Source organism: Salmo salar, chromosome ssa11, assembly GCF_905237065.1.
Source record: "Salmo salar chromosome ssa11, Ssal_v3.1, whole genome shotgun sequence".
NCBI classification, from domain to species: Eukaryota; Metazoa; Chordata; class Actinopteri; order Salmoniformes; family Salmonidae; genus Salmo; species Salmo salar.
This window is the reverse complement of record NC_059452.1, coordinates 33745495-33817583: the sequence shown is the minus strand read 5'-3', so window position 1 is coordinate 33817583 and position 72089 is coordinate 33745495. Positions and strand designations below refer to the sequence as shown.

The 72089-nt window shown below is 45.1% G+C and overlaps 2 protein-coding genes across 2 annotated transcripts; both read right to left on the bottom strand.

Moving 5' to 3' along the window:
- Nucleotides 1–32224: 32224 nt before the first annotated feature.
- On the bottom strand, nucleotides 32225–60583 carry LOC123725155 (E3 ubiquitin-protein ligase TRIM39-like). The gene is made up of 2 exons (XM_045689390.1): nucleotides 60219–60583; nucleotides 32225–32783 (listed from the first exon to the last, which is right to left on the bottom strand). Exons 1-2 carry the CDS (start codon nucleotides 60328–60330, stop codon nucleotides 32239–32241), a joined length of 657 nt encoding a protein of 218 aa, XP_045545346.1. The 5' UTR covers nucleotides 60331–60583; the 3' UTR covers nucleotides 32225–32238.
- Nucleotides 60343–64741, bottom strand: LOC106562545 (E3 ubiquitin-protein ligase TRIM8-like). Its single transcript, XM_014127487.2, has 4 exons — nucleotides 64733–64741; nucleotides 61294–61397; nucleotides 60706–61162; nucleotides 60343–60606 (listed from the first exon to the last, which is right to left on the bottom strand). The coding sequence occupies exons 1-4, from the start codon at nucleotides 64739–64741 to the stop codon at nucleotides 60343–60345; spliced, it is 834 nt and encodes a 277-aa protein (XP_013982962.2).
- Between the last annotated feature and the right edge of the window lie 7348 nt (nucleotides 64742–72089).

Sequence of the window (72089 nt, the reverse complement as noted above, 5' to 3'; positions counted from 1 at the left end):
AAACACAGCTAGTTGAGGTCAGTCAGTCTGTCTCTGGTGGGAACAGGGAAACACAGCTAGTTGAGGTCAGTCAGTCTGTCTCTGCTGGGAATATGGAAACACAGCTAGTTGAGGTCAGTCAGTCTGTCTCTGCTGGGAACAGGGAAACACAGCTAGTTGAGGTCATTCAGTCTGTCTCTGCTGGGAAAAGGGAAACACAGCTAGTTGAGGTCAGTCAGTCTGTCTCTGCTGGGAATAGGGAAACACAGCTAGTTGAGGTCAGCCAGTCTGTCTCTGGTGGGAACAGGGAAACACAGCTAGTTGAGGTCAGCCAGTCTGTCTCTGGTGGGAATAGGGAAACACAGATAGTTGAGGTCAGCCAGTCTGTCTCTGCTGGGAACAGGGAAACACAGCTAGTTGAGGTCAGCCAGTCTGTCTCTGGTGGGAACAGGGAAACACAGCTAGTTGAGGTCAGCCAGTCTGTCTCTGCTGGGAACAGGGAAACACAGCTAGTTGAGGTCAGTCAGTCTGTCTCTGGTGGGAACAGGGAAACACAGCTAGTTGAGGTCAGTCCGTCAGTCTCTGGTGGGAATAGGGAAACACAGCTAGTTGAGGTCAGCCAGTCGGTCTCTGGTGGGAACAGGGAAACACAGCTAGTTGAGGTCAGTCAGTCTGTCTCTGCTGGGAACAGGGAAACACAGCTAGTTGAGGTCAGCCAGTCTGTCTCTGGTGGGAATAGGGAAACACAGCTAGTTGAGGTCAGCCAGTCTGTCTCTGCTGGGAATAGGGAAACACAGCTAGTTGAAGTCAGCCAGTCTGTCTCTGGTGGGAACAGGGAAACACAGCTAGTTGAGGTCAGTCAGTCTGTCTCTGGTGGGAATAGGGAAACACAGCTAGTTGAGGTCAGTCAGTCTGTCTCTGGTGGGAACAGGGAAACACAGCTAGTTGAGGTCAGTCAGTCTGTTCTGCTGGGAATAGGGAAACACAGCTAGTTGAGGTCAGTCAGTCTGTCTCTTGTGGGAACAGGGAAACACAGCTAGTTGAGGTCAGTCAGTCTGTCTCTGCTGGAAACAGGGAAACACAGCTAGTTGAGGTCAGTCAGTCTGTCTCTGCTGGGAACAGGGAAACACAGCTAGTTGAGGTCAGCCAGTCTGTCTCTGGTGGGAATAGGGAAACACAGCTAGTTGAGGTCAGTCAGTCTGTCTCTGGTGGGAACAGGGAAACACAGCTAGTTGAGGTCAGCCAGTCTGTCTCTGGTGGGAATAGGGAAACACAGCTAGTTGAGGTCAGCCAGTCTGTCTCTGGTGGGAACAGGGAAACACAGCTAGTTGAGGTCAGCCAGTCTGTCTCTGGTGGGAATAGGGAAACACAGCTAGTTGAGGTCAGTCAGTCTGTCTCTGCTGGGAACAGGGAAACACAGCTAGTTGAGGTCAGCCAGTCTGTCTCTGCTGGGAATAGGGAAACACAGCTAGTTGAGGTCAGTCAGTCTGTCTCTGGTGGGAACAGGGAAACACAGCTAGTTCAGGTCAGCCGGTCTGTCTCTGGTGGGAATAGGGAAACACAGCTAGTTGAGGTCAGTCAGTCTGTCTCTGGTGGGAATAGGGAAACACAGCTAGTTGAGGTCAGCCAGTCTGTCTCTGCTGGGAACAGGGAAACACAGCTAGTTGAGGTCAGCCAGTCTGTCTCTGGTGGGAATAGGGAAACACAGCTAGTTGAGGTCAGCCAGTCTGTCTCTGGTGGGAATAGGGAAACACAGCTAGTTGACGTCAGTCAGTCTGTCTCTGGTGGGAACAGGGAAACACAGCTAGTTGAGGTCAGCCAGTCTGTCTCTGCTGGGAATAGGGAAACACAGCTAGTTGAGGTCAGTCAGTCTGTCTCTGCTGGGAACAGGGAAACACAGCTAGTTGAGGTCAGCCAGTCTGTCTCTGCTGGGAACAGGGAAACACAGCTAGTTGAGGTCAGTCAGTCTGTCTCTGCTGGGAACAGGGAAACACAGCTAGTTGAGGTCAGCCAGTCTGTCTCTGGTGGGAATAGGGAAACACAGCTAGTTGAGGTCAGTCAGTCTGTCTCTGCTGGGAACAGGGAAACACAGCTAGTTGAGGTCATTCAGTCTGTCTCTGCTGGGAAAAGGGAAACACAGCTAGTTGAGGTCAGTCAGTCTGTCCCTGCTGGGAACAGGGAAACACAGCTAGTTGAGGTCAGCCAGTCTGTCTCTGGTGGGAACAGGGAAACACAGCTAGTTGAGGTCAGCCAGTCTGTCTCTGGTGGGAATAGGGAAACACAGCTAGTTGAGGTCAGTCAGTCTGTCTCTGCTGGGAATAGGGAAACACAGCTAGTTGAGGTCAGCCAGTCTGTCTCTGCTGGGAACAGGGAAACAGAGCTAGTTGTGCTCAGCCAGTCTGTCTCTGCTGGGAATAGGGAAACACAGCTAGTTGAGGTCAGTCAGTCTGTCTCTGCAGGGAACAGGGAAACACAGCTAGTTGAGGTCAGCCGGTCAGTCTCTGGTGGGAATAGGGAAACACAGCTAGTTGAGGTCAGTCAGTCTGTCTCTGGTGGGAACAGGGAAACACAGCTAGTTGAGGGCAGCCAGTCTGTCTCTGGTGGGAATAGGGAAACACAGCTAGTTGAGGTCAGCCAGTCTGTCTCTGGTGGGAACAGGGAAACACAGCTAGTTGAGGTCAGCCAGTCTGTCTCTGGTGGGAATAGGGAAACACAGCTAGTTGAGGTCAGCCAGTCTGTCTCTGGTGGGAATAGGGAAACACAGCTAGTTGAGGTCAGTCAGTCTGTCTCTGGTGGGAATAGGGAAACACAGCTAGTTGAGGTCAGTCAGTCTGTCTCTGGTGGGAACAGGGAAACACAGCTAGTTGAGGTCAGTCAGTCTGTCTCTGCTGGGAAACAGGGAAACACAGCTAGTTGAGGTCAGTCAGTCTGTCTCTGCTGGGAATAGGGAAACACAGCTAGTTGAGGTCAGCCAGTCTGTCTCTGGTGGGAATAGGGAAACACAGCTAGTTGAGGTCAGCCAGTCTGTCTCTGGTGGGAACAGGGAAACACAGCTAGTTGAGGTCAGCCAGTCTGTCTCTGCTGGGAATAGGGAAACACAGATAGTTGAGGTCAGCCAGTCTGTCTCTGCTGGGAACAGGGAAACACAGCTAGTTGAGGTCAGCCAGTCTGTCTCTGGTGGGAATAGGGAAACACAGCTAGTTGAGGTCAGCCAGTCTGTCTCTGCTGGGAACAGGGAAACACAGCTAGTTGAGGTCAGTCAGTCTGTCTCTGGTGGGAACAGGGAAACACAGCTAGTTGAGGTCAGTCAGTCTGTCTCTGATGGGAATAGGGAAACACAGCTAGTTGAGGTCAGCCAGTCGGTCTCTGGTGGGAATAGGGAAACACAGCTAGTTGAGGTCAGCCAGTCTGTCTCTGGTGGGAACAGGGAAACACAGCTAGTTGAGGTCAGTCAGTCTGTCTCTGCTGGGAATAGGGAAACACAGCTAGTTGAGGGCAGTCAGTCTGTCTCTGGTGGGAACAGGGAAACACAGCTAGTTGAGGTCAGTCAGTCTGTCTCTGGTGGGAACAGGGAAACACAGCTAGTTGAGGTCAGTCAGTCTGTCTCTGGTGGGAACAGGGAAACACAGCTAGTTGAGGTCAGTCAGTCTGTTCTGCTGGGAATAGGGAAACACAGCTAGTTGAGGTCAGTCAGTCTGTCTCTGGTGGGAACAGGGAAACACAGCTAGTTGAGGTCAGTCAGTCTGTCTCTGCTGGGAACAGGGAAACACAGCTAGTTGAGGTCAGTCAGTCTGTCTCTGCTGGGAATAGGGAAACACAGCTAGTTGAGGTCAGCCAGTCTGTCTCTGGTGGGAACAGGGAAACACAGCTAGTTGAGGTCAGTCAGTCTGTCTCTGGTGGGAACAGGGAAACACAGATAGTTGAGGTCAGTCAGTCTGTCTCTGCTGGGAATAGGGAAACACAGCTAGTTGAGGTCAGCCAGTCTGTCTCTGCTGGGAACAGGGAAACACAGCTAGTTGAGGTCAGCCAGTCTGTCTCTGGTGGGAACAGGGAAACACAGCTAGTTGAGGTCAGTCAGTCCGTCTCTGGTGGGAATAGGGAAACACAGCTAGTTGAGGTCAGCCAGTCTGTCTCTGCTGGGAATAGGGAAACACAGCTAGTTGAGGTCAGCCAGTCGGTCTCTGGTGGGAATAGGGAAACACAGCTAGTTGAGGTCAGTCAGTCTGTCTCTGCTGGGAACAGGGAAACACAGCTAGTTGAGGTCAGTCAGTCTGTCTCTGGTGGGAATAGGGAAACACAGCTAGTTGAGGTCACTCAGTCTGTCTCTGCTGGGAATAGGGAAACACAGCTAGTTGAGGGCAGTCAGTCTGTCTCTGGTGGGAACAGGGAAACACAGCTAGTTGAGATCAGTCAGTCTGTCTCTGCTGGGAATAGGGAAACACAGCTAGTTGAGGTCAGTCAGTCTGTCTCTGGTGGGAACAGGGAAACACAGCTAGTTGAGATCAGTCAGTCTGTCTGATGGGAATAAGGAAACACAGCTAGTTGAGGTCAGTCAGTCTGTCTCTGGTGGGAACAGGGAAACACAGCTAGTTGAGGTCAGTCAGTCTGTCTCTGCTGGGAACAGGGAAACACAGCTAGTTGAGGTCAGTCAGTCTGTCTCTGGTGGGAATAGGGAAACACAGCTAGTTGAGGTCAGCCAGTCTGTCTCTGGTGGGAACAGGGAAACACAGCTAGTTGAGGTCAGCCAGTCTGTCTCTGGTGGGAATAGGGAAACACAGATAGTTGAGGTCAGCCAGTCTGTCTCTGCTGGGAACAGGGAAACACAGCTAGTTGAGGTCAGCCAGTCTGTCTCTGGTGGGAACAGGGAAACACAGCTAGTTGAGGTCAGCCAGTCTGTCTCTGCTGGGAACAGGGAAACACAGCTAGTTGAGGTCAGTCAGTCCGTCTCTGGTGGGAATAGGGAAACACAGCTAGTTGAGGTCAGTCAGTCTGTCTCTGGTGGGAATAGGGAAACACAGCTAGTTGAGGTCAGCCAGTCGGTCTCTGGTGGGAATAGGGAAACACAGCTAGTTGAGGTCAGTCAGTCTGTCTCTGCTGGGAACAGGGAAACACAGCTAGTTGAGGTCAGTCAGTCTGTCTCTGCTGGGAATAGGCAAACACAGCTAGTTGAGGTCAGCCAGTCTGTCTCTGGTGGGAATAGGGAAACACAGCTAGTTGAGATCAGTCAGTCTGTCTCTGGTGGGAACAGGGAACACAGCTAGTTGAGGTCAGTCAGTCTGTCTCTGCTGGGAATAGGGAAAAACAGCTATTTGAGGTCAGTCAGTCTGTGTCTGCTGGGAACAGGGAAACACAGCTAGTTGAGGTCAGCCAGTCTGTCTCTGGTGGGAACAGGGAAACACAGCTAATTGAGGTCAGTCAGTCTGTCTCTGCTGGGAACAGGGAAACACAGCTAGTTGAGGTCAGTCAGTCTGTCTCTGCTGGGAATAGGGAAACACAGCTAGTTGAGGTCAGTCAGTCTGTCTCTGCTGGGAACAGGGAAACACAGCTAGTTGAGGTCAGTCAGTCTGTCTCTGCTGGGAACAGGGAACACAGCTAGTTGAGGTCAGTCAGTCTGTCTCTGCTGGGAATAGGGAAACACAGCTAGTTGAGGTCAGCCAGTCTGTCTCTGCTGGGAATAGGGAAACACAGCTAGTTGAGGTCAGCCAGTCTGTCTCTGGTGGGAATAGGGAAACACAGCTAGTTGAGGTCAGTCAGTCTGTCTCTGCTGGGAATAGGGAAACACAGCTAGTTGAGGTCAGCCAGTCTGTCTCTGCTGGGAACAGGGAAACACATCTAGTTGTGCTCAGCCAGTCTGTCTCTGCTGGGAATAGGGAAACACAGCTAGTTGAGGTCAGTCAGTCTGTCTCTGCAGGGAACAGGGAAACACAGCTAGTTCAGGTCAGCCGGTCAGTCTCTGGTGGGAATAGGGAAACACAGCTAGTTGAGGTCAGTCAGTCTGTCTCTGGTGGGAACAGGGAAACACAGCTAGTTCAGGTCAGCCAGTCTGTCTCTGGTGGGAATAGGGAAACACAGCTAGTTGAGGTCAGCCAGTCTGTCTCTGGTAGGAATAGGGAAACACAGCTAGTTGAGGTCAGTCAGTCTGTCTCTGCTGGGAACAGGGAAACACAGCTAGTTGAGGTCAGTCAGTCTGTCTCTGCTGGGAATAGGGAAACACAGCTAGTTGAGGTCAGCCAGTCTGTCTCTGCTGGGAACAGGGAAACACAGCTAGTTGAGGTCAGTCAGTCTGTCTCTGGTGGGAACAGGGAAACACAGCTAGTTGAGATCAGTCAGTCTGTCTCTGCTAGGAATAGGGAAACACAGCTAGTTGAGGTCAGTCAGTCTGTCTCTGGTGAGAACAGGGAAACACAGCTAGTTGAGATCAGTCAGTCTGTCTCTGATGGGAATAAGGAAACACAGCTAGTTGAGGTCAGTCAGTCTGTCTCTGGTGGGAACAGGATAACACAGCTAGTTGAGGTCAGTCAGTCTGTCTCTGCTGGGAACAGGGAAACACAGCTAGTTGATGTCAGTCTGTCTGTCTCTGCTGGGAATAGGGAAACACAGCTAGTTGAGGTCAGCCAGTCTGTCTCTGATGGGAATAAGGAAACACAGCTAGTTGAGGTCAGCCGGTCTGTCTCTGGTGGGAATAGGGAAACACAGCTAGTTGAGGTCAGCCAGTCTGTCTCTGGTGGGAACAGGGAAACACAGCTAGTTGAGGTCAGCCAGTCTGTCTCTGCTGGGAATAGGGAAACACAGCTAGTTGAGGTCAGCCAGTATGTCTCTGGTGGGAACAGGGAAACACAGCTAGTTGAGGTCAGCCAGTCTGTCTCTGCTGGGAACAGGGAAACACAGCTAGTTGAGGTCAGTCAGTCTGTGTCTGCTGGGAACAGGGAAACACAGCTAGTTGAGGTCAGCCAGTCTGTCTCTGGTGGGAACAGGGAAACACAGCTAATTGAGGTCACTCAGTCTGTCTCTGCTGGGAACAGGGAAACACAGCTAGTTGAGGTCAGTCAGTCTGTCTCTGCTGGGAACAGGGAAACACAGCTAGTTGAGGTCAGTCAGTCTGTCTCTGCTGGGAATAGGGAAACACAGCTAGTTGAGGTCAGTCAGTCTGTCTCTGCTGGGAACAGGGAAACACAGCTAGTTGAGGTCAGTCAGTCTGTCTCTGCTGGGAATAGGGAAACACAGCTAGTTGAGGTCAGCCAGTCTGTCTCTGCTGGGAATAGGGAAACACAGCTAGTTGAGGTCAGCCAGTCTGTCTCTGCTGGGAACAGGGAACACAGCTAGTTGAGGTCAGTCAGTCTGTCTCTGCTGGGAATAGGGAAACACAGCTAGTTGAGGTCAGCCAGTCTGTCTCTGCTGGGAATAGGGAAACACAGCTAGTTGAGGTCAGCCAGTCTGTCTCTGGTGGGAATAGGGAAACACAGCAAGTTGAGGTCAGTCAGTCTGTCTCTGGTGGGAACAGGGAAACACAGCTAGTTGAGATCAGTCAGTCTGTCTCTGCTGGGAAAAGGGAAACACAGCTAGTTGAGGTCAGTCAGTCTGTCTCTGCTGGGAACAGGGAAACATAGCTAGTTGAGGTCAGTCAGTCTGTCTCTGCTGGGATCAGGGAAACACAGCTAGTTGAGGTCAGTCAGTCTGTCTCTGCTGGGAAAAGGTAAACACAGCTAGTTGAGGTCAGCCAGTCTGTCCCTGTGGGAACAGGGAAACACAGCTAGTTGAGGTCAGCCAGTCTGTCTCTGCTGGGAATAGGGAAACACAGCTAGTTGAAGTCAGCCAGTCTGTCTCTGGTGGGAACAGGGAAACACAGCTAGTTGAGGTCAGCCAGTCTGTCTCTGCTGGGAACAGGGAAACACAGCTAGTTGAGGTCAGCCAGTCTGTCTCTGGTGGGAACAGGGAAACACAGATAGTTGAGGTCAGTCAGTCTGTCTCTGGTGGGAATAGGGAAACACAGCTAGTTGAGGTCAGTCAGTCTGTCTCTGGTGGGAATCGGGAAACACAGCTAGTTGAGGTCAGTCAGTCTGTCTCTGGTGGGAATAGGGAAACACAGCTAGTTGAGGTCAGTCAGTCTGTCTCTGTTGGGAACAGGGAAACACTGCTAGTTGAGGTCAGTCAGTCTGTCTCTGCTGGGAATAGGGAAACACAGCTAGTTGAGGTCAGTCAGTCTGTGTCTGCTGGGAACAGGGAAACACAGCTAGTTGAGGTCAGCCAGTCTGTCTCTGCTGGGAAGAGGGAAACACAGCTAGTTGAGGTCAGCCAGTCTGTCTCTGCTGGGAACAGGGAAACACAGCTAGTTGTGGTCAGCCAGTCTGTCTCTGCTGGGAATAGGGAAACACAGCTAGTTGAGGTCAGTCAGTCTGTCTCTGCTGGGAACAGGGAAACACAGCTAGTTGAGGTCAGCCAGTCTGTCTCTGCTGGGAATAGGGAAACACAGCTAGTTGAGGTCAGTCAGTTTGTCTCTGCTGGGAACAGGGAACACAGCTAGTTGAGGTCAGCCAGTCTGTCTCTGGTGGGAATAGGGAAACACAGCTAGTTGAGGTCAGCCAGTCTGTCTCTGCTGGGAACAGGGAAACACAGCTAGTTGTGGTCAGCCAGTCTGTCTCTGCTGGGAATAGGGAAACACAGCTAGTTGAGGTCAGTCAGTCTGTCTCTGGTGGGAACAGGGAAACACAGCCAGTTCAGGTCAGCCAGTCAGTCTCTGGTGGGAATAGGGAAACACAGCTAGTTGAGGTCAGCCAGTCTGTCTCTGGTGGGAATAGGGAAACACAGCTAGTTGAGGTCAGCCAGTCTGTCTCTGCTGGGAACAGGGAAACACAGCTAGTTGAGGTCAGTCAGTCTGTCTCTGGTGGGAATAGGGAAACACAGCTAGTTGAGGTCAGCCAGTCTGTCTCTGGTGGGAACATGGAAACACAGCTAGTTGAGGTCAGCCAGTCTGTCTCTGCTGGGAATAGGGAAACACAGCTAGTTGACGTCAGCCAGTCTGTCTCGTCTGTGAATAGGGAAACACAGCTAGTTGAGGTCAGTCAGTCTGTCTCTGGTGGGAATAGGGAAACACAGCTAGTTGAGGTCAGTCAGTCTGTCTCTGCTGGGAATAGGGAAACACAGCTAGTTGAGGTCAGCCAGTCTGTCTCTGCTGGGAACAGGGAAACACAGCTAGTTGAGGTCAGCCAGTCTGTCTCTGCTGGGAACAGGGAAACACAGCTAGTTGAGGTCAGCCAGTCTGTCTCTGCTGGGAATAGGGAAACACAGCTAGTTGAGGTCAGTCAGTCTGTCTCTGCTGGGAATAGGGAAACACAGCTAGTTGAGGTCAGTCAGTCTGTCTCTGCTGGGAATAGGGAAACAAATGCACAGCGCAAGCCAAAACTCATGTTGATCACCAAAACACTTTATATCCTTGTTTACACACACACACACACACACACACACACACACACACACACACACACACACACACACACACACACACACACACACACACACACACACACACACACACACACACACACACACACACACACACACACACACACACACACACACACACACACAAACACACATACACAAAAACACAGACACACACACACAGTGGTATTATCAGATAAACAAGAGAGGTCGGTGATGACATTTTGGGAGATGACAATATTCCAGAGCTGGAGTGGCCGTCCTTCCCTGCTCTGTGTTCCTCCCTGAGCTACGAGGTCATTTGTCAAATTCAGTCTTAACGAGACATCAATTAAATCATGGAAATTAATTAGTGTAGGGAGGTCTCTTCTAACAAGGAAGGTCACAGTTAGCTTTAATGAAGTAGATGAGGTTTTAGGTATAAACTGTTGGTTCAGATACCACTCTGTCTGTCTGTCCCAGGACTAGGAGATAACTATAGCTGCACAGAGGAAATGACTGCCAGACCTACTCAACGTCTACTGAAAGTATGTGTGTGTGTGTGTTTGTCTGTGTGTGTGTGTGTGTTTTTGTGTATGTGTCAGTGTGTGTGTGTGTGTGTGTGTGTGTGTGTGTGTGTGCAAGTGCAAGAGAAGGACAGACATGGCCAGATCACTCTGTAACAATAGCTCAGTATTGTGATTATAATATTTTAAATGATCACCACTGTCTTGTATTGAAGCAACGTTGAACGTTTGTTGTTAAAGATAAAACCAGAAGATAATTGAAAATCAGAGGAGTTTCTGTGTGTGCAGCTCAGAGATACAATCTGTTCTGGTCTTGTGGCCTGAAATACTGACGTCTTTTCAAATCTACCAGCATGCGCAGGTTGAGTTACTCTGTGTTGGATTTAATCCCAGCCTACATTACCATTACCTACATTATCATCAGCCTACATTACCAACTATTTACAGTTTCTTTATTTTTAATGGCACTTTAACTGACTGCCTAATAGAAAGCATCTGCGTGTTGTTTCTTAAGTACTCGTTAGAAGAAAGTCCTCTTTGTTCCTCTAATGCTCCATGAGAAATGAATGAGCTGTGTTTTTCCACATCAAAAGGCCCTGGAATCAGAGTTCGTGTTTGATCCGGTCCATCTGCTGGCTGAGAACCAGTCCTGGGTTTCATGGCAGGGCCTGCCCGTGTGTGTGTGTGTGTGTGTGTGTGTGTGTGTGTGTGTGTGTGTGTGTGTGTGTGTGTGTGTGTGTGTGTGTGTGTGTGTGTGTGTGTGTGTGTGTGTGTGTGTGTGCGTGCGTGCATTTGTGTGCATCTTGTGTAGGAGCATGCATGTGTGTGAAGCCTGGCCAGTGAAAGAGCTTAATGTTTCCCTTCTTTCAGTTGAGTATCTACAAAAGGAGTATGATTCTGAATAACTCTGAACATTTAATAATGTTCAGGGATAATGTTTAGGGACAATGTTTAACGATAATGTTTCGGGATAATGATGAGGGACAATGTTTAACGATAATGTTTAAGGATAATGTTTAGGATAACAGTTTGGGATAATGTTTAGTGGTGCTAGTAATAATGTTTAAGGATAATGTTTAGGGACAATGTTTAACGATAATGTTTAGTGAAAATATTTAGCAATAATATTTTCACATTATTAACTAATCTTAAATGATTTTCATGAAGATCGTTGCCATTGACACAGCTCTCTCAACAATACGCTTCTCAGAGAGATTAGTGATAGACATCTCTGCTAGACGTTCCCATAGCAACCCCTGCCTTGTCTTGTTGATGAAGAGCTAAATATCAACAAGGGAGATGATGCTGCTATAGGCTATAAAGATATATTAGCAGGAACAACATGTCACAACCAGTTAGTGTGTGTGTGTGTTTACACTCTGCCTTCACCCATGTCAGTTTGAGAGAAGACACGAGCCTGTTTCCTTTTGGAAGACACAGAAACACAACGAGAGAGAAAAGAGAAATGGAATCTATTTGTGTACTAACTTTGTTCCAAGACTAAAAGGTCTAATGGTTCTATTCCAATGTTCATGAATGTGTTATTTTATCTATACCAGCTGTAGATTGCATGACAGAGAGCTCCAGGGTTCTCTATTGATATGCTTCAATAAGTACAATGCTTTTTCTGCCGTGGAAACATGAAAACTGCACTCAGCCAAGGAGTAAGATTGGGCTTCCTTTGTGCTGAATCAGTGTTTCCCTCTGATGAAACCTAATATCGTCTAACACACACACACACACATGCACGTCTGTATGCTCACACATACACTCACACACACGCACGCAGACACATGCACACATACACACACGCATACACGCACACACATACTGTACACACACACACTCAGAACCAACCCCAATATAATGCAGTTACTCCTGATCTATCCAACAGATCTCTGATCTCATACAGTAGACAGTAGAGTTGGAATAGGGACAACACAACATCACATTCACTATCTGAGAGATGCAATGATATTGTCAAGTCTTATTTCATATGGAGTGAACTGACGCTCACTTTATTGACTTTTTATCAATTGAGATGTGGAGAATGACCTCACTTTTCAATACAATCATTTTGTTTTTAATTATAAATGTTGTCTCTCTCTATTTCTCTCTTGTAGCACTGTTCTTCTTTCATCCTCTATTTCCTCCCTCCTCCTCCTCTTCCTCCTCCTCTCATTCTGACTTTTTACATCTCTCTCTTTTTCTTCTCTCCCTCCTGTCTTCCCCTCTCCTCCTCTTCCACTTCTCCTCCTCCTCTGTCTGTCTCTCCATCTATATACTGTACGCCCCTCTCCCTCCTGTCTTTACCCTCATCCTTCTTCCTCTCCTCTTCTTCTCTCTGTCTCTATCTCCCTGTTCCAACAAGCTCTCACAGTCTCACTGCAGAATTAGATGCTCATCCACGTTCTCCAAATGGCAAATTTAGAAGTTGCTCCAAACGTCAAATTTCAATTACAGCTGCACTGTATCGTTCCATTTCTCCAAACATCAAATTTAGAAGTTGAGGTGTAAGTTTAGACACTCATTCTGAATGGTTAAGGTAAAGGTTAAGGTTTTGGATAGGGTTAAAACATGAAGTAATAGCGCTCCCTGCTGCCCCTAGTGGCAGGTTTTGAAGGCTTTTCCCAACCTCCTCAGGAGACGTCCAATTTTGACGGCAATCTTGAACGACCTGGCTACTCTGTGCCCTTTGTCCCTCTTGTCTTCCCTCTCCTTCTCTCACTCCTCCTCTCTGAAAAAGTATTTGCCCACTTTTCAAATGTTCTCTACTTTTGCATATAGTTGATACTGAATGTTATCAGATCTTCAACCAAAACCTGATATTAGATTTTAAAAAAAATTGTATTTCACCTTTATTTAACCAGGTAGGCAAGTTGAGAACAAGTTCTCATTTACAATTGCGACCTGGCCAAGAAAAGGCATAGCAGTTCGACACATACAACAACACAGAGTTACACATGGAGTAAAACAAACATACAGTCAATAATACAGTAGAAAAATAAGTCAATATACAATGTGAGCAAATGAGGTGAGATAAGGGAGGTAAAGGCAATAAAAAGGCCATGGTGGCGAAGTAAATACAATACAGCAAGTAAAACACTGGAATGGTAGATTTGCAGTAGAAGAAAGTGCAAAGTAGAAATAGAAATAATGGGGTGCAAAGGAGCAAAATAAATAAATAAATAAATACAGTAGGGGAAGAGGTAGTTGTTTGGGCTAAATTATAGATGGGCTATGTACAGGTGCAGTAATCTGTGAGCTGCTCTGACAGCTGGTGCTTAAAGCTAGTGATGGAGATAAGTGTTTCCAGTTTCAGAGATTTTTGTAGTTCGTTCCAGTCATTGGCAGCAGAGAACTGGAAGGAGAGGCGGCCGAAGGAGGAATTGGCTTTGGGGGTGACCAGAGAGATATACCTGGGCGCGGGGTGGGTGCTGCTATGGTGACCAGTGAGCTGAGATAAGGGGGGACTTTACCTAGCAGGGTCTTGTAGATGACCTGGAGCCAGTGGGTTTGGCGACGAGTATGAAGCGAGGGCCAGCCAACGAGAGCGTACAGGTCGCAGTGGTGGGTAGTGTATGGGGCTTTGGTGACAAAACGGATGGCACTGTGATAGACTGCATCCAGTTTATTGAGTAGGGTATTGGAGGCTATTTTGTAAATGACATCGCCGAAGTCGAGGAGGTCGGGGTTTTGACAGCATGAGAAGGATGTTTTGTTGCGAAATAGGAAGCCAATTCTAGATTTAACTTTGGATTGGAGATGTTTGATGTGAGTCTGGAAGGAGAGCTTACAGTCTAACCAGACACCTAGGTATTTTTAGTTGTCCACATATTCTAAGTCAGAACCGTCCAGAGTAGTGATGCTGGACGGGCGGGCAGGTGCAGGCAGCGATTGGTTGAAGAGCATGCATTTAGTTTTACTTGCATTTAAGAGCAGTTGGAGGCCACGGAAGGAGAGTTGTATGGCATTGAAGCTCGTCTGGAGGTTAGTTAACACAGTGTCCAAAGAAGGGTCAGAGGTATACAGAATGGTGTCGTCTGCGTAGAGGTGAATCAGAGACTCACCAGCAGCAAGAGCAACATCATTGATGTATACAGAGAAGAGAGTCGGCCCAATAATTGAACCCTGTGGCACCCCCATAGAGACTGCCAGAGGTCCGGACAACAGGTCCTCCGATTTGACACACTGAACTCTATCAGAGAAGTAGTTGGTGAACCAGGCGAGGCGAAGCAGGGCTAGAGGCTCTACAGTGAAATAAGCCAATTAACACTAACCATAACAGCAATGGACAAGGCATATTGACATTAAGGAGAGGCATGCTTAGCCGAGTGATCATAAGGGTCCAGTGAGTAGTGAGCTTGGTTGGGGTCTTGGGCCATGGGTAGCAAGCTTAGATTAGTGGGGTTCCGTGTGGTAGAGGGGACCAATCCAATTGGCAAAATAGTTATAGTTATAGTGGCCCAAGAAAATTGTCCGATAGACCTATTCAGATAGCAGCCGTTAAGACAGCTAACAATTAGCAGGCTGCAGATGGGCGTTCAGGTTACGTCGCGACGGAGGGGCCAGTTGGATAACTCCCTCGAGCAGATAACGTCGGTAGTCCAGTCGTGAAGGCCCGTTGGGGCTCCGCATCGGCAGTAAAACGGGTCCGGATAGGTGATTGTAGCCCAGGAGTGGCTGATGGAACTCTTCAGCTGGCTAGCTCCGGAATAATTGATGTTTGCTCCGGGACCGACGTTAGCCAATAGACACTCGGATAGCAGCTAGCTAGCTGCAAGATCCAGGTGTAAATGTCCAGAGCTTGCGGTAGAAATCCGGGGATATGGAGAGAAAATAGGTCGGGTATGCTCTGGTCTGAGTCTCGTTGTACAAAACTGGCGATAGCTTTTCGAACTAAAGGATAGCTGATGACCGCCAACCGTGGTTAGCTGAATACTAACGTTAGCCAGTGAACTGGTTAACTTCTGGCTAGCTTCTGTTGTGGATTTCAGATTTGAGGTGAATAATACTCTTTTTTTAAATTGGGGAGGCGGGTTGCAGGAGAGCGTTTTGAAGTTGAGTTTTTCGAAAAAAAATATATAAAAAAGATACGCGAAGAAAAGATGTAAATATATATACACGGGACACGACAAGATGAGGACAAAGGACGTCTGACTGCTATGCCATCTTGGATCACAGATAAAGGGAACCTGAGTGAATAAATAACACAACAATTATATATTTATTTCATTTATTTCATAAACAAAGTTATGCAACACCCAATGCCCCTGTGTGAAAAAGTAATTGCCACCTTTAGCTGCAAAGACTGCAACCAAGCACTTCCTGTGGTTATTGATCATTCTACCACGTCGCTGTAACTGGCCCACTCTTCCAGGCAGAAGTGCTGTAACTCAGCAACATTTATTGGTTTTCAAGCATGAACTGCTCATTTCAATTCCTGACACAACATCTCAATTGGGATTAGGCTTGGACTTTGACATTCCAGAACTTCAAATTTGTTACTTTTTAGTCATTTTCATGTAGACTTGATTGTGTGTTTTGGATCATTGTCTTGCTGCATGACCCAGCTGCACTTCAGCTTCAGCTCACTGACGGATGCCCTGACATTGTCCTGTAGAATTTTCTGATACAAAGCAGAATTCATGGTTCCTTACTGTGGAATGCAGTGTTAGGTTTTTGCCAGGCATAATGGGACCCATGTCATCTAAACAGTTATACATCTGTCCATAGAACATTCTGCCAAGAGTCTTGATTATCATCCAGGTGCTTTTTGGCAAACTTGAGTCAACTGTTTGGACGACATGGGTCCTATTATGCCTGGCGAAGACCAAACATTGCATTCCACAGTAAGAACTTCATACCAACGGTCAAGCATGGTGGTGGTAATGTGCTGGTTTGGGGATGATTTGCTGTCTCAGGATCTGGACGACTTGCCTTAATAGAAAGAACCATGAATTCTGCTCTGTATCAGAGAATTCTATAGGAGAATATTAGGGCATCCGTCAGTGAGCTGAAACTGAAGTGCAGCTGGGTCATGCTGCAAGACAATGATCCAAAACACACAATCAAGTCTATATGAAAATGGCTAAAAAGCAACACATTTGAAGTTTTAGAATGGCCTAGTCAAAGTCTAGACATAATCCAAATTGAGATGTTGTGGCAGGACTTGAAATGGCAGTTCATGCTTGTTAAAGCAGTTCTTCATGCAAGAGTGTGCCAAAATTCCTCTGCAGGTATGTGAGGCTGATCAACAACTACAGGAAGCGTTTGGTTGCAGTCATTGCAGCTAAAGGTGGCAAAGCCAGTTATTGAGTGTAAGGGGGCAATTATTTTTCCACATGGGGGAATTGGGTGTTGCAAAGCTTTGTTCAATTAAATAAATAAAATAAGTATGTAATTGCTGTGTTATTTGTAAACTCAGGTTCCCTTTATATAATATTAGCTTTTGGTTGAAAATCTGATAACATTCAGAATCAAAAATATGCAAAAATAGAGAAAATCAGAAAGGGGGCAAATTCTTTTTCACGGCACTGTGTGTCTCTCTCCCCTCTCCCTCCTGTCTTCCTCCTCCTCCTCCTCTCCCCCTGATGTTGATAGGAGATGACAATGTTCTGTACTAGGGTGATAGACCATTCACAGAGAGGTGACAATTAACGTCACAAACACACTGCCCACACACACACACACACACACACACACACACACACACACACACACACACACACACACACACACACACACACACACACACACACACACACACACACACACACACACACACTCAGGCAAAGAAGTGACAGTCACATCATGTAGACAAATATAATCACATAGACAAAGACAACAAACCTCATTGTGGTCTGTATATGACAAAGACAACAAACCTCACTGTGGTCTACAGGAGACAAAGACAACAAACCTCACTGTGGTCTGTAGGTGACAAAGATAACAAACCTCACTGTGGTCTGCAGGTGACAAAGACAACAAACCATACTGTGATCTCCAGGTGACAAAGACAACAAACCTCACTGTGGTCTGCAGGTGACAAAGACATCAAACCTCACTGCGGTCTCCAGGTGACAAAGACATCAAACCTCACTGTGGTCTGCAGGTGACAAAGACATCAAACCTCACTGTGGTCTGCAGGTGACAAAGACAACAAACCTCACTGTAGTCTGCAGGTGACAAAGACAACAAACCTCACTGTGATCTGCAGGTGACAAAGACAACAAACCTCACTGTGGTCTCCAGGTGACAAAGACAACAACCCTCTCTGTGATCTGCAGGTGACAAAGACAACAAACCTCACTGTGGTCTGCAGGTGACAAAGACAACAAACCTTACTGTGATCTGCAGGTGACAAAGACAACAAACCTCACTGTGGTCTCCAGGTGACAAAGATAACAAACCTCACTGTGGTCTGCAGGTGACAAAGACAACAAACCTCACTGTGGTCTGCAGGTGACAAAGACAACAAACCTCACTGTGATCTGCAGGTGACAAAGACATCAAACTTCACTGTGGTCTGCAGGTGAGAAAGACAACAAACCTCACTGTAGTCTGCAGGTGACAAAGACAACAAATCTCACTGTGATCTGCAGGTGACAAAGACAACAAACCTCACTGTGGTCTCCAGGTGACAAAGACAACAACCCTCTCTGTGATCTGCAGGTGACAAAGACAACAAACCTCACTGTGGTCTGCAGGTGACAAAGACAACAAACCTCACTGTGATCTGCAGGTGACAAAGACAACAAACCTCACTGTGGTCTCCAGGTGACAAAGATAACAAACCTCACTGTGGTCTGCAGGTGACAAAGACAACAAACCTCACTGTGGTCTGCAGGTGACAAAGACAACAAACCTCACTGTGATCTGCAGGTGACAAAGACAACAAACCTCACTGTGGTCTCCAGGTGACAAAGATAACAAACCTCACTGTGGTCTGCAGGTGACAAAGACAACAAACCTCACTGTGGTCTGCAGGTGACAAAGACAACAAACCTCACTGTGATCTCCAGGTGACAAAGACAACAAACCTCACTGTGGTCTGCAGGTGACAAAGAAATCAAACCTCACTGTGGTCTGTAGGTGACAAAGACAACAAACCTCACTTTGGTCTACAGGTGACAAAGACAGCAAACCTCACTGTGGTCTGCAGGTGACAAAGACAACAAACCTCACTGTGGTCTGCAGGTGACAAAGACAACAAACCTCACTGTAGTCTGCAGGTGACAAAGACAACAAACCTCACTGTGATCTGCAGGTGACAAAGACAACAAACCTCACTGTGGTCTCCAGGTGACAACGAAAACAACCCTCACTGTGATCTGCAGGTGACAAAGACAACAAACCTCACTGTGGTCTGCAGGTGACAAAGACAACAAACCTCACTGTGGTCTGCAGGTGACAAAGACAACAAACCTCACTGTGATCTGCAGGTGACAAAGACAACAAACCTCACTGTGGTCTCCAGGTGACAAAGATAACAAACCTCACTGTGGTCTGCAGGTGACAAAGACAACAAACCTCACTGTGGTCTGCAGGTGACAAAGACAACAAACCTCACTGTGGTCTCCAGGTGACAAAGATAACAAACCTCACTGTGGTCTGCAGGTGACAAAGACAACAAACCTCACTGTGGTCTGCAGGTGACAAAGACAACAAACCTCACTGTGGTCTCCAGGTGACAAAGACAACAAACCTCACTGTGGTCTGCAGGTGACAAAGACATCAAACCTCACTGTGGTCTGTAGGTGACAAAGACAACAAACCTCACTTTGGTCTACAGGTGACAAAGACAGCAAACCTCACTGTGGTCTGCAGGTGACAAAGACAGCAAACCTCACTGTGGTCTGCAGGTGACAAAGACAACAAACCTCACTGTAGTCTGCAGGTGACAAAGACAACAAACCTCACTGTGGTCTGCAGGTGACAAAGACAACAAACCTCACTGTGGTCTCCAGGTGACAAAGACAACAACCCTCACTGTGGTCTGCAGGTGACAAAGACAACAAACCTCACTGTGGTCTGCAGGTGACAAAGACAACAAACGTCACTGTGGTCTGAAGGTGACAAAGACAACAAACCTCACTGTGATCTGCAGGTGACAAAGACAACAAACCTCACTGTGGTCTCCAGGTGACAAAGATAACAAACCTCACTGTGGTCTGCAGGTGACAAAGACAACAAACCTCACTGTGGTCTGCAGGTGACAAAGACAACAAACCTCACTGTGGTCTCCAGGTGACAAAGACAACAAACCTCACTGTGGTCTGCAGGTGACAAAGACAACAAACCTCACTGTGGTCTGCAGGTGACAAAGACAACAAACCTCACTGTGCTCTCCAGGTGACAAAGACAACAAACCTCACTGTGGTCTGCAGGTGACAAAGACATCAAACCTCACTGTGGTCTGTAGGTGACAAAGACAACAAACCTCACTGTGGTCTCCAGGTGACAAAGACAACAACCCTCACTGTGATCTGCAGGTGACAAAGACAACAAACCTCACTGTGGTCTGCAGGTGACAAAGACAAGAAACCTCACTGTGATCTGCAGGTGACAAAGACATCAAACCTCACTGTGGTCTGCAGGTGAGAAAGACAACAAACCTCACTGTAGTCTGCAGGTGACAAAGACAACAAACCTCACTGTGATCTGCAGGTGACAAAGACAACAAACCTCACTGTGGTCTCCAGGTGACAAAGACAACAACCCTCTCTGTGATCTGCAGGTGACAAAGACAACAAACCTCACTGTGGTCTGCAGGTGACAAAGACAACAAACCTCACTGTGATCTGCAGGTGACAAAGACAACAAACCTCACTGTGGTCTCCAGGTGACAAAGATAACAAACCTCACTGTGGTCTGCAGGTGACAAAGACAACAAACCTCACTGTGGTCTGCAGGTGACAAAGACAACAAACCTCACTGTGATCTGCAGGTGACAAAGACAACAAACCTCACTGTGGTCTCCAGGTGACAAAGATAACAAACCTCACTGTGGTCTGCAGGTGACAAAGACAACAAACCTCACTGTGGTCTGCAGGTGACAAAGACAACAAACCTCACTGTGATCTCCAGGTGACAAAGACAACAAACCTCACTGTGGTCTGCAGGTGACAAAGACATCAAACCTCACTGTGGTCTGTAGGTGACAAAGACAACAAACCTCACTTTGGTCTACAGGTGACAAAGACAGCAAACCTCACTGTGGTCTGCAGGTGACAAAGACAACAAACCTCACTGTGGTCTGCAGGTGACAAAGACAACAAACCTCACTGTAGTCTGCAGGTGACAAAGACAACAAACCTCACTGTGATCTGCAGGTGACAAAGACAACAAACCTCACTGTGGTCTGCAGGTGACAAAGACAACAAACCTCACTGTGGTCTGCAGGTGACAAAGACAACAAACCTCACTGTGATCTGCAGGTGACAAAGACAACAAACCTCACTGTGGTCTCCAGGTGACAAAGATAACAAACCTCACTGTGGTCTGCAGGTGACAAAGACAACAAACCTCACTGTGGTCTGCAGGTGACAAAGACAACAAACCTCACTGTGGTCTCCAGGTGACAAAGATAACAAACCTCACTGTGGTCTGCAGGTGACAAAGACAACAAACCTCACTGTGGTCTGCAGGTGACAAAGACAACAAACCTCACTGTGCTCTCCAGGTGACAAAGACAACAAACCTCACTGTGGTCTGCAGGTGACAAAGACATCAAACCTCACTGTGGTCTGTAGGTGACAAAGACAACAAACCTCACTTTGTTCTACAGGTGACAAAGACAGCAAACCTCACTGTGGTCTGCAGGTGACAAAGACAACAAACCTCACTGTAGTCTGCAGGTGACAAAGACAACAAACCTCACTGTGGTCTCCAGGTGACAAAGACAACAAACCTCACTGTGGTCTGTAGGTGACAAAGACAACAAACCTCACTTTGGTCTACAGGTGACAAAGACAGCAAACCTCACTGTTGTCTGCAGGTGACAAAGACAGCAAACCTCACTGTTGTCTGCAGGTGACAAAGACATCAAACCTCACTGTGATCTGCAGGTGACAAAGACAACAAACCTCACTGTGATCTGCAGGTGACAAAGACAACAAACCTCACTGTGGTCTCCAGGTGACAAAGACAACAACCCTCACTGTGATCTGCAGGTGACAAAGACAACAAACCTCACTGTGGTCTGCAGGTGACAAAGACAACAAACCTCACTGTGGTCTGAAGGTGACAAAGACAACAAACCTCACTGTGATCTGCAGGTGACAAAGACAACAAACCTCACTGTGGTCTGCAGGTGACAAAGACAACAAACCTCACTGTGGTCTGAAGGTGACAAAGACAACAAACCTCACTGTGATCTGCAGGTGACAAAGACAACAATCCTCACTGTGGTCTCCAGGTGACAAAGATAACAAACCTCACTGTGGTCTGCAGGTGACAAAGACAACAAACCTCACTGTGGTCTGCAGGTGACAAAGACAACAAACCTCACTGTGGTCTCCAGTGACAAAGATAACAAACCTCACTGTGGTCTGCAGGTGACAAAGACAACAAACCTCACTGTGGTCTGCAGGTGACAAAGACAACAAACCTCACTGTGCTCTCCAGGTGACAAAGACAACAAACCTCACTGTGGTCTGCAGGTGACAAAGACATCAAACCTCACTGTGGTCTGCAGGTGACAAAGACAACAAACCTCACTGTGGTCTGCAGGTGACAAAGACAACAAACCTCACTGTGGTCTGCAGGTGACAAAGACAACAAACCTCACTGTGGTCTGCAGGTGACAAAGACAACAAACCTCACTGTGGTCTGCAGGTGACAAAGACAACAAACCTCACTGTGGTCTGCAGGTGACAAAGACAACAAACCTCACTGTGGTCTCCAGGTGACAAAGATAACAAACCTCACTGTGGTCTGCAGGTGACAAAGACAACAAACCTCACTGTGGTCTGCAGGTGACAAAGACAACAAACCTCACTGTGCTCTCCAGGTGACAAAGACAACAAACCTCACTGTGGTCTGCAGGTGACAAAGACATCAAACCTCACTGTGGTCTGTAGGTGACAAAGACAACAAACCTCACTTTGGTCTACAGGTGACAAAGACAGCAAACCTCACTGTGGTCTGCAGGTGACAAAGACAGCAAACCTCACTGTGGTCTGCAGGTGACAAAGACAACAAACCTCACTGTAGTCTGCAGGTGACAAAGACAACAAACCTCACTGTGGTCTCCAGGTGACAAAGACAACAAACCTCACTGTGGTCTGTAGGTGACAAAGACAACAAACCTCACTGTGGTCTCCAGTGACAAAGATAACAAACCTCACTGTGGTCTGCAGGTGACAAAGACAACAAACCTCACTGTGGTCTGCAGGTGACAAAGACAACAAACCTCACTGTGGTCTCCAGGTGACAAAGACAACAAACCTCACTGTGGTCTGCAGGTGACAAAGACATCAAACCTCACTGTGGTCTGTAGGTGACAAAGACAACAAACCTCACTGTGGTCTCCAGGTGACAAAGACAACAACCCTCACTGTGATCTGCAGGTGACAAAGACAACAAACCTCACTGTGGTCTGCAGGTGACAAAGACAACAAACCTCACTGTGATCTGCAGGTGACAAAGACATCAAACCTCACTGTGGTCTGCAGGTGAGAAAGACAACAAACCTCACTGTAGTCTGCAGGTGACAAAGACAACAAACCTCACTGTGATCTGCAGGTGACAAAGACAACAAACCTCACTGTGGTCTCCAGGTGACAAAGACAACAACCCTCTCTGTGATCTGCAGGTGACAAAGACAACAAACCTCACTGTGGTCTGCAGGTGACAAAGACAACAAACCTCACTGTGATCTGCAGGTGACAAAGACAACAAACCTCACTGTGGTCTCCAGGTGACAAAGATAACAAACCTCACTGTGGTCTGCAGGTGACAAAGACAACAAACCTCACTGTGGTCTGCAGGTGACAAAGACAACAAACCTCACTGTGATCTGCAGGTGACAAAGACAACAAACCTCACTGTGGTCTCCAGGTGACAAAGATAACAAACCTCACTGTGGTCTGCAGGTGACAAAGACAACAAACCTCACTGTGGTCTGCAGGTGACAAAGACAACAAACCTCACTGTGATCTCCAGGTGACAAAGACAACAAACCTCACTGTGGTCTGCAGGTGACAAAGACATCAAACCTCACTGTGGTCTGTAGGTGACAAAGACAACAAACCTCACTTTGGTCTACAGGTGACAAAGACAGCAAACCTCACTGTGGTCTGCAGGTGACAAAGACAACAAACCTCACTGTGGTCTGCAGGTGACAAAGACAACAAACCTCACTGTAGTCTGCAGGTGACAAAGACAACAAACCTCACTGTGATCTGCAGGTGACAAAGACAACAAACCTCACTGTGGTCTGCAGGTGACAAAGACAACAAACCTCACTGTGGTCTGCAGGTGACAAAGACAACAAACCTCACTGTGGTCTGCAGGTGACAAAGACAACAAACCTCACTGTGGTCTCCAGGTGACAAAGATAACAAACCTCACTGTGGTCTGCAGGTGACAAAGACAACAAACCTCACTGTGGTCTGCAGGTGACAAAGACAACAAACCTCACTGTGGTCTCCAGGTGACAAAGATAACAAACCTCACTGTGGTCTGCAGGTGACAAAGACAACAAACCTCACTGTGGTCTGCAGGTGACAAAGACAACAAACCTCACTGTGCTCTCCAGGTGACAAAGACAACAAACCTCACTGTGGTCTGCAGGTGACAAAGACATCAAACCTCACTGTGGTCTGTAGGTGACAAAGACAACAAACCTCACTTTGGTCTACAGGTGACAAAGACAGCAAACCTCACTGTGGTCTGCAGGTGACAAAGACAACAAACCTCACTGTGGTCTGCAGGTGACAAAGACAACAAACCTCACTGTGGTCTCCAGGTGACAAAGACAACAAACCTCACTGTGGTCTGTAGGTGACAAAGACAACAAACCTCACTTTGGTCTACAGGTGACAAAGACAGCAAACCTCACTGTGGTCTGCAGGTGACAAAGACAGCAAACCTCACTGTGGTCTGCAGGTGACAAAGACAACAAACCTCACTGTAGTCTGCAGGTGACAAAGACAACAAACCTCACTGTGATCTGCAGGTGACAAAGACAACAAACCTCACTGTGGTCTCCAGGTGACAAAGACAACAACCCTCACTGTGATCTGCAGGTGACAAAGACAACAAACCTCACTGTGGTCTGCAGGTGACAAAGACAACAAACCTCACTGTGGTCTGCAGGTGACAAAGACAACAAACCTCACTGTGATCTGCAGGTGACAAAGACAACAAACCTCACTGTGGTCTGCAGGTGACAAAGACAACAAACCTCACTGTGGTCTGAAGGTGACAAAGACAACAAACCTCACTGTGATCTGCAGGTGACAAAGACAACAATCCTCACTGTGGTCTCCAGGTGACAAAGATAACAAACCTCACTGTGGTCTGCAGGTGACAAAGACAACAAACCTCACTGTGGTCTGCAGGTGACAAAGACAACAAACCTCACTGTGGTCTCCAGTGACAAAGATAACAAACCTCACTGTGGTCTGCAGGTGACAAAGACAACAAACCTCACTGTGGTCTGCAGGTGACAAAGACAACAAACCTCACTGTGCTCTCCAGGTGACAAAGACAACAAACCTCACTGTGGTCTGCAGGTGACAAAGACATCAAACCTCACTGTGGTCTGTAGGTGACAAAGACAACAAACCTCACTGTGGTCTCCAGGTGACAAAGACAACAACCCTCACTGTGATCTGCAGGTGACAAAGACAACAAACCTCACTGTGGTCTGCAGGTGACAAAGACAACAAACCTCACTGTGGTCTGCAGGTGACAAAGACAACAAACCTCACTGTGGTCTCCAGGTGACAAAGATAACAAACCTCACTGTGGTCTGCAGGTGACAAAGACAACAAACCTCACTGTGGTCTGCAGGTGACAAAGACATCAAACCTCACTGTGGTCTGTAGGTGACAAAGACAACAAACCTCACTTTGGTCTACAGGTGACAAAGACAACAAACCATACTGTGATCTGCAGGTAACAAAGGCAACAAACCTCACTGTTGTCTGCAGGTGACAAAGACATCAAACCTCACTGTGGTCTGTAGGTGACAAAGACAACAAACCTCACTTTGGTCTACAGGTGACAAAGACATCAAACCTCACTGTGGTCTGCAGGTGACAAAGACAACAAATCTCACTGTGGTCTGCAGGTGACAAAGACAATAAACCTCACTGTGGTCTCCAGGTGACAAAGATAACAAACCTCACTGTGGTCTGCAGGTGACAAAGACAACAAACCTCACTGTGGTCTGCAGGTGACAAAGACAACAAACCATACTGTGGTCTGCAGGTGACAAAGACATCAAACCTCACTGTGGTCTGCAGGTGACAAAGACAACAAACCTGACTTTGGTCTACAGGTGACAAAGACAGCAAACCTCACTGTGGTCTGCAGGTGACAAAGACAACAAACCTGACTTTGGTCTACAGGTGACAAAGATAACAAACCTCACTGTGGTCTGCAGGTGACAAAGACAACAAACCTCACTGTGATCTGCAGGTGACAAAGACAACAAACCTCACTGTGGTCTGCAGGTGACAAAGACAACAAACCCTCACTGTGATCTGCAGGTGACAAAGACAACAAACCTCACTGTGGTCTGCAGGTGACAAAGACAACAAACCTCACTGTGGTCTGCAGGTGACAAAGACAACAAACCTCACTGTGGTCTGCAGGTGACAAAGACAACAAACCTCACTGTGGTCTGCAGGTGACAAAGATAACAAACCTCACTGTGGTCTGCAGGTGACAAAGACAACAAACCTCACTTTGGTCTGCAGGTGACAAAGACAGCAAACCTCACTGTGGTCTGCAGGTGACAAAGACAACAAACCTCACTGTGGTCTGCAGGTGACAAAGACAACAAACCTCACTGTGGTCTGCAGGTGACAAAGACAACAAACCTCACTGTGCTCTGTAGGTGACAAAGACAACAAACCTCACTGTGGTCTACAGGTGACAAAGACAGCAAACCTCACTGTGGTCTGCAGGTGACAAAGACAACAAACCTCACTGTGGTCTGCAGGTGACAAAGACAACAAACCTCACTGTGGTCTGCAGGTGACAAAGACAACAAACCTCACTGTGGTCTGCAGGTGACAAAGACAACAAACCTCACTTTGGTCTGCAGGTGACAAAGACAGCAAACCTCACTGTGGTCTGCAGGTGACAAAGACAACAAACCTCACTGTGGTCTGCAGGTGACAAAGACAACAAACCTCACTGTGGTCTGCAGGTGACAAAGACAACAAACCTCACTGTGATCTGCAGGTGACAAAGACAACAAACCTCACTGTGGTCTGCAGGTGACAAAGACAACAACCCTCACTGTGATCTGCAGGTGACAAAGACAACAATCCTCACTGTGGTCTGCAGGTGACAAAGACAACAAACCTCACTGTGGTCTGAAGGTGACAAAGACAACAAACCTCACTGTGGTCTGCAGGTGACAAAGACAACAAATCCTCACTGTGGTCTCCAGGTGACAAAGATAACAAACCTCACTGTGGTCTGCAGGTGACAAAGACAACAAACCTCACTGTGGTCTGCAGGTGACAAAGACAACAAACCTCACTGTGGTCTCCAGTGACAAAGATAACAAACCTCACTGTGGTCTGCAGGTGACAAAGACAACAAACCTCACTGTGGTCTGCAGGTGACAAAGACAACAAACCTCACTGTGCTCTCCAGGTGACAAAGACAACAAACCTCACTGTGGTCTGCAGGTGACAAAGACAACAAACCTAACTGTGGTCTGTAGGTGACAAAGACAACAAACCTCACTGTGGTCTCCAGGTGACAAAGATAACAAACCTCACTGTGGTCTGCAGGTGACAAAGACAACAAACCTCACTGTGGTCTGCAGGTGACAAAGACAACAAGCCATACTGTGATCTGCAAGTGACAAAGGCAACAAACCTCACTGTGGTCTGCAGGTGACAAAGACATCAAACCTCACTGTGGTCTGTAGGTGACAAAGACAACAAACCTCACTTTGGTCTACAGGTGACAAAGACAACAAACCATACTGTGATCTGCAGGTAACAAAGGCAACAAACCTCACTGTGGTCTGCAGGTGACAAAGACATCAAACCTCACTGTGGTCTGTAGGTGACAAAGACAACAAACCTCACTTTGGTCTACAGGTGACAAAGACATCAAATCTCACTGTGGTCTGCAGGTGACAAAGACAACAAATCTCACTGTGGTCTCCAGGTGACAAAGACAATAAACCTCACTGTGGTCTCCAGGTGACAAAGATAACAAACCTCACTGTGGTCTGCAGGTGACAAAGACAACAAACCTCACTGTGGTCTGCAGGTGACAAAGACAACAAACCATACTGTGATCTCCAGGTGACAAAGATAACAAACCTCACTGTGGTCTGCAGGTGACAAAGACAACAAACCTGACTTTGGTCTACAGGTGACAAAGACAACAAACCTCACTGTGGTCTGCAGGTGACAAAGACAACAAACCTCACTGTGATCTGCAGGTGACAAAGACAACAAACCTCACTGTGGTCTGCAGGTGACAAAGACAACAACCCTCACTGTGATCTGCAGGTGACAAAGACAACAAACCTCACTGTGGTCTGCAGGTGACAAAGACAACAAACCTCACTGTGGTCTGCAGGTGACAAAGACATCAAACCTCACTGTGATCTGCAGGTGACAAAGACAACAAACCTCACTGTGGTCTCCAGGTGACAAAGATAACAAACCTCACTGTGGTCTGCAGGTGACAAAGACAACAAACCTCACTGTGGTCTGCAGGTGACAAAGACAACAAACCTCACTGTGATATCCAGGTGACAAAGACAACAAATCTCACTGTGGTCTGCAGGTGACAAAGACATCAAACCTCACTGCGGTCTCCAGGTGACAAAGACATCAAACCTCACTGTGGTCTGTAGGTGACAAAGACAACAAACCTCACTTTGGTCTACAGGTGACAAAGACAACAAACCTCACTGTGGTCTGCAGGTGACAAAGACAACAAACCTCACTGTGATCTGCAGGTGACAAAGACAACAAACCTCACTGTGGTCTGCAGGTGACAAAGACAACAAACCTCACTGTGATCTGCAGGTGACAAAGACAACAAACCTCACTGCGCTCTGCAGGTGACAAAGACAACAAACCTCACTGTGGTCTGCAGGTGACAAAGACAACAAACCATACTGTGATCTGTAGGTGACAAAGACATCAAACCTCACTGTGATCTGTAGGTGACAAAGACAACAAACCTCACTTTGGTCTACAGGTGACAAAGACATCAAACCTCACTGTGGTCTGCAGGTGACAAAGACAACAAACCTCACTGTGATCTGCAGGTGACAAAGACAACAAACCTCACTGTGGTCCGCAAGTGACAAAGACAACAAACCTCACTGTGATCTGCAGGTGACAAAGACATCAAACCTCACTGTGGTCTGCAGGTGACAAAGACAACAAACCATACTGTGATCTGTAGGTGACAAAGACATCAAACCTCACTGTGGTCTGTAGGTGACAAAGACAACAAACCTCACTTTGGTCTACAGGTGACAAAGACATCAAACCTCACTGTGGTCTGCAGGTGACAAAGACAACAAACCTCACTGTGATCTGTAGGTGACAAAGACATCAAACCTCACTGTGGTCTGCAGGTGACAAAGACAACAAACCTCACTGTGATCTGCAGGTGACAAAGACAACAAACCTCACTGTGGTCTGCAGGTGACAAAGACAACAAACCTCACTCAAAGGTGAAGAAGTGGAAATTGGAAACGATCAAAAGTAAAACACGTTAAACTGAAGTGATGTATTTAAACAGAAAAGCCCACAAATGAATTTATTGACATTTTCCTATATCAAAACGTTCCCATTTGGGTGTATCATAAGAAGCCCCACTCGTGACTGGCCGGCAGGTCAGCGATGTCAGCCAATGCTGTCAGGATTTGGAAGTGTTTATCTGATGGAGCTCAGCTGTTCTGAGAGTCGTTACTATGGAGACGTGCTTGGAGGAACAGACTATGATGCTATCTAACAGAAAATGGCCTTTTAAATAAGCTAACCCCAAGACTCTTTCTCAATTCATTTTTACTGATTCCTCACATCCTCTCTGCTCACCTCCTTCTCAAAACACATTAAACAATAATATCTCAAGAGAGGGACCATGGACCTTCTCCTCCAATAAGGTTGAATTAGAGGTCCAACTCTTACCTTTTTATCCTAACCCCGTAACCCCTGGACTATAAAGCTAACGCTTCACAAAGAACAACTAGCTGAAGTACATCAACAAGTCTGATGTCACTTCTGTTCTTCCTGCATGGCCAGACCATCTAGTGACAACTAGTGACTACTAGTGACTAAAACTATGTAACAGAAGAGCAGCTGTTCTGTGTTACAGAAGAGAAAATACACAAGACCAAACAGCCCATCCTTAGACACCAAATACTTCTGTAATCACACACTGTGACGTGGAATGATGAACGACTGGAGAGTTTATATTAGTTGATGAGAGAATATCGAGGAGTTAAGTTTTTTTCAGCTTGATTAGCATCATTATCTCCTAATCTAAGCTTCTTTCCCATGTCTCTCTACAGTTGTGTTAAGAACAGTGACTTTCTCATATCTCTACAGTTGTGTTAACAACAGTGACTTTCTCATGTCTCTACAGTTGTGTTAGCAACAGTGACTTTCTCATGTCTCTACAGTTGTGTTAACAACAGTGACTTTCTCATGTCTCTACAGTTGTGTTAACAACAGTGACTTTCTCATGTCTCTACAGTTGTTAACAACAGCGGCTTTCCCATAGAGGGCACTGAGTCTGAGTCATCACTAGGCTAAACAGACACCCACTCTATCAGCGACAGTGCCTTTAGAGAGAGGAGGGGGGGAAGAGAGGGGATAGGCTGAGAGAAGGAAGGTATAGAGTGAGCGGAAGTAGAGAGGGAGGAGAGAGGGAGCGGGAGAGAGGAGGAAGAGAGAAGGAAGGAGAGAGAGGGCAGGTAGAGATAGATAGAAGGACTCTCCTCTGAGATGAGAGTCAATTAAATTCAAAACAACTTTTTAGGAAAGGCATATTCAGTTTACAAGTGTAAATATCAACATCAAAACCAGACCTCTCTCTCCAATATAATATATCCTCCTTTAGACAGCACACTATGAATGGGGTGGTTGAGTAGGTAACCCTCCCCTCAGATTCCATCCACCTCTACCCAGCAGTTCCTCAGTCACATTAACAATGTCTATCTGAGTGAAGTCTGATCTCTCTCGGGAGGCTGGAGATCGATGCGCTGTGATGATTCTAAGATAAGAAAACTCTAGGTGGCTAATCAATGATGCTAACAGCCCAGCCTGCTAAGCCCAGCATGAAACCAACTGGTTCTAGGTGTGTGTGTGTGCAGAAACCAAATGGCAATCTCTTAAATCTTGCTTGAAAAACACTCTTTGAGTGTACTATGTCAATGTACAGCCACAAGATGGCGATGTTTCCCTACAGTCCATTAAGTGCAATAATGTGCATATTGCTCACCGGAGCAACATTGTAGTAATGTTGTTATATAGCTTTGAGAATACAGATGAGGATAACATATCACATCCTAAAGTCAACCTTCAATTAAAACCCTTATTGGAACATTATTGCACTTAATGGACTGTTGGGAAACATCACCATCTTGTGGATGTACATTGACATAGAAAACCTGCCTTCACTACTGCTGATGGTCGATTGTCTGAAAACTACAGGTAATTAACTGGTGCTCGACTTGGACTGAAATAGGTGCCGGTACTCATTTTTGGTGCCGGTACTGTTTATATTTAGGTGCAGGAACTCCACAATACTTTGGAGCTAATATTCTATAAGAGGTACAGGAGCTCAAGTAGAACATTTGAGGTGCCGGTACTCAGCTCAGGTGAACTCCTGACCAAGTCAAGCACTGCAGGTAACTGCCAAAATAATGGAAACACTTGAGTAAATGTGGGATACAACGAATATTGAAAGCAGGTACTGTACGTCCACACAGGTGAGGTTCCTGAATTAATTAAGCAATTAACATCCCATCATGCTTAGGGTCATGTATAAAAATGCTGGGCGGGACATTATTTTGGCTACCATGGCTATGACCCATAGGATGACAATGCCCCCATCCACAGAGCACGAGTTGTCACTGAATGGTTTGGTCACTGAATGGTTTGGTCACTGAATGGTTTGGTCACTGAATGGTTTGGTGAGCATGAAAATGATGTAAACCATATGCCATGGCTGTCTCAGTCACCAGATCTCAACCCAATTGAACACTTATGGGAGATTCTGGAATGGCACCTGAGACAGCGTTTTTCATCACCATCAATAAAACACAAAATGATGGAATTTCTTGTGGAAGAATGATGTCGCATCTCTCCAATGGAGTTCCAGACACTTGTAGAATCTATGCCAAGACGCATTGAAGCTGTTCTGGCTCGTGGTGGCACAAGGCCCTATTAAAACACTTTATGTTGGTGATTCTTTCATTTTGGCAGTTACCTGTACATTACTGATGCTGAACTGATTGCTCAATTCAAATCAAAGTTTACTGTCATATGCACAGGATACAGCGTAGTGTACACAGTGCAATGAAATTATTTCTTGCAAGCTCTCCTTCTAGTTCAACAGCAAAACATTTTTTTTAAATAAAATATAGTAAGAAACATAATCATGCAGGACAGTATTTAATTATTATAGTAAGTCATGTAATAATCTAATTTCAGGGGTTTACTGAACATATGACAGTGCATACAGACCTGGGCTTCCTGTTGTATTTATTGGACTGTTTTCTATTCTTCCCAATGTCATGTTATATCAGGAAGAAGAATATGGATCTCATCCACTAAGATGATATGGTCCACAGAGATAGATGGACAGGTAGGTCTTATTGGATTACATTATGAGACTGTGATTTACTATGCTAACACATGAAATAATAACCTTATTCACAAAATAACTTAGTTCTGCATTAATAACTGCAATTGAATGATTACATTATCAGGAAAAGTTTTTGCATTATAAATGTAAAATGTTAATACATTATCTGCTGATTTATATAATATGTATTACATTACAATTAATTATTACACTATCTGGTCACTATTACATTATCAGTTATTTTAACATTATTTCAATGTTTGGTATAAACCAGTCAGTCAGTTATATCTACAGGAGTGATGACCAGTGGGGTTGAGTTTTTACCAGTGTAATTATTACCAGGGCTGAAGAATGGATAGAGTTTCTCAGTGAAGGTGCAGCCAGTGAAAGAGTAGATATGAGACCAGGCCTCCACATTGTGGAATGAGACCCGACCATTCTCATAATCCACAAACACCCCCACCTTCTGGGGCTTCTCTTTCAGAGAGAGAGGGACAGGGGGGTCAGTGATAGCCCTGTACCCTTCCTCCCTCAGCAACACAGTCCAGTTTCCATTCTCAGGGCTCACTGTAATCTCCCCCTTCCTGTTGATGGACTCTCTGACCACTCCTAAAATCCACCCAGTCTTCTCCTTCACCTGAACCTCATAGTAGAATCTCCCTGAGGAGAAGCCCTCCTTTCCCAGGATACAGGGAACAGTATCAAACCTCTCTGGGTTATCAGGGAGATCCTGTTTTGTGTCTCCACATCTAACTTGTTTCCTGTCTTCAGACAGGATGAGTTTAGGATGTGCTGTATCAGGATCTAGAGTCACATCCACTGTTGAGAAAACATACATTTAATTAGAATTAGAAAATATCAGTGGATATATAACAAATCTGGGGAACAGAATTGTACTGTATAAAATCCCCTAGTGTTGATATCCGCGGCAGTAAGGACATCTAATTAGCATAACAAAACCACATACTGTAAATCTGTCTCGTCTTTGCCAGAGATATATCTTTTTTTTCATGATTTTCTTTGATTTTGTGCTGCGTCTCAATCCATCCCATTCGCCAATGTTGGCCTTACGCATATGTGGTGGAAGGTGATTGCTACAGCGGAGTTTGTCAGACCTGAAGCAATACTGAAATTTGGTCTAGCGAAAACGTCTGTAGCCTCCGAACGGTTTGGGCTACAAAATATTATGACCCCACTACGGAAAGCTGAGACTCTGACAAACACGATGGTGTTCATCATTTTACGACCACCCACAAGCATCACAGGGCTCGTCTGAAGGTAACATGGTACAGTGGTGGAAAATGAATGGAAGTGAATAGGGCATTTCCTGAGCAGTAAGGCAAAATTCTATGTTTCATCAAATATACACTACCGGTCAAAAGTTTTAGAACACCTACTCATTCAAGGGTTTTTCTTTATTTTTTACATTGTAGCATAATAGTGAAGACATAAAAACTATGAAATAACACTATGGAATCAATGCCAAGAGTGTGCAAAGCTGTCATCAAGGCTAGGGTGGCTATTTGAAGAATCTCAAATATAAAATATATTTTGATTTGTTTAACCATTTTTTACTTACTACATGAATCCATATGTGTTATTTCATAGTTTTGATGTCTTCACTATTATTCTACAATGTAGAAAATAGTAAAAATAAAGAAAAACCCTTGAATGAGTAGGTGTGTCCAAGCTTTTGGCCGGTAGTGTATATATCTTTATATGAAAACAACTCCATGTGTTAGCTTAGTAGAAACCCAGCCCTGGGTCCTTAGACTAATACATTCTATGACATTTGGCTACGGTATTTTGCAAATGGTATGCCATCTAAACAGTAATAGTCTATTCATGTAAAAACTCTAGATGGAGTAAACACACAGGACTGTTGAGTCTAACAGAGGACTAAACACGCACTGACCATAACATTTTCTGATTGTTTCAAGTTCTAAACAAGGCAACAGTAAACATGTCATCCCCCTGAAATGATGCAGTGCCCCTCTTGGGCCAATCAGTGTAATTTAGTAAATGACAGATCTCTATGACAAGACTCATCATTCTCCCAAGCTTCGTTAAAGTAGGACCAGTGTTATCTGAGATATCGTGTGTGACTAAAGTACGTTCAGTTGATTACTATAACGCACCCCTTTAGCCAATCAGTTCATTTGTAAATTATGTATCTTTATGACAAGACTCATCATTCTACCAAGTTTCGTCAAAGTTGGCCCAGTTGTGTCTGAGATATCGCATGTGACTAACGTACGACGGACAGAGACAGTTCCACAGTCCCATCCTCGGGTTTTATCGTGGACGACAAATGTAGAAGGTAAAACTTTACGTGAATTATTTTCAGTATTTTTTATTTAACCTTTATTTAACCAGGTAGGCAAGTTGAGAACAAGTTCTCATTTACAATTGCGACCTGGCCAAGATAAAGCAAAACAGTTCGACAACATACAACAATATGTGAGAGAGAATAAAGTAGACGGCATCAGTCAAAATCGTGATTTATGACCCTATGTCCGTCTAGGGCGTACATGCCCAAATAAGGGCATCCGGTCAGGACATCCTGGCGGGAAGGTGTCACGTGGTTAGGGTCATATAGTTGCATCCTGTTCTGTCACTTGTTAGAGTGTGTGTTATATCTATATTGCATCTCTTTGAAGTTGTCATGATGATATATGTGTAGGGACCTCGTTGAGCTGGGGGGGTTGTGTTTGAACATTTCAAAGAGGATGGCCCCCACATCCCCCTATTTTATTGCTCTTAGGGTTGTTGTCTATGAATTAGGAATGTCCGGGGGGCTATGTGTTGGAGGCAGACGTCTTATAAATACGCCCCAGACACACATGCGGCCCCAGAACACTAAACAAGATTTTAAAATGAACATTAAACAGAACATTATGTCTCTTAGGCCAATTCTCGGGGTACTATGCGCCTCTTGTCATGAACCCAATGATAAAAGCATTGAGGATCTTTGGGTTGAGGTCCCAGAATGTTTTAAAGCATTTTTGGATACTAGTGATGGCCATATGACTTATATGTTCGAACCTGAGGATTCGATGGTGAAGGATTTCACAGACAGCGGCCCCAGACCACTTTATCATGCAAAACCTGGGAGTTTTTCTTCTGCACTGCATATGAGAGAATGGCTTAAGATACACCTAGCGCTCTGTCAAATTGAACAGGCCCTTAGCGCTACAAAATTACCAGGCTATGCAGTGGAAGAGCTTGTGGGGGGTCGCCATGATTTAAAAGCCATCAAGATCTCTTCAATGGCTTATAGCCCCGACTCCAAAGTGACAACTTTAGCATGTGAACAATTTGATAGTACAAATGCAACGAAGTCTGTCAGTTCATATTTATTTTCCAAAGCCTACAAGGATGTGAATTATTTTATGCCTGTGTTTAGCTTTAAATGAAGGGATTACCCTATATTCATAACCCTGATTGTCACGTCTGATTAGGACTGGCGGATAGGCGGAATCAAATGCAGGAGACAGAGGTGCTGGAGGTGAGTGTCTTTTAATAAAACAGACACACACAAACGCCGAAAAGCACAGGGCGCTATACAAAGTTCGCCTGGGAGAAACACTTTCCCATAAAATACAAAATATAATTCCAAGGCACAAAAAGGCAAGGTAACACAACGTGGACAATAAACAATCCCGCACAAAATCCCAACTGAAAACACACCTTAAATAAGCCCCCACTAATGACATACACAAAACAGGTGCGGCACAGACAGACAAAACTAAAAGACACAGAAACAACGATCGGTGGCAGCTAATAGGCCGGCGACGACGACCGCCGAGCGCCGCCCGACCGAGGAGGGGCGCCACTTTCGTTGGATCCTGTGACAGTACGCGCGCCGACGCCGGCCTCGGGGACGGCCCGGAGGGCGAGGCGCCGGCCGATCCGGTCGGCGACGGTGGAAGTCCAGCAGCATAGAGGGGTCCAGAACGTCCGCCGCCGGAACCCAGCACCTCTCCTCCGGACCGTACCCCTCCCAGTCCACGAGGTACTGCAGGCCCCCTACCCGACGTCGGGAGTCCAGGATGGCTCGGACTGTGTACGCCGGGATCCCCCCGATGTCCAGGGGGGGCGGGGGGGCCTCCAGCACCTCACTGTCCTGCAGCGGACCAGCTAACACCGGCCTGAGGAGAGACACATGAAACGAGGGGTTAATGCGGTAATATGAAGGAAGTTGCAACCTGTAACACACCTCGTTTATCCTCCTCAGGACTTTAAACGGCCCCACGAACCGCGGACCCAGCTTCCGCAGTTCGGCCCATGGCACGAACTGCGCCCACTCCCCTGGCCGGTCCTGGCAATACGACCGCAGGAACCTGCCCACATCCTGGTTAATGCGCTCTACCTGCCCATTACTCTCGGGGTGGAACCCCGAGGTCAGGCTGACCGAGACCCTCAGCCTCTCCATAAACGATTTCCATACCCTGGACGTAAACTGGGGACCCCGATCAGATACGATGTCCTCGGGCACCCCATAGTGCCGGAAGACGTGGGTGAACAGGGCCTGCAGGGCCGTAGGAAGACCGGGCAAAGGGAGCAGACGGCAGGACTTAGAGAACCTGTCCACAACGACTAGGATCGCCGTGTTCCCCTGAGACGGCGGGAGATCCGTAAGGAAATCCACCGAGAGGTGAGTCCAGGGCCGCTGTGGAACGGGGAGGGGCTGTAATTTCCCTCGAGGTAGGTGCCTAGGAGCCTTACACTGAGCGCATACTGAACAGGAAGAGACATAACGCCGAACATCCTCAGCCAAGGTGGGCCACCAGTACCTTCCCTTCAGGCCCCGCACTGTCCGTTCCACCCCAGGATGACCCGAGGAGGGTAGAGTATGGGACCATCGGATCAGGCGATCGCGAACACCAAGCGGAACGTATTTCAGGCCCATGGTACACTGCGGTGGAGTGGGTTCTGACCGACCCGCCAGCTCGATGTCCGCATCCACCTCCCATACCACCAGACAGGAGGCGGGAAGTATGGGAGTAGGATCGATGGTCCGCTCCTCGGTGTCGTAGAGACGCGACAGTGCGTCAGCCTTCCAGTTCTGGGAACCTGGAATGTACGAGAGAGTGAAGTTAAACCTCGTAAAAAAACATGGCCCACCTTGCCTGACGGGGATTAAGCCTCCTCGCTGCCCGAATATACACCAGGTTACGGTGGTCGGTCCAGATGAGAAAAGGGTGACGTGCCCCCTCAAACCAATGTCTCCACACCATCAAAGCCCTGACCACGGCTAACAGCTCCCGGTCCCCCACATCATAGTTGCGCTCCGCCGGGCTCAGCTTCTTAGAAAAGAACGCACATGGGCGGAGCTTCGGAGGGGCGCCCGAGCGCTGCGATAGCACAGCTCCTACCCCAGCCTCGGACGCGTCCACCTCCACTATGAATGGCAAAGAGGGGTCCGGATGCGCCAGGACAGGTGCATTGGTAAACAGAACCTTCAGACGATGGAAGGCTCTGTCCGCCTCTGCTGACCATCGTAGCCGCACCGGCCCCCCCTTCATCAGTGAGGTAATGGGAGCTGCCACCTGGCCAAAACCCCGGATAAACCTCCGATAATAATTAGCGAACCCCAAGAACCGCTGCACCTCCTTCACAGTGGCTGGGGTTGGCCAATTACGCACAGCCGTCACGCGGTCACACTCCACCTCCACCCCCGAGGTGGAAATGCGATATCCTAGAAATGAGACGGCTCTTTTGAAGAACTCACATTTCTCAGCCTTGACGTATAGGTTATGCTCCAGCAGCCGCCCAAGCACTTTACGCACCAGGGACACATGCTCGGCGCGTGTGGCGGAGCAGATCAGGATGTCATTGATGTACACCACCACACCCTGCCCGAGCATGTCCCTAAGGACCTCGTCCACAAAGGATTGGAAGACAGCGGGAGCATTCTTTAACCCATACGGCATGACGAGGTACTCATAATGGCCCGATGTGGTACTAAATGCGGTTTTCCACTCGTCTCCATCTCGGATATGCACCAAGTTATACGCACTCCTGAGATCCAGTTTCGTGAAGAAGCGCGCCCCATGAAATGACGCCACTGCCATAGCAATGAGAGGTAGCGGGTAACTGAAACCCACTGTGATAGCATTTAGACCTCTATGGTCAATGCACGGGCGCAGACCTCCCTCCTTCTTCTTCACGAAAAAGAAGCTTGAGGAGACGGGGGATTTAGAGGGCCGAATGTATCCCTGTCTCAAGGACTCAGCAACGTATGTATCCATAGCCACTGTCTCCTCCTGAGACAGAGGATACACGTGACTCCTAGGAAGAACCGCGTCAGCCTGGAGGTTTATCGCACAATCCCCTCGACGATGGGGTGGTAATAGAGTCGCCTTCGTCTTACTGAAAGCGATAGCCAAATCGGCATACTCTGAGGGAATGTGCACGGTGGAGACTTGGTCTGGACTCTCCCCCGTAGTCGCACCGATGGAAACTCCTATGCACCTACCTGAGCACTCCCTCGACCACCCCGTTAGAGCCCTCTGCCCCCACGAAATCTGGGGGTTGTGTGTGGCTAGCCAGGGGATTCCCAGTACCACTGGAAACGCTGGGGAGTCAATGATGAACAGGCTGATACGCTCCACATGACCCCCCCACGTCTGCATAACCAGTGGCACGGTGACCTCCCCTACTTGGCCTGACCCTAGCGGTCGACTATCTAGGGTGTGCACGGGGAAGGGGTGGTCCAGCTGAACCCGGGGAATCCCTAACCTCTTAGCTAACCCATGGTCCATAAAACTCCCAGCTGCACCTGAATCGACTAGCGCCTTATACTGGAAGTGAGGGAAAAAATTAGGAAAACAAACGGAGGTGTACAAGTGGTCGACAGGGGGCTCTGGGTGTGGCTGGTGCGGACTCACCTGGGGGGTCGAAGCGGTGCTCTGCCTGCCCTCCGAACTCCCGGAGGGACCTCTCCAGCACCGGTCCACAGTGTGTCCTCTGCGTCCACATCGGGTGCAGGAGAGACCCCCCCCTCCGGTCCTCCTCGATGCAGCCCCCCCTATCTCCATGGGCTGTGGAGCGGGAGGACTGGGAGGCGGAACGAACAGGCCCCGACTGGAACGTCCCCGGGCAGCCAGCAGGTTGTCCAATCTAATGGACAAATCCACCAGTTGGTGGAGGGGCGCCACTTTCGTTGGATCCTGTGACACTGATGAATAAGCTGGACAGTCTTTTCCAAAATCGTGAACAATTACGTCGATGGCCGCTTCTATCCTTAAGACACACGGGCGAGTGTCTACAGGCCAGACGTAGGATCTATCCCTGGAGTGAAAACTTACTGAGTCTTGACGCTGGGGAATTGGACACAGACAGCGGGTGGTGTTCAGTGACAACCCTATAGCCGGGCCCGTTATCCGTAAGAAAGGAACAGTAAAAAAAAATGTTTTGGATTAATTATTCAAAGGTCTGTATTAAATATTACGAATTAAATAAATGTTTTTAAAGCTACCCCTTAACGAACGGGAATCTGTCATTTCTTCAAACGTTGTTTATACAAAAAAACATGAATGCGTGTTAAAATATTGCACAGTAAAACATTTTAAGTGATTATTGCATGTTTAAAAAGGTCTGTACTAAATAATATGAATTAAATAAAATGGTTTTAAAGCTGTATCTCACCTTTAACGTAGGGACTATGCATTTTCGAGCCATCCCCCGGCAGGGCCCTGAGAAAAAAGGATTCCGGAACGACATGTGCATGCGCTGGGGTGTGTGCGTGTGAAGGTGGGTAATTGTGTGTGTGTGTTTCAAAACAAAAAGGGGGGTGTGTCTCTGCATGGGTGGCTTTTGAAACCAGAAAAAGTGTGTGTAAGTTTGTTTAGGATTGGGTGCGTCTCTTCAATTGGGCTAGGCACTTTCAATTTTATCACCACACAAGCCCTTTCAAATAAGTATTTATCTCACCCCCAAGCATGTGGGGGCAAAAAAAAATCTAAAAGCCCAGCCATAACATATCTTGTCTAGACGACCTCCTAAGGGTTTAAAACATATGTTATTTCTAATCAGCGCATATACTAAAGGTCCCCCACCCCGGGATATACATTTACAACGGTCACCCCCAAAGCTGTGCTATGAAGCATAAATGCAATATCGGCAGACCGAATATGTCGAGACACCCGCCTGTGGTTTTTGGGTCTCTAGACATTCGGGGGTACTTTATATGACCATTTTATGCATACAGGCTGTCGCCCGAAAAAACGGCACACCCAGCTCTGTAAACTCATTGCAGAATATATCTCTCGTTAGAGTACGAAAGGCTAAAGCGCAACATCAGGCCAACAGCCAGAAGAGTTATCCGCCCAGAACAGCTAAAAGATCCTCGATGAATCCGTCCTAATGGAGCTTTCTGAAGGTGAGTTAGTGAAAATAATATATTAGATATGTAGGTTAGATTTTTTGCAGGGAATTGTTTGGATATAAAACCGGCGTGATATGGTTTGTTAAACGGGGGACAATGATTTTTTAGGTAATATGTCAAATGCACGTATTATTATAAGTTAAAGTGTATATATTTCGTATAAATACCTGTTAATATTATCTAACGTCTGTATGATACCCAGAGGCTACCTGGGCATAATTGCTTGGGAACCGACAGCGTTAGACGGGGATTCTCAGAAGCAAATTGCGCCCGGTCCTTTACGTAACTCTTCACCATAACACTATTTTCGACGTAAATTCCAAATAAAATCCATAATAATATTTATACATTAAAAAACAAAAAGTGGGCAACCTATTTTAAAAGCTATTTTTGTGTTTACAGCGGACAGCCAACAAACAGGGGTACATGATGCATTAGGGACTCTGAACGACTTCGGAGGAGCAGATGAAACAGATGGTATTCTACGGTTCTGTACTAACGGCTTTACCCTAACTCCAAACACCAGCCAACAGCCCAGAACCGCGGAATACCGAGCAGCTAATAGATCATCTGTGAATCCATCCTCATGGAACTTTTTTGAAGGGGAGGTGAATATTCAGTGTGATGTTTGTATATAGATATATATTATTTAAGAATGATAGGTATTATTCTTGGCATTTACATGTATGTTTAAAAAAAAAGAAGGCTATTTAACCATTGAACCATAGTTTTTTATTCATACAGTTTGTAAACAGTAGCTTCTGCCCTCTTAGGGTCTATCTGACCTGCTTATTATATCAAACCTCTCAGACTAGAAAGTATGATTAAAAAATATGATTAGAAACTATGACAACTATGTTCAAACTGTGATTAGAAACAATAATTTGAAACTACGACAAACTATGAGCAAACTATGATAGCCTTCTTTTTTTTAAAACATACATGTAAATGCCAAGAATAATACCTATCATTCTTAAATAATATATATCTATATACAAACATCACACTGAATATTCACCTCCCCTTCAAAAAAGTTCCATGAGGATGGATTCACAGATGATCTATTAGCTGCTCGGTATTCCGCGGTTCTGGGCTGTTGGCTGGTGTTTGGAGTTAGGGTAAAGCCGTTAGTACAGAACCGTAGAATACCATCTGTTTCATCTGCTCCTCCGAAGTCGTTCAGAGTCCCTAATGCATCATGTACCCCTGTTTGTTGGCTGTCCGCTGTAAACACAAAAATAGCTTTTAAAATAGGTTGCCCACTTTTTGTTTTTTAATGTATAAATATTATTATGGATTTTATTTGGAATTTACGTCGAAAATAGTGTTATGGTGAAGAGTTACGTAAAGGACCGGGCGCAGTTTGCTTCTGAGAATCCCCGTCTAACGCTGTCGGTTCCCTTTTCGTTTTGAAACACACACACACAATTACCCTCCTTCACACGCACACACCCCAGCGCATGCACACGTCGTTCCGGAATCCTTTTTTCTCAGGGCCCTGCCGGGGGATGGCTCGAAAATGCATAGTCCCTACGTTAAAGGTGAGATACAGCTTTAAAACCATTTTATTTAATTCATAATATTTAGTACAGACCTTTTTAAACATGCAATAATCACTTAAAATGTTTTACTGTGCAATATTTTAACACGCATTAATGTTTTTTTTGTATAAACAACGTTTGAAGAAATGACAGATTCCCGTTCGTTAAGGGGTAGCTTTAAAAAACATTTATTTAATTCGTAATATTTAGTACAGACCTTTGAATAATTAATACAAAACATTTTTTTATTACTGTTCCTTTCTTACGGATAACGGGCCCGGCTATAGGGTTGTCACTGAACACCACCCGCTGTCTGTGTCCAATTCCCCAGCGTCAAGACTCAGTAAGTTTTCACTCCAGGGATAGATCCTACGTCTGGCCTGTAGACACTCGCCCGTGTGTCTTAAGGATAGAAGCGGCCATCGACGTAATTGTTCACGATTTTGGAAAAGACTGTCCAGTTTATTCATCAGGGTTAGGAATATAGGGTAATCCCTCCATTTAAAGCTAAACACAAGCATAAAATAATTCACATCCTTGTAGGCTTTGGAAAATAAATATGAACTGACAGACTTCGTCGCATTTGTACTATCAAATTGTTCACATGCTAAAGTTGTCACTTTGGAGTCGGGGCTATAAGCCATTGAAGAGATCCTGATGGCTTTTAAATGATGACGACCTCCCACAAACTCTTCCACTGCATAGCCTGGTAATTTTGTAGCGCTAAGGGCCTGTTCAATTTGACAGAGCGCTAGGCGTATCTTAAGCCATTCTCTCATACGCAGTGCAGGAGAAGAACTCCCGGGTTTTGCAAGTTAAAGGGGTCTGGGGCCGCTGTCTGTGAAAATTTTCACCGTTGAATCCTCAGGTTTGAACATATAAGTCATATGGCCATCACTAGTATCCAAAAACGCTTTAAAACATTCTGGGGCCTCACCCCAAAGATCCTCGATGCTTTTATCATTGGGTTCGCGACAAGAGGCGCATAGTAACCCGAGAATTGGCGTAGGAGACATAATGTTCTGTTTAATGTTCAGGGTTTATTTTCAAATCTTGTTTAGTGTTCTGGGGCCGCATGTGTGTCTGGGGCGTATTTATAAGACGACTGCCTCCAACACATAGCCCCCCGGACATTCCTAATTCATAGACAACAACCCTAAGAGCAATAAAATAGGTGGGTGTGGGGGCCATCCTCTTTGAAATGTTCAAACACAACCCCCCCAGCTCAACGAGGTCCCTACACATCAATCATCATGACAACTTCAAAGAGATGCAATATAGATATAACACACACTCTAACACGTGACAGAACAGGATGCAACTATATAACCCTAACCACGTGACACCTTCCCCCAGGATGTCCTGACTGGATGCCCTTATTTAGGCATGTACGCCCCAGCCGGACATTTTTTCTCTCTTTATGTGTGTGTTCTTGTATGTGTTTATTTGAATGAGATTGTGTGTATATGCATGTGTACAAACACCTGCACGGCATCAGCCTCAGGCAAACCGGCATTAGTTGTAAAAACACTGCCACTTAGTGTCATTCAAATGTACTTTTATTATGATTTATTTTCACTTTTTAAAAAATTTTTTTTTTTTTACTTTTTCTTTGACCATCATTCTATCTCTCACACAGCAACTCCACTCCCACTTGTCTCCAATTCCACATACCAACCCTCAGCTTCCCTCAGCCCATCCCATCTATCTCTGCTGGCCACCCACTTCGGGTTTCTACGCATGACGTCTTTCAATTATACTGTGATGTTTAATGTACAATTTCAATCTATCTAATCGAATAGAATCCACAGATTGCGAGTTGAAGATAAATACTTTTAATAGGATTATTAGTATATTAGTAATTGACTGACCCGGTCTCTCCAGATCTCATAACAGTACTATTTCTATGGTCAATTTTAGATCAATGCTATGCATTTTCAGCCATTCCTGAACCTGAGACCAGAAACAGGCTATCTGAGGGCAATACCAAAAGAAATGGTCTATTTATTCTGTATCCTCACAACAAAATCTGCAGAGCTTCGATCATTTTATGCCCCAAATATTCAACATTTTGATGGTGGCAAGAATTCTATATAATAATTTTAGCTGAAAAGCACAAAGTCTTGAATCTTGCATTGTTTTATATATCAACTCAGACACCCTGTGCCATGGAATAAGTATATCAAAAATATCTTCCCAACTATTTTGCAATCTGTATAACACAGTTGTCAACATCCTGGTCCTCAAATGAAACTGGTATACTTTCCTATTTATGCTATTTTTATTCCTCCGCCAGTTTTGATCCTTTATATTGGGCAGACAGACCAGCTCCCTACCTCCTCCCGCTGCCACCCGCCTCCTCCATTTTGGGAGCAATGCTGTAATCAATTGGTTGTACTCTTGGATTGAGTAGACCTTTCCGTACAATTCTGATATAACTGACATAACTCTACCATTCCAATTTACAATATCATTTAAGAACAAAATACCCTTTTCAAACATCTTTCCCATAAATACAGGTATTTTATCATCCAGCACATTTCAGTTCAGCAATAATATTTGTTGTAATATTTGTTCTATCTTTTCAGGGGGATGAAATTGAAATTGTAGCCAGCTCTGCAATGCTTGTTTGAAAAAGAGAGATACTTTGAAAAAAGTATCATTTTCAATTAATCGAAAATGAGACATGGCAATCTGCACAAAGGCAAAAAGGCAATTTTTAAACAATGGATGAGTTTTTCTTATTAATCTAATTGAGAACCATTTAGGGTTCAAATAAAACTTTTCAATGAGTGAAGCTTTTAGAGAGAGGTTTAGTGCTTTTATATTTAATAATCTCAACCCACCCAATTCATATTCATTACATAGACAGGCACGTTTTATTTTGTCTGTTTTAGCGTCCCAGATAAAGCAAAATATTTTTTGCTCATATGATTTGAAAAACGAATAATCAGGAGTAGGCAGCGCCATAAGTAAGTGCGTAAACTGAGATATGACTAAGGAGTTAATCAGGGCAATTTTTCCATAAATAGACAGGTATTTACTTCTCCATGGTTGCAGGATCTTGTCTATTTTTACAAGGTTTTTAAAAAAAATCCATGTGGAGAGCTTATTTATATATTTTGTGATATGAATACCGAGTGTGTCTACTTCACCATCAGCCCATTTTATAGGTCAACTGCAGGGTGATATAAAAGCTGTATTTTTAAAATGATCCAATACGTAATATTGTACACCTATTGTCACGTCCTGACCAGTAAAGGGGTTATTTGTTCTTATAGTTTGGTCAGGACGTGGCAGGGGGTATTTGTTTTATGTGGTTCAGGGTGTGTATGTGTTCATGTAGAGGGGGTATTTGGTTTATATGGTTCGGGGTGGTTGTTTATGTAGAGGGGGATTTGATTTATTAGTCCAGGGTTTTGGTTATTGTTCTATGTTAGTTTAGTTCTATGTTCAGTCTAGTCGTTTGTATTTCTATGTTTAGTTAATTGGTGTTGGGGCCTTCAGTTGGAGGCAGCTGTCTATCGTTGCCTCTGATTGAAGGTCCTATAAATAGGTATGTGTTTTGTCGTGGGAGATTGTTGCTGTGTATAGCTTTGTGCCTTACCGGCCTGTTCTTTGTCGTCGTGTTTTTTGTATACGTGTTTATTTTGGTTTTCCTTCTTTGTCCTTTAATAAAAGAAGATGAGTATACATTTTCCCGCTGCGTCTTGGTCTAAACCCTACGACACCCGTGACACCTATCATAATTAGGTTTAGTCCAGAGAGTACAGAAAAGTTATCTAGATCTTTATTGAGACATTGCAGGGATCTACAGTGAGGGAAAAAAACGTATTTGATCCCCTGCTGATTTTGTACGTTTGCCCACTGACAAAGAAATGACCAGTTTATAATTTTAATGGTAGGTTTATTTGAACAGTGAGAGACAGAATAACAACAAAAAAATCCAGAAAAAAGCATGTAAAAAATGTTATAAAATGATTTGCATTTTAATGAGGGAAATAAGTATTTGACCCCTCTGCAAAACATGACTTAATACTTGGTGGCAAAACCCTTGTTGGCAATCACAGAGGTCAGACGTTTCTTGTAGTTGGCCTTCAGGTTTGCACACATCTCAGGATTGATTTTGTCCCACTCCTCTTTGCAGATCTTCTCCAAGTCATTAAGGTTTCGAGGCTGACGTTTGGCAACTCGAACCTTCAGCTCCCTCCACAGATTTTCTATGGGATTAAGGTCTGGAGACCGGCTAGGCCACTCCAGGACCCTGCCAAAAATAATCACACAGCCATTTTCAAAGCAAGCAACACCACAGATGTTAGAAAATTGAGACAAGATATTATGTGTGTAGCAAATCTTAGTAGGTTGATGTGTATGATATTGGATGTGATACAGTGAGAGTGTGTACGATGTCTGTATGAGAGTAAGACTATAATCTGTGATGTCCAAATAAATAATAACTCTGCCAATTTGCATGGTTGAGTGTCTGTGTGTAAGATGTAGTGCGTATAGCCTTAATATTCATGATGATAATTGTAATCCATATTGTATCACCATCATAGTTGCATCATAATTACCTTTAACATAATTGAAAAACTCATCCCAGCATTTCCATAGCGATTGACGTTTCACATGATGATGAAAGAGACCTTGCATTACTCTAGAGACGGCTTCACTACAGTACAAATGTATTCCATACAATATGTTATTATTCCCCAATGCCCCTATTCTGATATCTTCCCCTTGCTTGTTGTAAACATATATACACTTTTAGACAAATACTTAAAAAAGATAAACAAACAATAAACACATTAAATTATAAAACAGTTCTCGACAATAGAGGGCGAGGGAGAGAAGAGAAAAGAGAAAGAGAGAGTGAGAGAGGAGAGGAGAGCGAGATCAGGTGTGTGTGTGTATGTATAAGTCCGTATGTGTAAGCAAGCATGTAATTGAGTACGTGTGTATTCATATCCACTTCATAATGTTCAGATCATTTTACAGTACCCATACCTTCTTTTCTTTCATAACCTGAAGTCCCTGTAGAATTTAGTACAGCCATGGTGTTATGGAGCTGTCTTGGAATAGCTGTCCATCTATAAAGAGTTTGTCCACAATGATAAAGGCACGCCTACCATCCTTCCTTTGTTGTCTTTGCACCGGATACAGTCTCTTACTGCATTCGTTTATCTCCTTTGGAATTTGGTCCCTTTAAGCTCCCTTCCTCTGCTTTTGATCAGCTCCTTTTGTTGGTAGTGTTCAAATTTTGTGATGATCGGTCGGGGACCCTTGGTCTTGTCGCTCCGAGCTCCAAGTCTGTGTACTCGGTGGAAAGCCACCTTGTTTACAGTCTCTATAGGAAGTTTCAAGGCGGATTGCATGAATTCTCTGATTGCGCCCTCTGGATTATTGAATGCGTCCCCAGGAATCCAAGAAAGAAATAGATTTTCACGCATGCTACAACTTTGTTTGTCTGGTAGCGACTCCTTCATCACCCTGTTTTCCCTGAGTAGACAATCCATGTTGGAATCGTGGATTTTTACCTTGGCTGTGAGTGTCTTGTTTTCTCTTTGGAGAGTGAGAATTTTACTCTGGATGAACTCCAAACCCTCTCAGCCCTGCTACCTCCTCACACAACTTTTCCAGTGTTTCATGGATTCCAGCCAGAGCACCAGCCTCTACCTCAATGGTAAGTAAATTGTCCGTGTCTGTAACCCTAACCCTAACCCTAACCCTAACCCAACCACCTCTACAACAAGAGGACTGTTGACGCTTGAGTTAGATTCTCCAGGTACATAATCAGTAGGTAAGACAAAAAGGCTTTACAGCGAAAACAAAACATTAGATTATGTCAGGAGAGTACCCTGCCAAAAATAATCACACAGCCATTTTCAAAGCAAGCATATATGTCACAAAAACCAAAACCACAGCTAAATGCAGCACTAACCTTTGATGATCTTCATCAGATGACACTCCTAGGACATTATGTTATACAATACATGCATGCTTTGTTCAATCAAGTTCATATTTATATCAAAAACCAGCTTTTTACATTAGCATGTGATGTTCAGAACTAGCATACCCACCGAAAACTTCCGGTGAATTTACTAAGTTACTCATGATAAACGTTGACAAAATACATAACAATTATTTTAAGAATTATAGATACAGAACTCCTTTATGCAAACGCTATGTCAGATTTTAAAATAGCTTTTCGGCGAAAGCACATTTTGCAATATTCTGAGTACATAGCTCGGCCATCACAGGCTAGCTAATTTTACACCCACCAAGTTTGGGGCTCACTAAACTCAGAATTACTATTAGAAAAATTGGATTACCTTTGCTGTTCTTCGTCAGAATGCACTCCCAGGACTTCTACTTCAACAACAAATGTTGTTTTGGTTCCAAATAATCCATAGTTATATCCAAATACCTCCGTTTTGTTCGTGCGTTCAGGTCACTATCCGAAGGGTAATGCGCGAGCGCATTTCGTGACAAAAAATGTCAAAATATTCCATTACCGTACTTAGAAGCATGTCAAACGCTGTTTAAAATCAATTTTTATGCCATTTTCTCGTAAAATAGCGATAATATTCCAACAGGACAACGTTGTATTCATTCAAAGACTGAAAGAAAAAAATGGAGAAGTCTCGTGAATGCGCATCTCAGTCTCACTGTTCCCAGGCAGGCCACTGACAAACTCTGCTGCTGTACTTTGCCCAGAGACAGGAGACCCGTCATTACGCTTTCTGAACGCTTTAGAGAGCCAATGGAAGCCTTAGAAAGTGTCACATAACAGCACAGATGCTGTAATATCGATAGAGATGCAACAGAAGGACAACAAATTGTCAGACAGGGCACTTCCTGCATGGAATCTTCTCAGGTTTTGGCCTGCCATATGAGTTCTGTTATACTCACAGACACCATTCAAACAGTTTTAGAAACTGTTCAAACAGTTTTAGAAACACTAGAGTGTTTTCTATCCAAATCTACTAATTATATGCATATTCTCGTTTCTGGGCAAGAGCAGTAACCAGTTTAAATCGGGTACGTTTTTTATCCGGCCGTGAAAATACTGCCCCCTAGCCCCAACAGGTTAACATGTATCTTTCACTTCCAGTGAAATGGTGGTTAGGGGCGGGGTTGTTGTTGTTTATGAGTAGGGGGGCTGATCTAGGATCAGGTCCCCCCTGTCCATATAATCCTATTTTCTATTATGTAACAGACAAAACAGATCCTTGATCACCACTCCTACACTCAGACGGTTTATGAATACGGTCCCAGACCTAAAAAAGCCTTGCTAAGCAGAGTCATGCTGTAGTACAATCTCACCATTTAGTGGCTGTAGGATGAATTGTGTCTAGATAACATGAGTTCATAGACACTGGGGTGTGATTGTAGTTGTAACATTTGTCGTGGAAATTCAGTACCAAGTGAGACTTTGTCATTTCTTCAAACAATCATCTTTATATAATATCAATTAATTATTGAAATAATGAAACTGTCAACCCAACAGTCGGGGCAGAGAGCCTAACTGAAAATGAAAAAACAGATATTATATAGGATGCTTATAAAAAATGCTTAGTCAGGCTGGTTCCAACCTCTCCCATAGCCACCTTGGTCCATCTCCTGGTTATCTGCACGGGATGTTTTACTTCCAACCCGGCTTAGTTTCCCAGATGCCAGGAAGATGACACAATGAGGCAGTGTCACACACACCACATCTTATCAATGGAATGGTCCCGTGTGGCTCAGTTGGTAGAGCATGGTGTTTGCAACGCCAGGGTTGTGGGTTCGATTCCCACAGGGGGCCAGTATGAAAAAAATCTATGCATTCACTACTGTAAGTCGCTCTGGATAAGAGCGTCTGCTAAAATGTGAATGCCATCTGTAGGTTTTTACCTAGCCATCTCTTAATCAATTGCCAGCCCAAGCTTCAAAAAGACTCCTCTCAGTTCACTCAGAAAGGAAGATAACAGAAATATCTTACTCTTAGTTAAGTATATAACCGTTAACTATTAACATAAATCAAATCAGGCAAATATGTAATTTTCTATCACACTTTACAAACTACAGTGCAGCAGAACATCATATCTTCCCAACAAACCAGACAATCTTCACCTCCAATCATAGAAAGCAATTCAAGTTATGTTGTTGTAATCAGTCTTTATTGTGTGTTTGTGCGTGTGTGCATATCTGCAAGTATGTGTTTGTGTGTGTTTGTGCATATTTGTGTGTGTGTGGACGTGTTTAACCAGAAGTCCCCACAAAAATGTGTTAGCCCCACACTGTTAAATGCTTTTTCTATGGGGTTTATGTTTAACATTAGAATTAGGGTTAGAATTTGGTTCAGGATTAGGAGCTAGGGTTAGTTTTAGAGTTAGAGTTAGGAGCTAGAGTTAGGCTTACAGGCTGACTACACCGTGCGCAAGCGTTGCAAAATAAATTTCGAAATCTATATTATTAAATTATTGCACCCACACTGCTCGCGTGTGCCAACGAGCGTCTGTGTTGCCATGGGCGAAAATAGAAGTCAGTTCTATTTCTGATGCAGGTCGCGCTGCAAGTCCTGCCTCTTCCATCTCCTCATTGGTTTATAGAAGCAGGTACCCACGTGCCATCTCCTCATTGGTTATGCCCATGTGGATGACTGAAAGACGAATGAGGTTGGTGGCGATAATGCACCTAATTTATGAAAATTGCCAATCGCAATATAAAGTCAAGAGAAGAAAAAGCCTAGAAGGAGGAGAGATGACTAGAAATGTTTCGGTTGACCGTTTTATGTGTGGATTAATTGTCGGAGTAGAGGACCTTGTGCATTTCAGGTAAAATAACAACTCAATGTTTATATCCCAGGACAAATTAGCTAGCAACAGCAAACTAGCTAAATAGGACAAATTATCTAGCAAGTGCAAGCTAGCTAAATTGCCATAAAGGTTTAATGCTTGTCGACCTGTCCTCAAATTAATGTAATTGGTTCAGAGTTTGTTTTGATATTTTAACCTGCGTATCGTGATCGCGTTTGGTGTGGGGGGGCAGTATAAATTCATGCACAATGGCGCACGATGGCGCACGCGCGCAGCCGGTTTGGGTTCCGTGTTAGGGTTAGGGTTAGGTTTTGGGGTTAAGGTTAGGGTTAGTGTTAGGATTAAAGGTTAGGGAAAATAGGATTTTGAATGGCCTGAATTGTGTGTCCCCACAAAGTTAGTTAAACAAGACTGTGTGTGTCTCATGATTCATACCAGAAGTCAGTAGAGATGACATCCAGTATGTGACTCTGGTTATCCTTTAGTTACTACACAGGACAGGGTTCAGAAAAGACTGGGTTCTACTCATGTTTCATTCCTCATCTAGTCTAGAGGCGAAAGAAATGCACACCTATTTAGGCGAGGTGCTGGCTAGCGGAGTGGAACACTTAAAACAATTAAGGAGAGCCGCACACTCTAGGAGCTTAGATGCAAAAATATTTATGTCCAACGTTTCAACAGACAAGCTGTCTTCATCAGGGTGTACCCATGTTCGAGTTTCCCCAAAACATTACAATAACTCAACCTTACTCTCTGTTCGGATTTTCCGGTGGGTATTTACGCACTGTACCCCGCTTTCAAGGGGAAAAAACCATCCAGCAAGCTGTCAGATTCCCCCCAATCCACAGATGTTCCCCCGATACAACTGCTCATTCCACGGACACCACACAAAAATGACAAACAAAATAACCATTCCCAACGTATTCCAAAGTGAAACACCTCACAAACCCTAACAGGGGAAAAATAAATGCTATAGCCCCGGTTTGCTAGTTTCACTACCCTACCCAAATCTCCCACTTAGGTGCACATCCAATTGTACTCATCTCCTTGGACCGATCTCCCAACAGCGAGTAGAGCAAGAGTTTCCAGCCTGGGCAGGGGCCTGGAGACGAACCAATGTACTTCTCCAACGCAGCACACAACCAACTATCCACCGCACTGGCAAGTTCACCAAACAAAAAAAGGCAACCAACACTGGGGCTACCAAACATGACAATTCAAGAGCTGTAACAAAAAATGCAGACAAAGCACCTACAGAGTTTTCAAACATTAACTCCACGTTTTCTCCCAAACACAATACCTTCAAGATCCCTAATGAGTCCCCCTCTATATCTCTCTATAGAACGAATGGGGTCAGCATCCCCAACGTCAATATCGTGTTCTATTAAGTTTGTATGCGTAGGTGTATCAGAAAACTAACCTGGAAATCTCTGAATCAGACCGACCATCTCTTCCCGCCCATCAACAGGTAGATGAGCGAGAAGGCTGTCTAAAACATCCAGTGTCTCTGAATTTTTCAATCTACCCTGCAGTACGCAATCGTCGGGACCAGGAACATCTTCCTACCCATGCACGGACCTAGCATGACAAGAACCCAGCAAGTAACGGTATCGGCCAACAGAACAGGTTTACCGTCCTCTGTAGACTCCCACTGTTCAGCCTCAGAGGAACGTGCATAATAGAGTTTTAACAGATTTACATGACACAGTTGGTGTGCTTTTCTCCGTTCTGGAGTGGCAACTAGATAGTTTTGGTCAGTGCACTGGCGTACAACCATATACGGACCTTGAAACTTGGCTTGAAAAGGAGAACCAACAATTGGCAGCAGAGCAAGAACCTGGTCACCTGGACTAAAGTGACGAGGCTCAGTTCGCCGATCAAATATACCCTTCATCCTCTCCTGTGAAGATGATAGCTTCTCTTTAGCCATTTCACCAGCGGCGTACAGGCATCGCCGGAAATCACACACATAAGATAACAGGGACTGAGGGGGCTCGGGAGACTTCCAGTCATCCTGGAGAACAGATAGAAGTCCACGCACCCTATCTCCAAACACAAGGTCATTTGGACTGAAACCCGTGCTCTCCTGTGAAACCTCCCTAGCGGCTAACAGTAACCAAGGCAACCCCTCCTCCCAATCCTTATCCAGCTCAGTATAATAAGCTCTCAATGAAGACTTAAGTGTTTGATGGAAACGTTCCAGTGCTCCTTGACTCTGCGCGTGATAGGCGCTAGACAAATTGTGTTTAATATGGAGCTGTTGGAGAACCTGACCAAACAGATTAGAGGTGAAATTAGATCCTTGATCACTCTGAATGACCTTAGGGATTCCAAACAGTGAGAGAAACTGAGTCAAAGCTTTTAGCACAGACTTAGTCGTGATAGACCGGAGAGGATAGGCAGCAGGAAACCTAGTGGTCTGACACATCACAGTGAACAGGTAACTACTACCCTTTTTAGAACGAGGCAGAGGACCAACACAGTCAATAATCCGATACTCAAAAGGTTGGCTGAGTACAGGGATAGGAAACAGTGTACCAGCTTAATAGCTTGATTAGGTTTACCAGTTAATTGACAGGTGTGACAAGTTTTGATGAACTCAGAAACATCCCTCTTTAACCTAGGCCAAAAGAAATGTCTTAGTATGCGATTGTAGGTTTTCCTCACGCCCATATGTCCAGCAACATTGTTGTGAGAAGTTGTCAACACCAACTCACAAAGCTTATTTGGTACAACAACCTGACTAATCGCCTCCCCCACAAAACAACTACCATGAGACACCCACTTTCTCATCAGGACATCCTCTTGGAGAAAATAGCCATGGGCGACATCTCCCAACTGTCAATTTGGGACGCAGAAGCTGGGTCAATTTGTTTGTGTGACTAGTATGGTGTTCTGGGGTCCTTGTTGTTCGGCCATAATATAATATTCAACCTGACTCCATTTTCATGTGAACAATGCTATAGATGCTCTATAATCTCCCATAAGTGTTCAACTGGTTTGAGATCTGGTGACTGAGATGCGCGCAAACCTTTTAAAGAGACAATCAGCAGGTGAAACAATAACAAAGCTTTTCTCCACAGACTGCAGGAAAAATAACAGATTCAAATCAGATGTGCACTTCAAACTGCCAATGTGAACACGGCTTAAATCATTGTTTCAATTAAGGATTCTAGCTTCAAATCCCTTATGCTCCTTTGAGACCTCTCTTTCAAATTCTCTGAAATCTCTTCTAGCAATGGACGCCAAAATAATGGGCAACTGGGCATTTTAATACATGACCCTAAGCATGATGGGATGTTAATTGCTTAATTAACTCATGTACTACATGTGAAAGCACCTGCTTTCTATATACTTTGTATCATTCATTTACTCAAGTGTTTCCTTTATTTTGCAGTTACCTGTATGTCCTAGCATTAAGTTATGATGTTAACTTTAGACAGGGATGTTAGAACCTTCACATTATGCTATGTGTAGTGGGACATTTATCATTAAACTATTACATCGAAGATTAATACAAGGAAAATTACTCTGAAATATGAGGACTACTGTACGTAATTATCCATTTAAAAGTAAAATGTATTAGTTATGCAATAAGAATACAATTATAAAATAGTACATGCCAGAAGTCTTCAATGCCAAAAGATGCAAATATCTAAAGTCTAAAGTATAAAACACACTATGGCATACAAAACGTACACCAGGAGATTGGTTTACAATGACTCCCTGAATGAAACAACCCAACACTTTTTATCCCAACTACAGCGGAACGCGGTCTCAATAACCCCCATCGCTTAATTACCATCACATTGCTTGACCAAAAACAATAAACAAAAGGCATAAAAACATCACACTCATTCTTGACTCAAATCATCACAACGCAATCTAAATGATAGGAGAGCACATCTTTGTCGATCCCACTTTGAACTGACCGCCATCCAGTGAACAGATTAACACAGTAACTCTGTAAAAAGAAAAAATAAATCCATAACACTTAGGCTGCGTTTACACATGCAGCGCAATTCAGATTTTTTTCTTCACTAATTGGTCTTTTGACCAATCAGATCAGCTCTGAAAAAGATCTGATGTGAAAAGATCTGACGTGATCGGTCAAAAGACCAATTAGTGAAAAAATGGGTCTGCCTGTGTAAACGCATCCTTACAGTACAATAGAACATATCAAAATTCACATCTCTTTATGAACTCTTGAAACAATCGAAAAACTATGGAAATCATCACGCTGGACCTGCAAGTCACATCTCGTCTATTTTTCCACTACAGTATGAGAAAAGCCTTTAAATGTTTCTAGTGCTGTACAATCATAAAGAGAGAGACCTAGAACGACTAGGGACACACTGGGAAAAGAAAAGCTACTTCATTCAACCATTTGCTTCCACATGAGTTATATTTGGAAAAAAAGAAAGACATTTCAATGGAAAACATTGTTAATCCCTAGAAGAAATGGAAGCACAGATTGGATGATAAAGATGCTACAGTCAGAGACTGACGCTGTGATCCAAGAAGATCCTGGGATGCAGGATGAGGTAATATTCTCTTTAGTTGGAGGATATTTCATTGTTGTGTCAAGCAGACTATAATTGATAGTCCAGAGTCTTATGAAGCAGACGCAGAGCACCCAACACATCATGATCTATGGAGCATTTCTATTCACACATGTTGATCAAACAGGATTAGCAGACAGATGTGGTGCAGACACCAGCCACTAGAGGGAGGTACAGCACTAGTTTGTGATAATAGAATCACATCAACAAAACCAGAACAAAACACACTGAACTTCCTCAGGAAACACTAAACATAAAAAGTCCCTCCAGTACCTCCTGTTCTCTTCCATACTGACCTATAGATGGGTTCAACGGTCAACACTGATTAATATACAAGAGCTACTGTTCCTGATTTGGGGCGGCAGGTAGCCTAGTGGTTAGCGCATTAGCCCAGTAACTGAAAAGTTACTGGATCGAATCCCCGAGCTGACAAGGTATAAATCTGCCGTTCTGCCCCTGAACAAGGTAGGCTGTTGTTGTAAATAAGAATTTGTTCTTAACTGACTTGCCTAGTTAAATAAATGATATAGACTGCATATATAACACTTTTACTAAACAAACATCCCATTTATGTCCATCTAACCAAGTAATACAACGGAGATATCATCTCATCCATCTCATCATGATTTGGCATCATAGTATGTAATCACTTGAAATTATTATGTTATCTACAACTTGGTGCTCATTTATTTAAATTACATTAGTAAATAGTATCCAATATTATCCAGTGGCTATTACATTATCAGTTATTTTAACATTATTTCAATGTTTGGTATAAAACAGTCAGTCAGTGACATCTACAGGAGTGATGACCAGTGGGGTTGAGTTTTTACCAATGTAATTATTACCAGGGCTGAAGAATGGATAGTTTCTCAGTGAAGGTGTTGCCAGTGTATGAGTAGATATGAGACTTGGTGTCATAAGCGTCGTTGTAGGGAGCAGACCAAACTGCAGCAGGTATAGTGAACATCTTTTTATTAGAAGGAAAAACCAAAATACACTTACACAAAACAAATGACGAAAAACAGTCCCGTAAGGTGCTCAGACTATACACGGAAACAACCACCCACAAACACAAGAGAAAATTAACCCACTTAAATATGGCCTCCAATTAGAGGCAATGACGACCACCTGCCTCTAATTGGAGGTCGTTCCAAAACCCCAACATAGAAATAGAAAACCCTGATAAACACATAGAAATAGAAAATATAGAACATACACCAAAAACCCCGAAACACACAAAACAAACACCCTCTGCCACGCCTGACCACACTACAATAACAAACAACCCCTTTTACTGGTCAGGACGTGACACTTGGCCTCCACATTATAGGAGACCAGACCCTTCTCATAATAAACACCCTCACCTTCTGGGGTTTCTCTCTCAGGGAGAAGAGGACATCATTTACATTTACATTTTAGTCATTTAGCAGCGCTCTTATCCAGAGCGACTTACAGTAGTGGATGCATACATTTCATTTCATACATTTTTTTTTCTTTTTCGTACAGCCTTGTACTCTCCATTCCTCAGCCACACATTCCAGTTTCCATTCTCAGGGCTAACTGTAATCTCCCCCTTCCTGTTGATGGACTCTCTGGCCACTCCTAAAATCCACACAGTCTTCCCCTTCACCTTCACCTCATAGTAGAATCTCCCTGAGGTAAAACCCTCCTTTCCCAGGACACAAGGAACAGTATCAAACCTCTGGGTTATCAGGGATATCCTGTTTTGTGTCTCCACATCTCACTTGTTTCCCGTCTTCAGACAGGATGAGTTTAGGATGTGCTGTATCAGGATCTAGAGTCACATTCAATGTGGAGAGAAACAGACACTTTATTAGAATGAGAAAATATCAGTGTATGTAAACTTCCGACTTCAACCGTATAACATAAGTCTGGGGAACTGCATTTTACTGTATAATACATTATTCTCTGACATTGGATATTTTGTGAATGGTATGACATCTAAACTAATGTAATAGTATATTTATGTATTACTTTATATGGAGTTAACATGCAGGGCTGTGGACTGTAACTGAAGAGTAACATACAGGCAGTGGTGTAAAGTACTTAAGTAAAAATACAACTTTAGTCGTTTTTGGGGGTATCTGTACTTTACTATTTATATTTATGACAACTTTTACTTCACTACATTCCTAAAGAAAATAATATACTTTTTACTCCATACATTTTCCCTGACACCCATAAGTACTCGTTACATTTTGAATGGCTAGCAGGACAGGAAAATGGTCCAATTCATGCACTTAAAGAGAACATCCCTGGTCATCCCTGTTGCCTCTGATCTGGCAGACTCACTAAACACAAATGCTTGGTTGGAAATTATGTCTGAGTGTTGGAGTGAAAATAAATAAAAAAGACAACGGTGCCTTCTGGTTTGCTTAATATAGGGAATTTGAAATGATTTATACTTTTACTTTCAATACTTAAGTATATTTTAGCAATTCCATTTACTTTTGATACTTAAGTATATTTAAAACCAAATAATTTTAGACTTTCACTGAAGTAGTATTTTACTGGGTAACTTTTACCGAGTACTTTTCTATGAAGGTATCTTTACTTTTACTCAAGTATGACAATTGGGTACTCTTTCAATCACTGCATACAGGACTGTTGAGTCTAACTGAGGAGTCCCGGCTGTTTGAAGGAGCGGACCAAAATGCAGCGTGTTCGTAGTTCCACATATTTATTAAACGTGAAACTGAAATGCAATACACTTAAATTACTTGAAAACACAAAACAACAAACCGTGACGCAGAGAGGAAAACACACTACTCAAAAAATACTAACCCACAAACAACAATGAGAAAAACCCCTACTTAAATATGATCTCTAATCAGAGGCAATGAGGATCAGCTGCCTCCAATTAGAGATCAACCCCAAACAATCCCAACATAGAAATAGAAAACTAGAACTTAAATATAGAAATAGAAAACATAGAACAACCCAAAACACCCCCTGCCCTACTCTACTATAGAAAATTACATCTTACTAGGGTGCAGACTCCGAATGCAAAAAAAAAAACCAAAAAAAACAACAACCACAAAACACAAAGGGAGGGTAGGTTGGGTGACTAATGTCTATGGCGGCGGCTCTGGTTCCGGGCGTAGTACCCCCACCGCCCGCTGATCCCCCCACTTCTGTATGTCCGGAGGAAGCAGACCATGGATCGTCGCCAGAGGCGTCAGACCGCCAACCGCCGCTGAAGACTCTGGGCTAAAGGCCGCCGCTGAAGACACTGGGCTGCAGACTGCCATTGAAGGCTCTGGGCTGTGGGCCGTCTCTGCCGGCTCCGGACTGTGGGCCGTCTCTGCCGGCTCCGGGCTGAGGAGCGTCGCTGGAGGCTCCGGGCTGAGGAGCGTCGCTGGAGGCTCCGGGCTGAGGAGCGTCGCTGGAGGCTCTGGACTAGGGATGCGCACTGGAGGTCCGATGCGTGGAACTGGCATAGGTGGCACCAGACTGGTAACACGCACCTCAGGTCGAGTGCGGGGAGCAGGCACAGGACGTACTGGGCTATGGAGGTGCACTGGAGGGAGAGTGCGAGGAGCAGGAATCGGTCTCACCGGACTGGGGAGACACACTAAGGGCCAAGTGCTCATAGCAGGCACTGGCTGTACCGGGTTATGGATGCGCACTGAAAGGAGAGTGCGAGGAGCAGGCACAGGACGTACTGGACTATGGAGGCACACTGGAGGGAGAGTGCGAGGAGCAGGCACAGGACGTACTGGGCCGCGGATGCGCACTGGAGGTCTGGAGCGTATGGCTTGCACAACCCGCCCTGGCTGGATACTCAACTCAGCTCGACAACTGCAGGGTGCGGGCACAGATCGCATCGGCCTGTGAATGCGCCCTGACGACACAGTGCGCATCACCGCACAACACGGTGCCTGCCCCGTCACTTGCTCCCCGTGTGCCCCCCCCCATTTTTTTTTATTGGGGCTGCCACTTGCCTCGTGGCTTGTACAGCGCCTCATAGTAACGCTGCTCTGCCTCAAGTTCCTCCTTCGGTCGGCGATACTCCCCAGCCTGACTCCAGGGTCCTTCCCCATCCAAAATTTCCTCCCAAGTCCATCTCTCCTGCTGCTCCTTTCCACGCTGCTTGGTCCTTTGGTGGTGGGTTATTCTGTCACGGCTGTTTGAAGGAGCATACAGGACCAAAATGCAGCATGTTCGTAGTTCCACATATTTATTAAACGTGAAACTGAAATGCAATACACTTAAATTACTTGAAAACACAAAACAACAAACCGTGACACAGAGAGGAAAACACACTACTCAAAAAATAATAACCCACAAACAACAATGAGAAAAACCCCTACTTAAATATGATCTCTAATCAGAGGCAATGAGGATCAGCTGCTTCCAATTAGAGATCAACCCCAAACAATCCCAACATAGAAATAGAAAACTTGAACTTAAATATAGAAATAGAAAACATAGAACAACCCAAAACACCCCCTGTCACGCCCTGCCCTACTCTACTATAGAAAATGACATCTTACTAGGGTCAGGACGAGACAAACATACAGGACTGTTAAATCTAACTGAAGAGTAACATATAGGACTGTTGAGTCTAACTGAAGACTAACATGCAGGACTGTTGAGTCTAACTGAGGAGTAACATACAGAACTGTTGAGTCTAACTGAAGAGTAACATACAGGACTGTTGAGTCTAACTGAAGAGTATCATTCAGGACTGTTGAGTCTAACTGAAGAGTAACATACAGGACTGTTGAGTCTAACTAAATTTAAAAGGTAACACTTTACTTGAAGGAGGTATACTTAAGACATTCATGACATCTTTATGAAACCAGTCATAACACCTTCATTAGTGTTGCAGTATCATTCATTAGAACCTGTTAACAGTACTATCTACTAGCATACTACTACATAAAAAAAAAACAATTGTCACTTTAACTTGTCATTATTGTCATACTAACCATAGTCCATGGTCATATTCTTCAGGTTTCTTCTCACATACTCAGCCTCTCTCTGTTGCTGTGGGTCTGAGATGAGAGTAGCTATGATCTCATTCAGATCAGCAGTACTCATGTCCACCACTTCTTACTCAAATGTTGCCTCTTGTTTTAACGCAGCATTCTCCTTACTGAGTTCACGAACATCATGTTTAAGCTCAGAGATTTTCTTCTTCAGCTCAAAGTTCTCCTTCTTCAGCTCAAAGTTCTCCTTCTTCAGCTCAAAGTTCTTATTTTTTAGATCAGAAATGTCTTCATCACAATCTTTTTCCTCCTCTTTAACGTCCATCTTAATGTTTTTACAACCACCCTGCCCATTCTCCTCGTCAGTTTCAGTCTCCTTAACCCTCTCCTGGAGAGAAAACATGAAACACACAGTTCAGGTAATATAATACATTCACAGTTCAGTTCATCTCATTCTAATAGTGTTATACGTGCTTATAGATAAGACAGCGTTGCCTTGGTGGCCTTTGTGTCCCCCGTCCCCAGTGATCTCAACCAGGGTGTGTCTCTGCAGTGCTGGGACAGTGTAGTGCTGCCTGACGTGGCTCTCACAGTTGGAAACAGTGCAGGTCAGACAGGACTTCACCGCTCTGAGCTTCTGTCCAGAGCAGATATCACAGGCCACGTCCCCAGGAACAGCGTAGCCCAGAGCAGGGAGGGCAGGACTGAAGCCTGCCTGCTGGAGCCCCTGGAGCAACCTGGCCAAGGCTGTGTTAGTGCAGAGCACAGGCCGGACTCTGGATCTCTTACTGCACTGGAGACACACATAGTCTCCTGCAGGGCCGGGCTGGACCCAGTATGTGCTGATGCACTGCATGCAGTAACTGTGTCCACAGGGAATGGAGACCGGGTCCCTCAGCACCTCTGAACACACAGAGCATCTGAACAGATCCTCAGTCAGCAGACTAGCAATGCAGAGACACAGGAAGTGATGAGAGAGAGAATGTTAGTTGTCAATAGTCTAAATAAATAAGTAAATATATGGATTTGGTATAAAACTGCATTCTGACAAAGCTTCTCATTTTAATACTCTCACCTCAGATCAGGGTTCCAGATTTCTCTTTTAAAGTTATAGGATTTATCCTTTGACCTGTCGCTCTCCATAGCCAGAGACTCCACTCCACTCTCCCCACATTGACACTACACATGAGAACAGCACATCTTAGATGTAGCTGTAATATAGTGTCCACAACGCATAGCAATCAGTTTTCCCTTTCTGAATCTCACTACACTGCACAATTCAGGAAGCTGAACCAAGAGCAGAACATAGCTGGTCCTACAACTGTCAGATGTTGGTTTATAATGGGTTAAGATAAACAAACTGCATCTTCTATATGTTGCATATGTTAGTTAAAGCTGTAACAATGTTCTCACCTTGAGTCAGGGACATCAAAATCAAATCAAATTTATTTTTATATAGCCCTTCGTACATCAGCTGATATTCTCAAAGTGCTGTACAGAAACCCAGCCTAAAACCCCAAACAGCAAGCAAAGCATGTGAAAGAAGCACGGTGGCTAGGAAAAACTCCCTAGGAAAAACTCCCTAGAAAGGCCAAAAACCTAGGAAGAAACCTAGAGAGGAACCAGGCTATGAGGGGTGGCCAGTCCTCTTCTGGCTGTGCAGGGCGGATACCACAACAGAACATGGTCAAGATGTTAAAATGTTAAAATGTTCATAAATGACCAGCATGGCCAAACAACAACAATCACAGTAGCTGTCGAGGGCGCAACAAGCACGTCCGGTGAACAGGTCAGGGTTCCATAGCCGCAGGCAGAACAGTTGAAACCGGAGCAGCAGCACGGCCAGGTGGACTGGGGACAGCAAGGAGTCATCATACCAGGTAGTCCTGAGGCATGGTCCTAGGGCTCAGGTCCTCCGAGAGAAAGACAGAAAGAGAGAAAGAGAGAATTAGAGAGAGCATATTTAAATACACACAGGACACCGGATAAGACAAGAGAAATACTCCAGATGTAACAGACTGACCCTAGCCCCCCGACACATAAACTACTGCAGCATAAATACTGGAGGCTGAGACAGGAGGGATCAGAAGACACTGTGGCCCCATCCGATGATACCCCGGACAGGGCCAAACAGGCAGGATATAACCCCACCCACTTTGCCAAAGCACAGCCTCCACACCACTAGAGGGATGTCTCCAACCACCAACTTACCGTCCTAAGACAAGGCCGAGTATAGCCCACAACGATCTCCGCCATGGCACAACCCAAGGGGGGGCGCCAACCCAGACAGGAAGACCACGTCAGTGACTCAACCCACTCAAGTGACGCACCCCTCCCATGGACGGCATGGAAGAACACCAGTAGGCCAGTGACTCAGCCCCTGTAAAAGGGTTAGAGGCAGAGAATCCCAGTGGAAAGAGGGGAACCGGCAAGGCAGAGACAGCAAGGGCGGTTCGTTGCTCCAGCCTTTCCGTTCACCTTCACACTCCTGGGCCAGACTATACTTAATCATAGGACCTACTGAAGAGATAAGTCTTCAGTAAAGACTTAAAGGTTGAGACTGAGTCTGCGTCTCTCACATTGGTAGGCAGACCATTCCATAAAAATGGAGCTCAATAGGAGAAAGCCCTACCTCCAGCCGTTTGCTTAGAAATTCTAGGGACAATTAGGAGGCCTGCGTCTTGTGACCGTAGCGTACGTGTAGGTATGTACGGCAGGACCAAATCGGAAAGATAGGTAGGAGCAAGCCCATGTAATGCTTTGTAGGTTAGCAGTAAAACCTTGAAATCAGCCCTTGCCTTAACAGGAAGCCAGTGTAGGGAGGCTAGCACTGAAGTAATATGATCAAATTTTTTGGTTCTAGTCAGTATTTAGCACTAACTGAAGTTTATTTAGTGCTTTATCCGGGTAGCCGGAAAGTAGAGCAAAGTCTTGGCCCATTGATGTGTCACTGTTCTTAGGCAGACAGCCGGGAGCCAGAGACTCTGCTCTCTCCTGTTTTACACTACACATTAAATCAAATATAAAATAAGTCATTACATTACATATTTTTGGTACGTCTTCTTATCATGTTTATCCCTCAGACTCCCCCACTCTCTGACTCATCTCCTGCTCATGACTTCAGGGTCTCCCTCAGGCTCCATACAGTCTAATGTCTGATTTAGACTCTGGACTGCTCAGACAGATCTCACTGAGAAAACCTAGCCAGTAAACATAAACAGTTATGTCTATATATACAGTACAATATAAAGCTCTATCTATAAGTAGTTTCATACAGCATTGTATCTTAGTAATCATGCATTATGTCACCCTTTATAAAGCACAGTTGTATTTTATCGACAAAATGTTATGTCACGTTTGGTAATGGATCCTATAGTGAGCTGTTATTTCACCCTTTATAGAGTATGACATAATCAATCAATCAATCAAATTGATTTATAAAGCCCTTTTTACATCAGCTGATATCTCAAAGTGCTGTACAGAAACCCAGCCTAAATCCTCAAACAGCAAGAAATGCAGATCCTAAGCACGGTGGCTAGGAAAAACTCCCTAGAAAGGCCAGAACCTAGGAAGAAACCTAGAGAGGAACCAGGTTGTGAGGGGTGGCCAGTCCTCTTCTGGCTGTGCCGGGTGGAGATTATAACAGTACATGGCCAAGATGTTCAAACGTTCATAGATGACCAGCAGGGTCAAATAATAATAATCACAGTGGTTGTAGAGGGTGCTACAGAGGGTGCAACAGGTCAACACCTCAGGAGTAAATGTCAGTTGGCTTTTCATAGCCGAGCATTCAGAGTTCGAGACAGCAGGTGCGGTAGAGAGAGAGAGAGTCGAAAACAGCTTAAGATGACTTGTGAATCATCTATGTAGTGCTTAAATACTTTATGTATGTTATATAAAGCCTTTATAAGTTGTAGTTAGTTTAAAGAGGAACCCTGCCTTCTTACCTGATCACACAAATCATCTGTTGTAGCGATGTGAACAACTGTAGGCCTTGTGTTAATTTTTCCAACCTCTCTGCAAAAGAGAACCCAATGTCAAACAGGAAGAGGATGTATGCGGAAGCTGGCTAGTTGCTTAAAGTAAAACATTTAATTAAAACTTTCAAGAATTATATTTTTTATATTTCTTTACTTCTACAGATATATCATTGCCATTTTGAACTATTTGTAAGTGGTGTTACATGTAACCCCCTTAGAAATATGTGTTTCCCCATACAATGCAGGCCTAGTGAGAGACCTATACCGAAACCTCCTTACTCTCCTGAAAACTACAGAATACAGCCAAAATGAAAACTTACTTGCCCCGGTCTGCTAACTGCTAGCTTGCCTGCCCCGGTCTGCTAACTGCTAGCCCCGGTCTGCTAACTGATTGCTTGCTAACCCGGTCTGCTAACTGCTAGCTTGCCAGCCCCGGTCTGCTAACTGCTAGCTTGTTTAGCCCCGGCCTACTAACTGTTAGCTTGTTAGCATCGGCCTGCTAACTGTCTGTCCCCAGTCAGCCCAACCACTCACTGGATCCATATGTTCACCTGGCTACGCATGCCTCTCTGTAATATCAATATGCCTCATCCATTACTGTCCTGGTTAGTGATTACTGTCTTATTACACTGTAGAGCCTCTAGCCCTGCTCAATATGCCTTAACCAACCATGTTGTTCCACCTCCTACATATGCGATGACATCACCTGGTTTAAAGGTCTCTCGAGACTATATCTCTCTCATCATTACTCAATGCCTAGGTTTACCTCCATTGTACTCACATCCTACCTTACCTTTGTCTGTACACTATGCCTTGAATCGATGCTATCGTACCCAGAAACCTGCTCCTTTTACTCTCTGTTCCGAACGTGCTAGACGGCCAGTTCGTATAGCCTTTAGCCGTACCCTTATCCTACTTCTCCTCTGTTCCTCTGGTGATGTAGAGGTTAATCCAGGTCCTGCAGAGCCTACCTCCACTCCCACTCCCCAGGTGCTCTCATTTGTTGACTTCTGTAACCATAAAAGCCTTGGTTTCATGCATGTTAACATTAGAAGCCTACTCCTTGAATTTGTTTTACTCACTGCTTTAGCACACTCTGCCAACCCGGATGTCTTAGCCGTGTCTGAATCCTGGCTTAGGAAAACCACCAAAAACCCTGAAATCTCCATCGCTAACTATGACATAGAACTGCCAAAGGGGGCGGTGTTGCAATCTACTGCAAAGATAGCCTGCAGAGTTCTGTATTACTATCCAAGTCTGTACCCAAACAATTTGAGCTTCTACTTCTAAAAATTCACCTTTCCAGAAACAAGTCTCTCACTGTTGCAGCTTGCTATAGACCTCCCTCTGCCCCTAGCTGTGCCCTCGATACCATATGTGAATTGATTGCCCCCCACTAGGTGACCTAAACTGGGACATGCTTAACACCCCGGCCATCCTACAATCTAAGCTTGATGCCCTCAATCTCACACAAATTATCAATGAACCTACCAGGTACAACCCCAAATCCGTAAACACGGGCACCCTCATAGATGTCATCCTAACTAACTCGCCCTCCAAATACACCTCTGCTGTTTTCAATCAAGATCTCAGCGATCACTGCCTCATTGACTGCATTCGTAATGGGTCTGCGACCAAACAACCACCCCTCATCACTGTCAAACACTCCCTAAAACACTTCTGTGAGCAGGCCTTTCTAATCGACCCGGCCGGGGTATCCTGGAATGACATTGACCTCATCCCGTCAGTAGATGATGCCTGGCTATTCTTTAAAAGTGCCTTCCTCACCATCTTAAATAAGCATGCCCCATTCAAAAAATGAAGAACTAGGAACAGATATAGTCCTTGGTTCACTCCAGACCTGTCTGCCCTTGACCAGCACAAAACATCCTGTGGCGTTCTGCATTAGCATCGAATAGCCCCTGTGATATGCAACTTTTCAGGGAAGTTAGGAACAAATATACACAAGCAGTTAGGAAAGCTAAGGCTAGCTTTTTCAAACAGAAATTTGCATCCTGTAGTACTAACTCAAAAAAGTTCTGGGACACTGTAAATTCCATGGAGAACAAGAGCACCCCCTCCCAGCTGCCCAATGCTCTGAGGCTAGGAAACACTGTTACCACCGATAAATCCACTATAATTGAGAATTTCAATAAGCATTTCTCTGCGGCTGGCCATGCTTTCCACCTAGCTAACCCTACCCCGGTCAACTGCCCGGCACCCTCTACAGCAACCCGCCAAAGCCCCCACCATTTCTCCTTCACCCAAATCCAGATAGCTGATGTTCTGAAAGAGCTGCAAAATCTGGACCCCTACAAATCAGCCGGGCTAGACAATCTGGACCCTCTCTTTCTAAAATTATCTGCCAAAATTGTTGCAACCCCTATTACCAGCCTGTTCAACCTCTCTTTCGTATCATCTGAGATTCCCAAAGATTGGAAAGCTGCCGCGGTCATCCCCCTCTTCAAAGGGGGTGACACTCTAGACCCAAACTGCTACAGACCTATATCTATCCTACTCTGTCTTTCTAAGGTCTTCGAAAGCCAAGTTAACTTGTTATGGATAGGGGGCAGTATTTTCACAGCCGGATAAAACATTTACCCGATTTAATCTGATTATTACTCCTGCCCAGAAACTAGAATATGCATATAATTATTAGCTTTGGATAGAAAACACTCCAAAGTTTCTAAAACTGTTTGAATTGTGTCTGTGAGTATAACAGAACTCATTTGGCAGGCCAAAACCTGAGAAGATTCCAAATAGGAAGCGCCCTCTCTGACCATTTCTTGGCCTTCTTGATCATCTCTATCCAAAACAGGGGATCTCTGCTGTAACGTGACATTTTCTAACGCTCCCATAGGCTCTCAGAATGCGCCAGAATGTTGAATGATGACTTTGCAGGCCATGGCTGAAAAACAGTAGCGCATTTGGTAAGCGGTCAATCTGAGAACAATGAGACTGGCGCACGCGTGCACGAGACGACTCCATGTTTTCATTTTCAGTCTTTGAACGAAAACAACGACTCCTGGTCGGAATATTATCGCCTTTTTACGAGAAAAATCGCATAAAAATAGATTTTAAACAGCGTTTGACATGCTTCGAATTTAATTTCACGAAACGCGCCGGGCGCGTCACCCTTCGTTACCCTTCGCATAGTGTCTTGAACGCACAACAAAACGCCGCTATTTGGATATAACTATGGATTATTTTGAACCAAACCAACATTTGTTATTGAAGTAGAAGTCCTGGGAGTGCATTCTGACGAAGAACACCAAAGGTAATCCAATTTTTCTTATAGTAAATCTGAGTTTGGTGAGTACCAAACTTGGTGGGTGTCAAAATAGCTAGCCCGTGATGGCGAGCTATCTACTCAGAATATTGCAAAATGTGCTTTCACCGAAAAGCTATTTTAAAATCGGACACCGCGATTGCATAAAGTAGTTCTGTATCTATAATTCTTAAAATAATTGTTTTGTTTTTTGTGAACGTTTATCGTGAGTAATTTAGTAAATTCACGGAAGTGTTCGGTGGGAATGCTAGTTCTGAACGTCACATGCTAATGTAAAAAGCTGGTTTTTGATATAAATATGAACTTGATTGAACAAAACATGCATCTATTGTATAACATAATGTCCTAGGAGTGTCATCTGATGAAGATCAGCAAAGGTTAGTGCTGCATTTAGCTGTGGTTTTGTTTTTTGTGACATTATATGCTAGCTTGAAAAATGGGTGTCTGATTATTTCTGGCTGGGTACTCTGCTGACATAATCTAATGTTTTGCTTTCGCTGTAAAGCCTTTTTGAAATCAGACAGTGTGGTTAGATAAATGAGAGTCTTGTCTTTAACATGGTGTAAAATAGTCATATGTTTGAAAAATGGAAGTTTACGGATTTTCGAGGAGTTTGCATTTCGCGCCACGCCTATCATTGGATATTGGAGCAGGTGTTCCGCTAGCGGAACGTCTAGATGTAAGAGGTTTTAACAAACAGATTACCAACCATTTCGAATCCCACCGTACCTTCTCCGCTATGCAATCTGGTTTCAGAGCTGGTCATTGTAGTACATTGTAGTACAATGCCTCAGCCACGCTCAAGGTCCTAAACGACATCATAACCGCCATCGATAAGAGACATTATTGTGCAGCCTTATTCATCGACCTGGCCAAGGCTTTCGACTCTGTCAATCACCACATTCTTATTGGCAAACTCGACAGCCTTGGTTTCTCAAATGATTGCCTCGCCTGGTTTACCAACTACTTCTCTGATAGAGTTCAGTGTGTCAGATCAGAGGGCCTGTTGTCCGGACCTCTGGCAGTCTCTATGGGGTTGCCACAGGGTTCAATTCTCGGGCCGACTCTCTTCTCTGTATACATCAATGATGTTGCTCTTGCTGCTGGTGATTCTCTGATCCACCTCTATGCAGACGACACCATTCTGTATACTTCTGGCCCTTCTTTGGACACTGTGTTAACAAACCTCCAGACGAGCTTCAATGCCATACAACTCTCCTTCCGTGGCCTCCAACTGCTCTTAAACGCAAGTAAAACTAAATGCATGCTATTCAATCGATCACTGCCCGCACCTGCTCGCCCGTCCAGCATCACTATTCTGGACGGCTCTGACTTAGAATACATGGACAACTACAAATAGCTAGGTGTCTGGTTAGACTGTAAACTCTCCTTCCAGACTCACTTTAAGCATCTCCAATCCAAAATTAAATCTAGAATCGGCTTCCTATTTCGCAACAAAGCATCCTTCACTCATGCTGCCAAACATACCCTCGTAAAACTGACCATCCTACCGATCCTCGACTTCAGTGATGTCATTTAGAAAATAGCCTCAAACACTCTACTCAACAAATTGGATGCAGTCTATCACAGTGCCATCCGTTTTGTCACCAAAGCCCCATACACTACCCACCATTGTGACCTGTACGCTCTCGTTGGTTGGCCCTCGCTTCATACTTGTCGCCAAACCCACTGGCTACAGGTTATCTACAAGTCTCTGCTAGGAAAAGCCCCGCCTTATCTCAGCTCACTGGTCACCATAGCAGCACCCACTTGTAGCACGCGCTCCAGCAGATATATCTCACTGGTCACCCCCAAAGCCAATTCCTCCTTTGGTCGTCTTTCCTTCCAGTTCTCTGCTGCCAATGACTGAAACGAACTGCTAAAATCTCTGAAGCTGGAAACCCATATCTCCCTCACTAGCTTTAAGCACCAGCTGTCAGAGCAGCTCACAGATCACTGCACCTGTACATAGCCCATCTGTAAACAGCCCATCTATCTACCTACCTCATCCCCATACTGTATTTATTTATTTATCTTGCTCCTTTGCACCCCAGTATCCCTACTTGCACATTCATCTTCTGCACATCTACCATTCCAGTGTTTAATTGCTATATTGTAATTACTCCGCCACTATGGCCTATTTATTGCCTTAACTCCCTTATCCTAACTCATTTGCACTCACTGTTTATAGACTTTTTGTTCTACTGTATTATTGACTGTATGTTTTGTTTATTCCATGTGTAACTGTGTTGTTGTATGTGTCGAATTGCTATGCTTTATCTTGGCCAGGTTGCAGTTGCAAATGAGAACTTGTTCTCAACTAGCCAACCTGGTTAAATAAAGGTGAAATAAAAAATACAAAAATGAAATGCGATTATTGCATCTGACTTGCCAATCTTTGCAAACAATTGGAACTGGAGTATCGAACTGTGCGTCCTCTAAAATTGTGTGTTTAGTAACTTTTACTTTCAGTTTCAGTTTGACAGCTAAAGAGATGTCAGGTTTGAGGACCAAACTGCATTCTGAAAACTGCTCTACTGCTGTGTAGACCTATTGTAGTACAATGCCACCATCTAGTGGCTAAACGCTGAACCATATTTACAAGTTTGAGATGTTAGTTTTGAGAAGAAATTACATGAAGCATTGACAAACCATTTGATTATTATAAATGACATAATATTGAGGTATTGAAATATAAATTATTATATTACATTTTACGCATATCTCAAATTCCCACAAAGCTTCAGTCCGCACACTTGACTTTTCTGATAAAAACGGCTGTCTTCTACAGACCAGCAGGTGACACTAATATACAGTGTTGAACACTTTAACTCTGCTCTGTGTCTGATCTGGTACTGTGTATCTCTCTCCAGACCTGATATCACACAGACTTCTCCATTATCTCTGGTCTCCATGATTCTCCACTCCTCCTCATGGAGAAAGAGTAGGTCAGGTTTGACAGGTCTGTCCTCCACTCTGAACCTGTCAGTCTGTCCGGTCTTTGACGGAGGAAAGCTCAGTCACGCTGCAATGTAAACTTTATTTAACTAGGCAAGTCACAGCAATGCTGTGTGTCTGTTACCTGAACAGGGTCAGGTTTTGACACAGGTTCATAGTCAGAGTCCACTGACCTGCCTCCCTGGTAGAGATTTACATTTACATTTACATTTTAGTCATTTAGCAGACGCTCTTATCCAGAGCGACTTACAAATTGGTGCATTCACCTATAATATCCAGTGGAACAACCACTTTACAATAGTGCATCTAAATCTTTTAAGGGGGGGGTTAGAAGGATTACTTTATCCTATCCCAGGTATTCCTTGAAGAGGTGGGGTTTCAGGTGTCTCCGGAAGGTGGTGATTGACTCCGCTGTCCTGGCGTCGTGAGGGAGCTTGTTCCACCATTGGGGTGCCAGAGCAGCGAACAGTTTTGACTGGGCTGAGCGGGAACTGTGCTTCCTCAGAGGTAGGGAGGCGAGCAGGCCAGAGGTGGATGAACGGAGTGCCCTTGTTTGGGTGTAGGGCCTGATCAGAGCCTGAAGGTACGGAGGTGCCGTTCCCCTCACAGCTCCGTAGGCAAGCACCATGGTCTTGTAGCGGATGCGAGCTTCGACTGGAAGCCAGTGGAGAGAGCGGAGGAGCGGGGTGACGTGAGAGAACTTGGGAAGGTTGAACACCAGACGGGCTGCGGCGTTCTGGATGAGTTGTAGGGGTTTAATGGCACAGGCAGGGAGCCCAGCCAACAGCGAGTTGCAGTAATCCAGACGGGAGATGACAAGTGCCTGGATTAGGACCTGCGCCGCTTCCTGTGTGAGGCAGGGTCATACTCTGCGAATGTTGTAGAGCATGAACCTACAGGATCGGGTCACCGCCTTGATGTTGGTGGAGAACGACAGGGTGTTGTCCAGGGTCACGCCAAGGCTCTTAGCACTCTGGGAGGAGGACACAAGGGAGTTGTCAACCGTGATGGCGAGATCATGGAACGGGCAGTCCTTCCCCGGGAGGAAGAGCAGCTCCGTCTTGCCGAGGTTCAGCTTGAGGTGGTGATCCGTCATCCACACTGATATGTCTGCCAGACATGCAGAGATGCGATTCGCCACCTGGTTGTCAGAAGGGGGAAAGGAGAAGATTAATTGTGTGTCGTCTGCATAGCAATGATATGAGAGACCATGTGAGGATATGACAGAGCCAAGTGACTTGGTGTATAGCGAGAATAGGAGTGGGCCAAGAACAGAGCCCTGGGGGACACCAGTGGTGAGAGCACGTGGTGCGGAGACAGATTCTCGCCACGCCACCTGGTAGGAGCGACCTGTCAGGTAGGACGCAATCCAAGCGTGCGCGGTGCCGGAGATGCCCAGCTCGGAGAGGGTGGAGAGGAGGATCTGATGGTTCACGGTATCAAAGGCAGCAGATAGGTCTAGAAGGATGAGAGCAGAGGAGAGAGAGTTAGCTTTAGCAGTGCGGAGAGCCTCCGTGACACAGAGAAGAGCAGTCTCAGTTGAATGCCCAGTCTTGAAACCTGACTGATTAGGATCAAGAAGGTCATTCTGAGAGAGATAGCAAGAGAGCTGGCCAAGCACGGCGCGTTCAAGAGTTTTGGAGA

Coding starts and splice junctions, on each gene's coding strand:
- LOC106562545 (XM_014127487.2), bottom strand. Junction 61,163..61,293: donor ATCTGGAACCCTGATCTGAG/GTGAGAGTATTA, acceptor CTGCATTGCTAG/TCTGCTGACTGAGGATCTGT. Junction 60,607..60,705: donor AAGGCCACCAAGGCAACGCT/GTCTTATCTATA, acceptor TTTTCTCTCCAG/GAGAGGGTTAAGGAGACTGA.
- LOC123725155 (XM_045689390.1), bottom strand. CDS start 60,330: ATGAGTACTGCTGATCTGAATGAGATCATAGCTACTCTCATCTCAGAC. Junction 32,784..60,218: donor GAATATGACCATGGACTATG/GTTAGTATGACA, acceptor TTTTCTCAACAG/TGGATGTGACTCTAGATCCT.